The following is a 72,089-nucleotide window of genomic DNA, read 5'->3' on the forward strand; positions in this document are numbered from 1 at the left end:
CGATGTCAGCCCACATGCGACGTAAGGCTAACAGGTTGTCACATGTCATTCTCTTTTGTCACACTACACATCTTGTACTTAGTTTGGGCGTCCCCTTCCTATAAAAGAGGGGTCACCAATATCTTGTAGAGCAACTTCAATCATCCTACTCAAGGGCAATAATATCTTCTCTCTTCCTCTCTTCTATAATTTACTTATTCCCCTTGGCTCAAAGCCATTTATTTTCGGTCATTCTTCTTGTTTATCACTTGGTACTGGCTCGAGGTCGTCTCCGTATTCAACGCCTCTTAACCTGTTCTTCATTAGATAACTTAATATCGGCCGAAAGAGCTTTGTCTAATTATATCTTTAATTGTTATCCCATCCCCGGCTATCCTCGATAGTTCAAGATCGATACTAACACCGACCCCGAGGTCCCATCGACCATCTCTGCATCCGACAATAGCCCCCACCTTCGGTTTGGTTACTGCCTCTTTTTACCCCGCATTTCATCGTTAAACTTAGCATTCTTAGCATTAACTGCTCTAACAACTAGCTCAAGAATAGATCACATATTTTTAGAATCTCATTTACAAATTTAATTGTTGTTACCATTTTCATGATAAACAAAATTCCTCATACAAACCAGAGTACCAATGAAGATCAAAATTGGAAAAGGAAACGGCCTAACCCAGTAGAGATCGTAGAGGCTCCAAGTGTTGATAGTCCCTCAAGAACGCATATGGCTTATAAAAAGGAGGTAAAAATACATTCACCTTGCCCTTTCTTCTTTTTTTTTTAATCTAACGAATAGTTTCACTAAAAAATTACCCACTTTCTTTTCCTTTTCCTTTTCCTTATGTAGTTAAACGACATTGGGCATCCGGTGGTATCCCCACATGACAAGCCGCAAGTGAGAGATGAATCTATTGGAGGGTCTACGTCTAAAGTGAAGTCATCTTCAAAGGCATCATCTCTTCCTCATGACAAATCCCTAACAAGACAAACTCTAAATGAGATAACTCGCGTTCCACCAATGACAAATACAACAGTATCTATTTTTGAAGGAAAGAGCATTGTCTTTAATCGCAAAAAGGAATTCATCTTGGAACTTTGGGAGGATATTTGCAATAGACTCTCCAAAACTCGTGCATAATTACTCTCATCTTATAGGGAGTAAATCATTGAGATTTTCGAGGATATGAAGAAGACGAATATTTTGGATCTTTCTCCATTAGAGGATTTACTGGATTCTCTTTTTGAGCTTGTCGCGTCATATGACCAAGAGCGATCCAATAGGGCTGATAAGACGAGTGAAAATGAGAAGCTAGAGATGATTTCCAAAGCTAAAGAGCGTCTTAAATCGTTCAAACTTGAAGCAAGTAAGAAAGTCAAGAAAGTTTCCTCTAGTGAAAAGAAACTGAAGAGAGTTGTGAAGACGTTTCAGACATTACAACAAGAGAGGGAGAACCTCGAAGGTGTTATAGAAGCTACTCAAAAGGAGGTTGAAGAGATTCAAGCAAAAATTTTAGTTGCCGAGACTGAGGTCTCTTCATATGACAACGTAAATTTGCTGATTGTTGATGATTCGGCCAATTTGGAGGAGAAGAAGAAGAACCTTGAGATTAGCTGTCAAGAATTGATCAACTATAAGTTTTGTTTAGATTAGGTTATTAGCATTATCTCCCTTTTTATCTTTATGTTAGATTGACCTAGTGGATATTTATTTCATCTTAAATAAGATTGCTTCTCTTTTGCTTTACATTGCCCGATATTTATCTTAGTCACATAATTTTCAACTTTATGCGTTTGTAACGAAAGATTCATATCTTGTCGTGGGAGAGTCCAAATAACGAACCATTTAATTTCTCGAAAATTGTACTTCAATATCTAAAACATATCCAAAACATAAAATCAAACACCTTCAAAATCGACCCAAATAATATTTTAAAACTAACTTTAGATTCAACCACGTAGAAAATTTCAAATCTGTGCAGTCTAAAAAAATCATATCTTGGTGTAGGAAAATTGAATTTATGAACCATTTGATTTCATGGAAACTAGACTTCAAAATCTAAGATATATCCAAAATTCGGAATCAAACACTTTGAGAATAGTTCCATATATTATTTTGAATCTAACTTTAAATTCCAATATGTTGATAGTTTTAGATTTGCGCAGTTTCATCAAAAAAAGATTGTATCATGGTGTAGAAATGTCGAAATTATTAACCGTTTAATTTTTTGGAAACTTAGCTTACAAATCTATAACATATCCAAAATTCAAGATTCAATGCCTTAAGGATAGTTTTAGATAATAGTTCGAAATTAATATTAAATTCTGACACACTGACGATTTCATATTTGCGCGACTTCACCAAAAATTTTGTATCTTGATATGGGGATGTTGAAATCACAAACTACTTGATTTCTTGAAAACTAAACTTCAAAATCTAAAACATATCCAAAATTTAAAATTTAATACCTTAAGGATAGTTTCAGATGATATTTCGAAGTCGACTTTGGTTTCTGATATATATGTCGACAATCCCAAATTAGCGCGACTTCACCAAAAATTTTGTATCATGATGTGGAAGCCTCGAGATCGCAAGACCTTTTTTATTTTCCAAATTGAAATTCAAGAGCTTTATTCTCACCAAATATCTTGGGTTCAAGTCTTACTGAATTAGAAATGTCGTGAAGGCTTTACCAAAAAAACTTGAAGGTTTGGCGAACATGAAGGCATAGCGAATCCCGGACTTCAATGCAAACGCTTGGCAGCCTCCTAAAATATATTAATCATTTTATTAAAGACACCAATTTACCATAGCGTCTTTCCCCCTTTAAATCAAATGGGATCCAAATTTTAACAGATGAATGGTATCTCAGCTCGATTTTCAAGTGCTGATTGAATGGATTACATTCCCTCGTACTTCATTCCGACAATGATTGGGGGATTATGTATCTTTTGAACTTATACGACTAAACTCAGAATGAAACTATAAGTTGCTACATACCTTGGTGAAGAGTATCAAGCCATATCGTAGTTCAGAATGGATGATTTTTTTTCTTTCTTTATGTCCTAACTTTTTCCTAGGCCGCCTCTTTCGAGGTTTTTAACCTAGCGGACGTTTTTCTCTTTTTTTGTGGTTCGTATACAGTTTAGACTCATGCGGGCCAAGAGTGTAGGAATATACAGTTTAGGCTCGTGTATCAAGGAGCGTTTCAACTTCAAGGACAATACTTTTTCAAAAACTTGCCATTGATAGGGCCGATTCTCATGACATCTGCATCAACCAGCTTGTAAGCCTCACTTGAATAAGCTTCTTGCATGACATATGGCCCATCCCATTTTGAAGTAAAATTCCCTACAGGTTTATGGGAAGTAATAATGGGTCTTCTTATGGCAAGGACTTGATTTCCTACTTGAAAGGATCCTGGGCGAACTTTTTTATTGAAGGCGCAAGACAATCGAGCTTGATAACATTCAAAGACTCTTTTGAGCTTCCAACCTTTTCTCATCAAGGGCCTCCAACTCTGCTAATCGAAGTCGAGCTTTTTTTCATCAGTGATTCCTTCTTGAATAGCTAATCGTAATGAAGGTATTTGACGCTCGAGTGGCAAGACGGCTTCAACTCCATAAACGAGTGCATAAAGGGTCGCTTGTGTTGGCGTGCGGTGAGTTGTCCTATATGCCACAGAGCTTCCTCCATACGGTCATCCCAATCCTATTTGGATTTGGAGATGACTTTATTTAACAAGTTGCATAGAGTCTTGTTGAATGCATTGGCTAGACCATTGGTGGCAGCATTGTGTCGCGCCCCCTTTTTTCCCTCCGCGGAGAGAAGTCCAGGTTTCGACATTCATGGGGGTAAAAACTCATTTCCTTTTGGGATTTGGGTATTTTGAAGAGTCACCACCTAATGGATTATGGTGTGTTAGGGCACCTAGAACAATTAACTCTTAGACTAGTTTGCATTACCATAGATTTAGGGTAAGGGCTCGAAATAACCTTGAGGGGAAGGTGTTAGGCAACCCTCTCAGTCCACAACGGTGGGTCCCGACCGAACTTATACTTATGTGAATTAGTCCTTTTAACAAATAAATAGTCTAAACACATACTTGCAAATAAAGGCATGTTTTGGTATTTTTTAAGCACATGCATATTCAAGTAACGAAAGGAAAAGACTTGAACAAGTGACACAGATATAAAGGAAAGTAAAATTTATTTAAACAACGTGAGCTGGGAAAGAGGGGTCCTAGGTTGGTTAGCTACAGGATCATACGCACACAATGTCCGGTAAACACTCCTCAACGAGGGGCTACACGTGACATTAGCGCATAGTCATCATATTCCTTGCTACCCAATTCCCTCCCTTGGTCATAGCCTAAAGCGTTCTAGAAACCTTGAAAGATATCCTATGCGTGCACTACCCGTCCTTTCCTCGTGGCCCTGGAGGTATTTACGACCTCTAATTTTAGGTAGTTCTAGACCATCCTAAAGTTTTAAAGGATAAAAGTCTAGGCATTAATTAAAACAATTAGGACTGCACTTAAAGGAGGAACAAATAAAGGCTCACATTTTACCTCCACAATCATAACAATCAAGTGCACATCTAAAACAACAGTTTCAAGTATTTAAGAGAAAACCCTAAAACATGTTATCTAAGTGAGTAGAAAGTATACATCATTGAATTAGGACTGAAGTGTCAAAGACCTATTGATTTTAGACCTGTGAATGCAAGCAGTTTTAAAGCGCAGTTTTATAGTCACAGAGTTTTAATCGCCCTACAGGCTTGCCTAGGCGTAATAGTGATGTCCTATGAGCATGATATCTATATTGATTAAGAATGTAGTAAAAAAGTGATCAATTTTAAATGGACAACTTGATATCATATAGACATGCTTTCTAACGGTATTAATTTAAGGCAGTGTTTGAAAACTTATTAAAGAAGCGACAGATTAATTGACTAATCCAATTCAAAATAAACAAACATGAATTAAACTGCTTTTCTAACTAAACTGGTTTTAAGTTCTATAGTGATTTCTATTATAGCTAATTTTAATTCCTATAGGCATGGTATCTAAGTATTAAAAGCTGACTTTGAACTTATAGGCATGATTTCTAGGGAGACGAATTTGAATACATGCTGTAATGAAAACTGAACTTCAATTACTTTACACTCTATAGGCATGATCTCTATTATTAAATCCATTTATATCCTATAGACATGGTTTCTAATTGTGTGAAAGTAAAGTATGCAGAATTTATTTTAAACCAAAGTAGATCCTATAGGCATGTTATCTAACAGATCATATTTTGAATCAAAATAGACCTTATATGCATGTTATCTACCCAATTTACCCACAATACACAACTACCCACCCTTTTTCAGTAACCACCCCAATGTTTGTTTATAATAATTATTACAGACCAAGAAATAAATATGAATTAACTAAATAAATAGAAGCTAAGCTATAGGGAGCTTGAAAGAAACCCAAAACAGTCATGGTGTACCAAGCCTTCACTGGTCTCAAATACCCAAAGTTTCATAGCCCAATTCACGTCTAAGTGTGTCAGAGTTCCCTAAGGATCTCAAGGATCCCGGGCAATGCTCACACCCAGACTTTCCTCAAACAAAGACTGATTATGTGCAGTGTGAAAGTGCCAGCCCTGATATGACAAAGAGATCTCAAGGGTCTCAAGGCAGTACACATATCAGAGGGGAAGAACTTAGAAATCTAAGAGTAAGGTGAGAGTGCATAATTATTTGAAAGAGTTAGGTAAATAGTATAAAGAAGGTCTTAGAAAAAGAGTTTTCTAAAAACCTGTATGGGTTTGAGTGGAAAACAGTTTGAGAAAACATGAAGAACATGTTGGGATCAGAAAGCAAGTCACAGAACATACAGTTTCAGAACAGACTTCACACAAGGGAAAGGGGTAGGGGGAACACCTAGAATGCACCTTAGTGATGGAAAACAAATACACACATTGTAGTTGCAAAGTTAAGTTGAGAACACACAGGTCTTAGACACAAACAGGATCTCATGGGTGAAGTAGATCAAGTTAAACTTAGATGTACAAACTAGATAAACACTTTATGAAGCATTCAAGGTTTTAGAAATACTAATCATATACAAAACAAGTAGAATCTAGACATGCTGGGTGAGACAGTAAACACAAAATGTAGCTTAGACATACTAGTGAACAAGTTATCCAAAGCAGTATTGGCATGCTAAACAATGTACTAGTTATAGCTTCTAACAGAATAGATTTAAACATGTTGTGTGATATAGTAATCTAGGCATGCTGACTGCATATTAAATAGAGTAGCAACTAGAACTGGAATTTACAACTAATGAACTGTAGCAACCAAGAAACACATAGTTTTTGGAATGTGAATTGAATCAGGACATATCAGTTAAGGAGATAATACAGAGTATAAAGCAGAGATGGTTCAAGTAGCCAGCCTTGGCTTACAGCCGGCTGGATTAATAAGAATTACAAGTAACAGAAGAGAATAGGCCTTTGAGAGTGTGAGAGTATGGATGAACTATTGTCCCTGTCTAGAAGTGAGGAGTAAGGAGAGCATATATAGCAGTTAAGAACAAGGAAAATAAGGTAAAGGGAATCAACTCTTCAGCAATTAAGGAAGTCACAGAATCAATTATACATCAGTTAGTATAATTATCCCTTAATTAAGGGTAATCAACCAACGGGAAAGGCAGAACATATTTAAGAAAAGAAAATCAAATGAATAATTAAGGTTAAATAGACAGAATTTTAATTAAGGAAATGATTGGTAAAGAATCGGTAAATATCACAATTAATCAAACAAGGTAAGAAAGCGGCTCAGGATTGCAAATAAGGAAATAGATAGGAATAGGTCTTAACAAAACAAACTGATAAATCAAGAATCCAAGTCAATCACTGATTTAAGGAAAAAAGTATAGGTTTACCATGAATAGGTAAAAAAATGAACATATACAATAGAATCAGTAGAAGAGTCAAACCAAGAACATCAGTAGAGGCACATTAGGATCAAAAGACATCGAATTAGGCTAAGAAGAATCACAGAAATCAAAGCATAGGACAAAATCAGTACCTAAGTAATCTAGACAAACTCAAAATCCAAATAATAATGTCGAAAAATTAGGGCTTTTAGCATAAACAAATTAGGGTTAAAGCAATCTTCATGAAATCGGTCAAAACACACAAGAAACAGAAGATTAAACACTCAAAAATCATTAAACGTTTTTTAGAAAGAAAATTTCGGGAAACCCTAACCATAAGAAAAACCACAGGAACTCGAAAACATTTTCAAATATGCAGAGATTCAAACTGTAGATAGCAAAGAAACCAAGATATAGTGTTAAAATCGGTTGGCAGTAAAGAAACAAGATATCTTTAGAGCAAAGTCATGGACAAACTCAGAACCGTTCCAAATCTACAAAGATCGGACGGATTCATGTCCAAAGATTAGGGTTTTGAGGAAAAAAGGGAGGGGTAAAGAAAACATGGTTTGAACCAGAGATTTGAACCATGGGATTTTAGTAGGAATCACTCGCAAACCATGGACGAACCCTTGAAGAGCTTTGAACGAGATCTGGACCAGATCTCTTCGAGTTCCTTCCACAAAACCACATAATCAAACAACCAAGGGGATAGGAGACAAGTAGAGGTTTCGTATAGCCATAGGATGCCATAGATCGGACAGGGATTAAAGGATTAGGGCTTGGTTTTGGGTGACGGCGATTGGAGATTAGGGTTAGGTTTCAGAGAGAACTAGAGAGGAAAGGATTCAAGGGCAACCGTATGTGAGAAATAACTAGGGTTTGGGGGTCGTTTGGTTTAATTTTGGAAAGGGAGACCCTGGACTGTTGATCAAAATGATCAACGGCCAGGATTTGGCCGGGTATCGAGTTGGGGCAGGTGGGGCATTGGGACTGGACTGGTTTATAAGGAATTTGGGCTAGTTAATAGTCTAGGTTTTAAAATTGGGATGGGTATTAGGATCAGAATTGAATAAAAATAGGGCCAGATTTTAAATAGCCAATTTTAATAACTAAATAATTTATAAAAATAATAAATGAGTACAAAAAAATATCTTTGTACACTAAAATAATTTAAAAATAGTTATTTAACATTTTAAAAATATAAAATACCATTTTATGCATAAATAATGTAATTATACGTTAACATGGGCTATTATTGCAAAGATGTGCAATTTAGCCTAAAAAGTAAATACAATTATAAAAAATGCACCAAAAATATTTAAACAATTATGATGCCATAAATAATGAACTTAAATGACTAAATCATCACAAAAGTAATTTGAAGGATAATTATTGGATATTTTATAAATAAAAGAGGAGAAATAAATTGATTTGGAGCTTTTAAAATTATAGAAAAATTATAAAAATGCTTATGCATGCTTATAACTGCATAAGTTCTATTTGAAAGTATACATATGTATTTAAAAAATATATGAGGAAAAATTGGGTATCAACACATTCTACATAGAAGAGTTACATTGCTTGAAGCCAAAGAGTTCACAAATCTTGTTCATCAACATATTGTCAAACGGCTTACCATTATCCGTTATTATGTAACAAGGAATGCCAAAGCAATAGATAATATTTACTCAGATGAAACTTGCAACATTTTCCTTCTTTACTTCCTTAAGAGCAACAGCTTCAGCCCATTTTGAGAAATAGGCAGTTGCAGCCAAGATGTTTAGGTGCCCACCAGAGGACTTTGGTAGTGGTCCAACAAAATCCAATCCCCAAGATTCAAGCGGCCAGGATTCAACAGTCGGGTGCAACACTTCTGGAGGTTGATGAATAAAATTCGCATGGAATTGACAAGCCTTGCATCTTCGAGCGTAGTCCAAGCAATCTTTTACCATCGTTGGCCAATAATATCCCATTCTTTTTATATGGAGGTGAAGCTTTGTTCTAGACTTGTGTGACCAACATACCCCAGAATGTGCCTCTTGCAAAGCTTGGAGTGTTTCTTCTTCCCCTAAGCATCGTAAGAGTACCTCGAATGACCTTCTGTATAGAGTATCTTTATAGTAAAGGAAGCGAGGTGCATGACGATGGATTTCAGTCCTTCTCCTTGGATTTTCTAGAAGTATCCCATAGCATAAGTAGTCAATAATGGGTTGTCGCCATTCTTCTTTCTCAACTTCAGAAACAACGACAAGATGCTTGAGTTCATTTTCTTCACCTTCAGCCTCATTTGATGGCGGTACTACCCATTTTTGGTAGATAGTAACTTGTGTTTGATCAGGCAGGGTTAACAATGAAGCTAGGGTAGCTAAAGCATCAGCCTTCTTATTTTCTTTCTTTAGCACATGCTAAATAGTCACATCACCGAGCCACCCCATTATCTTTTTAGTGTAATCATGATATAGGTGTATTTCAGGCTTTTTGACCTTGTAACTACCAAAAAGTTTATTTACCACTAACTTGGAGTCACAAAAGACTTACAATTACAATTGCTTCATATCAACGACCATTTCAAGCCCAAGTATTAATGCGTGATACTCAGCAACATTGTTGGAACAGAGTTGTGTCAAGGTGAAGGAGTAGGGAAAGACTTCACCTTGGGAAGTGACAAATACTACTTCAGCACCAGCTCCTTCACAATACGTAGCACCATCAAAGTACATCTTCTATGGAGATTGAAGTTCAACGACCATTGCGTCCTCAGGTAGTTCGTTAGTTAGCTCCCAGTCATCAGGTATCGGATGATCTGCCAAGAAGTCTACCAATGCTTGTCCTTTTATAGCCTTTTGAGGGATGTACAAAATCTCAAATTATTGAAATTGGAGGTACCATCTCGCTAGTCGATCACTAAGAATAGGTTTTGACATCACAAACTTGAAGGGATTTTCTTTATAAACAAGATGGACAACATGAGCTTGAAAGTAGTGCTTCAACTTTTGAATTGAGAAGACTAGCACCAAACACAACTTTTCAATTGGTGAATGATTCAGGTCATTTGGTGTCGTCATCCTGCTCAAGTAGTAAAAAGAGTTTTCTTTCCCCTCACTATTTTCTTGGGCCAACAGTGCTCCAACAGACCTTTCTTGTGCTGCAATGTATAGTATCAATGGCTTTCCAGGTATAGGAGTTGTTAAAACTGGAGGCTTCATCAAGTAGGTTTTGATACTTTCAAAGGCATTGCTACAAGCTTGGTCCCACTTGAAAGGAACGCCTTTCTTTATAAGGCGACTAAATGATTGGCACCTCTCAGCTAGGTTCAAGATGAATCTTCTAAGGTATGCTAGCTTTCCTTGCAGATTTTTCAATTCATGAATATCCCGAGGCTCAAGCATTTTCAAAATGGCATCCACTTTGGCTTGATCAATTTCGATCCCTCGATGTCGGACAATGAAACCAAGAAACTTTCCAAAAGTAACTCTAAAGGCACATTTCAATGGATTCATCCTAAGTTGGTACCTCCGAAGCAACTCAAATACCATTCTCAAGTCTTTCAAGTGGTCTCCCTTCTCTCTTGATTTTACCACCAAGTCGTCAGCATAGCATTCGACATTCTTGTGGAGAAGATCATCAAAAATATTCTGCATAGCCCTTTGGTAAGTAGCACCAGCATTCTTCAAGCCAAAAGGCATTACCTTGTAGCAATAAATACCCTTGGGGGTGCGGAATGCAGTAAGTTCTTCATCTTTTGGTGCCATGCAAATTTGGTTATAGCCCGACGAACCGTCCATAAATGACATTGCCTCATACCCAGTAGTAGAATCGATCATCAGCTCTGGAATAAGAAGCGGGAATTCATCTTAGGGACACACATTGTTGAGATCCCTGAAGTCAACACGTACTCGAATCTAGCCATTCTTCTTCCTTACAGGGACAATACTTGAAACCCATGTTGGGTATTTAACTTCCCAAATAAATACAACTTTAATGAGTTTGTTAACTTCAGTTTCAATCAGGGGAACCAAATCCGGCCTAAAGCGCCTTTGAGCTTGCTTAACAGGATGAGCGTCATTCTTGACTACAAGGTGATGGACTGCTACTTTAGGGTCCAGGCCAGGATTTCTTTGTAACTCCAAGCAAAGACATACCTAAACTCCTTGAGTAACTCAATATAAGTGCTTTCTTCATCAACTTCTAGTAAAGCACTTAGGTAGGTTGGTCTTGGTTCTTCATCAGTGCCAAGGTTAACTTCTTTTAAGGCATCAATCGTTGCCTTCACCCCTATTACATCTCGCATATTCATACGTTAAAGTTTCATCTTCAGTTAATCGACGTAGACTTGAGAATGAGATTATCTTGAGGATACACGTATTTATGGTATTTATAACAAGCGATAAGTAAGTGCTGTGAAGGATAAAGGGTAAACGAATAAAAGAAAATAAATTTTGTTGAAGGTTGTCGATTTGAGATAAAATACGGTCCAAACTACAATACCCGGTATTTATGGACTAGCGTCATACAAAGTACTATATGACCATGATAGTAAGGTGTATAAAGTATGTTAAAAGTGAGTAGTATTTTAAGTAATTTGAGATAATTTTTAATTATGTGGATTATTGGTTAATTATTGGTTAATGGGAGAATTAACAAGTTAATTAAGGATTAGTGGGTAATTAATTAAAGACTTTGGATATACTTAGCCCCCCCCCCCCCCAACGTGGCAGAACCCCCTTTACCCTTTAATGACTCTTAAAGAATATTGGAAGGTGGCACATTTAAAGGGTTTATATGACACCAAAGCCTTGAAATGTGGGTCCCATACCTATTAAAGCCTAAGACCCCTCTAAATTCAAGAAATGTGCTTAAATAAAAAATGGTAAGCTACGGGTTTTCAGAATTGGCATATTATCATCTTAGTAACATGATTCTCTTAAAACAAACGAGATTTCCTAAGCATTTTAGCAATGTGAGATTTTGAAAATTTTAAGGGAGTACGTTGCAATCTTTCTCAAGAATATCATACGGATTTTCCCTACATTGGTATTGTCGTCACGTGTTTTGTTGTGATTGTCGTATGTTAGAGGGATTGTCCAGAGAACCGGCTCAAATATGTTAAGGCATTCCCTTCTTTCTTTTTGGAATGATCCATACGATACAAACAAAACGAGCAAATGCACAACTTCCATAAATGACTCTATTCATAGGAGTATTAGAGGTGCCTATGTTCTTGAATTCCCATGTATCTTATTATTACATCTTCTATTCATGGGTCTCAGAAAAATACATAGTTGATAAAGTTTATCCGAAAATTATATTGATCTTATTAACATATTTTTATGCATTTCATTTATTTATACATGTATATTGACTCATGACCAGATGACGTTATATACGCGCATATATATATACATATAAGTACACACACACATATATATATATATATATATATATATATATATATATATATATATATATATATATATATATATATATATATATATATATATATATATATATATATATATATATATATATATATATATATATATATATACTTATATGTATATGGGATATGGAAAAAGGTTACGGCATTATATACGCACCACCACCTGATCAGCTGGTATATGTTGATGATTTTGCCCATAGTGGCCAAGATGATATGATAGGATGCCCTCAGAGGCCTGATGATGTTATGTACACCTATACCTATGCATTTCATGACATTTATACGCACGTGCATAACATTATAAATGTTTCAGGATTTACAAAGTTATTTGGACTTACATGCGGAAATCTTTATTCCATGTTTCATCTATGTCTTTTATGTACTGATTTTCATGCCTTACATACTCTGTACATTATTCTTACTGACGCCCTATTCTCCAGGGCCTATGTTTCATGCCCGCAGGTGCAGGTAGACGAGGTGACGGTCCCCTTTCTTAGGATCCTTGATCAACGAGAGTTGGTGTGCTCCATTTGATTCGGAGACGTTTTTGACCTTGGTACAATATATTTGTATGCATATATGGGTATAACGGAGCCCAGTCCTATCCTTGTACAATTGTATATTCTAATAGAGGTTTGTAGACAATTATGTATAGTTGGATAGTATGTGGCATTGTCGACTTCCAGTTTTTGGTATATTGTTCTTGCTGGCTCGCCCCACTGTATTCCGCATGTATATGTACATATGTCTTTTGGACAGGTTTCCCCTACGTATGTTTTTCATGTTTACATCTTAGACGCTTGCTTAAGGGAGTTCGACAAGTAGGATTCGGGCACCAGTCGCGACCCATCGATTTGGGTCGTGACAAAAGTGGTATCAGAGTAGTTTTGTCCTAGGGTTGTCTACAGAACGTGTCTAGTAGAGTCTTGTTTATGGGCGTGTTGTGCACCACACTTATAAACAGGAGGCTACAAGATATATAGGATGTAATCCTCTCTTCTTATCTTAGATCGTGCGATATGAGAATTCATGTTCCTAATGATATTTTATATTTTCAGTGATGCCTCCAAAGACTACAACCACCCAGAAGGGAAAGTTCGTGGCTTGTGAGACTACTAGTCAAGCGCCACGAGTTACTAGGGCTCAAGGAGAGTCTCATAGTGAGATTCCATCTCAGACTTCACATACCCCGCACTCTCTGGAAGAGCTTCGAGGGGCACCAGCTCCACCACCCTCCCTTGTATGTTCAGCCTGTCAGCCAGATGCACCGAGTCAGCTGTTAACTTGATTAGTAGCCGCATAGGCTCGGCCTCAGGAAGTAGGTATTGGTCATGTAGATAGGTCCGTCAGTATGAGGTTTGTGATTTCATTAACTTGGACACTCTAGTATTCACTGGGGAAGATCCAAATGAGGACCCTCAGGTATTTATCGATAGAATGCAGAGGACTTTGAGGGTAATGAAGGCCACTGCGACTGAGTCAATTGAGCTAGCTTCCTATAGACTCCAAGATGTTGCAGTTAATTGGTACGAGTCTTAGGAATTGTCTAGAGGTGAGGAAGCCCCTCCAACAGTATGGCAGGAGTTTACAGAAGCTTTTCTTCATCATTATCTGCCACCAGAGCTTAGACAGGCCAGAGTTTATAGGTTTTGACCCTTCGGCAGGGTAACATGAGTGATCGGGTGTACAGTCTTCAGTTTGACTTGTTTGCTAGGTATGCTCCCCGCTATTGTATCTAAGATGGATGATCGGGTTCATCGGTTCGTGATGGGGTTAGAGTCGCACTTGCTTAATGATTGTATGTCGGTCTCACTAATTTAGGCGGACACGGATATTTCTTATATTCAGGCATACGCTCAGGGTGTAAAGGAGCATAAGCAGAAGCAAAGGGCCGATCGTGAGCATGATAGGGCCCAAAATAAGAGAGTGAGGTCTTCGGGTCCCTCTGGTGAGTTTCGAGGTGGTCAAAGACAACAATACCCGAGGTATCTAGCCTAGTCATCGACTAACGTGCCCCATCAGTTGGCGATAAGAGATTTGATCGTTCCACATATTCAGGGCCTAGTTAGAATTCTAGGGCCTCAGGTTCTCAGTATAAGGGTGAGTCAAGTCAGATAAGGCCGCCCTTGCCACGATGTGCTCAGTGTGGTAAGCAGCATACGGGGTAGTGTCGTATGGGGTTAGGTGTTTGTTATACTTGTGATTATCCGGGCCACATTATGAGGATTGTCCGATGAGAGGTGATGCAAGCATAGGTCAGTCAGCGGAATCTGTAGCTGGTTCGTCATCATCATACGCCCCACGGAAAAGGTTCACAAGCACCAATGAGTCATGGTAGAGGCATAGGCGGAGCATCTAGATCAAGCGGTCCTTAGAACCGCATTTATGCATTGGCAGGTTAACGGGATCAGGAGTCATCGCCTGATATTGTTATAGGTATATTATCAGTCTCCTCATATGATATGTATGCACTGATTGACCCAGGTTCCATTTTATCATATGTTACTCCGTTGGTTGCTAGTAAGTTTGGAATAAAACCTGAATTGGTTAAACCTTTTAAGGTGTCTACACTTGTTGGGGACTCAGTGATAGCTAAGCGAGTATATAAAGGTTGTATAATAGTAGTTCATAATCGATCTACTATAGCAGACCTAATCGAGTTAGATATGGTAGAATTTGATGTTATAATGGGTATGGATTGGTTGGCTTCTTGTCATGCCAACGTTGATTGTAGATCAAAGATGGTCCGATTTCAATTTCCAAGGGAGCCTGTTTTAGAATAGAAAGGTAATACGGCATCGCCGAGAGGTAAATTTATTTCCTATCTCAAGGCAAGGAAGATGATCAGAAAGGGCTATATTTATCACTTAGTTCAGGTTTGGGATGTGGAAGTAGAGTCACCAACAATTTTGTCCATCCCTGTGGTTAGTGAGTTTCCCGATGTTTTTCCTGATGAGCTTTCAGGTCTTCCGCCAAAGCTAGAAATTGAGTTTGTTATTGACCTACTACCAAATACTTATCCAATATCTATTCCTCGCTATAGAATGGCCCCCAAAGAGATGAAAGAGTTGAAGGAACAACTAAAGGACTTGCTTGAAAAAGGCTTTATTAGACCTAGTGCATCACCATGGGGAGCACTCGTGTTACTTGTGAGGAAGAAAGATGGTTCCTTACGGATGTGTATTGATTATAGACAATTGAATAAGGTGACAATCAAGAATAAGTACCTGCTCCTGAGGATTGATGACTTATTCGATAAGTTGGAAGGTGACAAGTATTTCTCAAAGATAGACTTGAGGTCCGGGTACCATCAGGTAAGGGTTAAGGAGAAAGATACTCCAAAGACAGCATTCAGGACCAAATATGGGCACTTTAAGTTTCGTGTTATGTCGTTCGGTCTGACCAATGCCCCAGCAGTATTCATGGACTTGATAAACCGTGTGTTCATACCCTTTTTAGATTTGTTCGTAATTTATTGACGATATAATTGTATATTCTCGTTCAGAGGGTGATTATGCAGATCACTTGCGTACTATGCTCAGAGTTCTACAAAAGAGAAGTTGTATGCAATTTCTCTAAATGTGAATTCTGGTTGAACTCTATAGCTTTCCTTGGGCATATTATTTCGGGTGAAGGTATCCGGGTTGATAGACAAAAGCTTGAGGCAGTAAAGAATTGTCCTAGACCCACAAAACCAACAAAGATTCGTAGCTTTCTCGGTTTGGTAGGTTATTACAGGAGATTTGTAGAGGGATTTTCTTCCCTTTCAGCGCCTCTGGCAAAGTTGACTCAGAAGGGAGCAAAGTTTCAATGGACTAATGCTTGCTAACGGAGTTTCCAGACATTGAAGGACATATTAACTTCAGCACCAGTTCTAATGCTCCCAGAAGGGACCAATGGTTATGTTATCTATTATGACGCTTCGGGCGTTGGAGTGGGTTGTGTACTGATGCAGTGTGGTAAGGTTATAGCTTATGCTTCTAGGCAACTAAGAAATCACAAGAAGAATTATCCGACCCATGATTTAGAGTTAGTCGTAGTGATTCATGCACTAAAGATGTGGAGGCACTACTTGTATGACATTCATGTTGATATCTATACGGATCATAAGAGCCTCCAGTATATCTTCAAGCAAAAGGAATTGAATTTACGTCAAAGGAGATGGTTGGAGCTACTTAAAGATTATGACATTGATATTTTTTACCATCCGGGGAAGGTGAACGTGGTAGCCAACGCCCTCATCCATAGATCTATGGGTAGCCTGTCATATTTACAGCTAGAGAAAAGGGGAATAGACCATGAGATTCATTAGTTAGCTAGTCTTGGAGTTCGATTACTGGACTCAAGTGATATTGGAATTACTATTCAGGATACGACAACATCCTCTTTAGTAATTGAAGTGAAGGAACGCCAGTATGAGGATCCTGTGTTAGTTCATTATAGGGATACCACCCCTCAGAAAGAGAAGACACCATTTGAGATTACAGAAGATGGGGTCCTCAGATATCGAGGACGATTATGTGTCCCTAATATTGCAGGGCTACATCGACAGGTTATTGGAGAAACTCACTATTCTCATTATTCTATTCATCTAGGAGCAACAAAGATGTATCATGATATCAGGGAAGTATATTGGTGGGACGGAATGAAAAAGGATATAGCGGAGTTCGTTGCTCGATGCCCTAACTATCAGCAGGTCAAGATTGAGCATAAAAACCTGGTGGATTATTGTAGGCTATGGAGATTCCGACTTGGAAATGGGAAGTAATCAATATGGATTTCATCATAGGCTTACCTCATATCCAGCGTAAGTTGGATTCTATATGGGTGATTGTTGATAGGCTTACAAAATTAGCCCATTTTCTGCCCATTAGGACTACATATTTCGCAAAGGATTATGCAAGGCTTTATATTAAGGAGATAGTATGATTGCATGGTGTCCCTGTATCTATTATCTCGGATAGAGGAGCTCAATTTACAGCTAACTTCTAGAGGTCCTTCCAACAAGGATTGGGGACTCAGGTAAGTCTTAGTACAACATTTCATCCCTGGACAAACGGACAAGCTGAGCGTACTATTTAGACATTGGAGGATATGTTACGGGCTTGTGTGATAGACTTCAAGGGTAGCTGGGATGATCATCTTCTGCTTATTGATTTCTCATATAATAATAGCTACCATTCCAGTATTCAGATGGCTCCATACGAAGCTTTTCATGAACGGAATTGTAGGTTGCCTATAGGGTGGTTCGATGTTGGGGAAACTACGTTAGTAGGACCAGAATTGGTACAACAGGAAATTGAGAAAATTAAGCTTCTACAGGAAAGGCTATTAGCAGCTCAAAGCCGTCAGAAGTCTTATGCGGATAATCGAAGCGAGACTTGGAATTTTAGGTTGATGATTGGGTATTCCTAAAGGTAACTCCGATAAAAGGTGTCATGAGGTTCGGTAAGAAAGGAAAACTTAGCCCTCGATACGTTGGACCATATAGGATCATACGTAAGGTAGGCCAAGTAGCATATGAGTTAGACTTGCCTTCGGACTTGGAGTCTGTACATCCAGTATTTCATGTGTCTATGCTTCGTAAATGTATCAGAGATTCTTCCAGAATCGTGTCAGTTGATGATGTCCAGGTCATAGAACAGCTATCATATGAGGAAACTCCCATATCTATACTAGATAGACAGGTTTGGAGATTGAGGACTAAAGACGTAGCTTCGGTGAAAGTACTTTGGAGAAACAACAATGTGGAAGAAATGACTTGGGAGGCCGAAGAAGACATGAAATCTAGATATCCTCACTTATTTCCTCTTCCAGAGAAGGGTCCGACTGAGACATCACAACCTTAAGGTACGTGTATGGATTCTTGTGTTAGTTATTGTCATTGGTCGTGTGAGGCCATTGTCGTTATTGATGATTGTGGGCCTATGTGGCATTGAATTATTGAGTTTCTACAGAAGAGTTGGTAGTAGTATTGTTACAAAGGCGACTCTGCCAAAGTTTATATAGATCCCGGGGAGTAAAATATTTGAGGATGAATATTTCTAAGGTGGGAAGGATGTTACATCTCACGTATTCGTACGTTAAAGTTTCGTCTTCAGTTAATCGATGTAGACTCGAGAATGAGATTATCCTGAGGTTACACGCTTTTATGATATTTATAACAAGCGATAAGTAAGTGTTGTGAAGGATAAAGGGTAAACGAATCAAAGAAAATAAGTTTCGTTGAAGGTTGTCGATTTGGGATAAAATACGGTCTGAGCTACAATACCCGGTATTTATGGACTAGTGTCATACAAAGTACTACATGACCATAATAGTAAGGTGTATAAGGTATGTTAAAAGTGAGTAGTATTTTAAGTAATTTGAGATAATTCTTAATTATGTGGATAATTGGTTAATGGGGGAATTAACAAGTTAATTAAGGATTAGTGGGTGATTAATTAAAGATTTTGGATTAACTTAGCCCCCCCTCCCCCAACGTGGAAGCACCCTCTTTACCCTTTAATGACTCCTAAAGAAGATTTGAAGGTGGCACATTTAAAGGGTTTATGTGATACCAAAGCCTTGAATTGTGGGGCCCACTCCCATTAAAGCATAAGACCCCTTTAAATTCAAGAAATGTGCTTAAATAAAAAAAAATGGTAAGCTACGGGTTTTCAAGATTGGCATATTAGCATCTTAGTAACATGATTCTCTTAAAACAAACGAGATTTCTTAAGCATTTTAGCAACGTGATATTTTGCAAATTTTAAGGGAGTACGGTGCAATCTTTCTCTATAATCATACGGATTTTCCCTACTTTGATCTTGTCGTCACATGTTTTGTCGCGATTGTCGTATGTTAGAGGGATTTTCTAGAGAACCGGCTCAAGTATGTTAAGGCTATCCCTTCTTTATTTTTGACATGATCTATACGATACAAACGAAACGAGCAAATGCATAACTTCCATAAATGACTCTATTCATAGGAGTATTAGAGGTTCCTATGTTCTTGAATTCCCATGTATCTTATTATTACATCTTCTATTCATGGGTCTCAGAAAAATACATAGTTGATAAAGTTTATCCGAAAATTATATTGATCTTATTAACATATTTTTATGCATTTCATTCATCTATACATGTATATTGACTCATGACCAGATGGCGTTACATACGCGTATATATATGTACTTATATGTATATGGGATATGGGAAAAGGTTACGGTGTTATATACGCACCACCACCTGATCAGCTGGTATATGTTGATGATTTTGCCCACAGTGGCCGAGATGATATGATGGGATGCCCTCAGAGGCTTGATGATGTTATGTACACCTATACCTATGCATGACACGATATTTATACGCACGTGCATGACATCATAAATGTTTTAGGATTTACAAAGTTTTTTGGACTTACATGCGGAAATCTTCATTCCATGTTTTATATATGTCTTTTATGTACTGATTTTCATGTCTTACATACTCAGTACATTATTCCTACTAACTCCCAATTCCCTGGGGCCTGCATTTCATGCCCGTAGGTGCAAGTAGACGAGCTGACGGTCCCCTTCCTTAGGATCCTTGATCAGTGAGAGTTGGTGTGCTCCATTTGATTCGGAGCTGCTTTTGACCTTGGTACGATATGTTTGTATGCATATATATGGGTATGATGGGGCCCAGTCCCGTCCTTGTACAATTGTATATTCTAATAGAGGTCTGTAGATAGTTATGTATAATTGGATAGCATGTGGCCTTGTCGGCTTCCAGTTTTGGGAATATTGTTGTCTATAGCAACCTTGTCGGCTCACCCCACTGTATTCCGCATGTATATGTATATATGTCTTTTGGACAGTTTTCCCTCACGTATGTTATTCATGTTTACATCTTAGATGCATGTTTAAGGGTGTTCGACAAGTAGGACTCAGGCACTCATCGTGGCCCGTCAATTTGGGTCATGACAACCCCTTCTTCAAGTTCTGGGGGAGCATCTTTCACATCATCAGGTTCTTGATGGTCCCCATCATTGAAGGATATGTGATAACATGGTGAAACATCCTCCAATTTCTCCCCATCCTCTATTAGAGATGAAACATCGTGCTCACCTTGTGCAGTAATATGATACGAAGAACCCACACTTTCTTTGTCTTCATCACGGTCCTTAGTGTAGATTACATTATGGGTTTACCTTCAGTACTTCTTTACATGAAACCACAAGTTTTGTTTGTCGCCTCATTCTAGAAGGAACCAAACATTGGAAATCCTTAGAGGTCTTCTGGATTTTGGGCAAAGTGTGTGTTCTTATGCTTTGATAATTTCTCTGGAACTTGTTCCCCTTCTTTAATGGACCCAATCTCTCAAACACAGAAGTCCTCACAGTTGATTTTACAAGTCGATCAAAGATAGAAGGCTTGTTAGAAGCGGCATATTCATCTTTTACAGTGCTATAATTGTTGCTCGTCCTTCTTATGGAGATGCGCACTAGTGACAGTTGCTTGTTTTCCAAACCTTCACGTAGTTGTCTCATCACAGCTTCTGATGGGAGATTCCCTAACTTTGACGGCTCATTGGGATTGTATCCAGATTTTGCAAATAGCCTGTAAGCGTTAGGATCAAAACCTTCATCTATTCGCTTTATAGGGAGTGCCACATTCTGCAAATGATTTTGGTCCACAAACCCTGCAAGTGGCTTTGAGGACAACTTTACTGCCTCAATTCATTTTACCGGAAGAGTTAACTCCTTTAGCATGTTAGGTTAGATATTAGATGATTCACTTACATATTTCTTCCTTTTAGGGACATATTGGAGCGTAGGACTTACTTTCTTGCCATAAGACGCAATATTCCCTCTATAAGATTTATTCGCGTTGGGTTGTACCTCCTCAGTAACAGCTTTGTCTCTACCAACAGTCACCTTAGCTCTTTTAGTTGTGGGCTCGTCATTCTTGCTTTTCATGATATTATCAGCTTTCAGCTCCTTCACAATGCGGTTTTTCAAGTAGAACTTTGCATCGGCGAAGTGTGACTCAGCCTCAGTGAATGGCTCATCATCAGCAACTATCTTCTTCTTGAGACTTCACCCTCGTTGTATTTTAGACATTGATGGTAGGTAGATGAAACTACTTTATTCTCATGTATCCAAGGCCTCCCAAGAAAGGCGTTGTATGAAGTCTTTGCATAGATCACATGCAGCCATGCACTTGATTGCATATCTTCAATGGTGATTCCCAACCTGATCGCGCCTACGGCTCTTTGCCTCCCTTGGTTGAATTCTTGAATCATCATACGACTTTCTAAGAGTTCGTTCATGGGAATACCAAGTTCTTTCAGAGTGCGAATTGGTAAGATGTTCAATTAGGATCCTCCATCAACCAAAATTAGATTTACCCTTTCGTTGCACATATAGCCAACCAGGTATAATGGGCGGTTATGAGGAGTGTCACCAAGTAGAAGATTGTCATTTGTGAATGTAACTTTTACCTCACAAGCATTAACTTCTTGAGGAATGGACTCGACGAGCTTTTCCAAAGATGGTGTCAATGGTAGGTCATCACTCTTTTCTTCCTCTTTGTCAGTATGGCAACAAGAGGCATCAATTCCCTCATGGGAAATCTTCGTGCGGAACCAACTTGGTAAGAACTCCTCCAAAGTCACTGGATGTCATGGCTTTTGAGGATGGTGCACCTCCACTTTTGCTTTCTTCAAATGCTTAACTGGATTCCATCTCCTTGGTCTTTTCACCATCATTTTCCTTGTTGGTTGTTCTATTGATTCTTTTCATGGGCTACTTTTGTGGCACCTACGGTCATTCGTAGTAATTTGATAGAGACTTGGTTCGCACTTGCCTTCTCATCTTCAAGCACGATCTTCTTTTCACGGGCCAAGTCCATAACTTTGTCTTTGAAGACAAAGCACTTCTCCAGAGGGTGGCTTACAAGTTGGTGATATTTGTAGTAATTTGGTCATTCGTTTTTCCAGCTTCATTTGGTCGCTTCATCTCTGAAAGCTCAATAAGATTTAACTCGAGGAGTTCTTCAAAAATGGCTGGCATATCAGAATCCAGAAATGGGTACTCTTTCTCTTGCATTTCTTTTAGAGTCAACTTTTCACTTGGCTTATCTTGAAAAGAAGTGGATTTCGTACTCTGCTTCTTGCTCACCTTCGTTATGAACTTCACATGTGATATGTTGACATTCATAACTTCTTTGTTTTCAGATTTGGGTACAAACTTGCTCCATTTCCTAACTTCTTGCTTGTCGTTCCCTTTGCGAGGCTCATAGATAGGCAACCTTTCATTTCCAGTGAAGACCATGCTTAACTCCATGTCATGGGCACTAGTCGCAAGTTCTTCAAATGTGTCAGACTTGATACCTTGCAAGATGTAGCATAGTCCCCAAAACATGCCTTGGATGCACATCTCTATGCCCAAAGCTTCACTAAGCTTGTCTTTGCAATTGAGGCTTGCATTCCTCCAACAATTGATAATGTCGATAACTGGTTCACCCTTTTGTTGATAAGTATTTGTAAGTTCTATCATACTTACAGTACGTCTCGTGCAATAAAAGCAATTGAGAAATTCTTGCTCTAGTTGATCCCAGCTATAAACAGATCCAGCCTCGAGGTCTGTGTACCAATCAAAAGTATTTCCTTTTAATAAGCGGACAAACTGCTTGACGAGGTAATCTCCATGAGTCCCAGCATTGTTGCATGTCTCAACAAAGTGCGCCACATGTTGCTTTGGATTTCCCTTGCCATCAAACTGTTGAAATTTTGGAGGTTGATAGCCAGTAGGCATCTTCAACATATCGATCCTTGAAGTGTATGGCTTTGCTTAGGTAAAGGAGGACTTGGAAGCAACTTCATATTTGTTTTTTATAGTCCCTTAAATGAACTCCTTTAGTTGATTGATTGGAATCATCCCTTCCGAAGACACTGGAATTTCCTTAGTGGATGCCACTTGTCGTGGGGGAGGATCAATCTCTTGAACTTCTGGGAGTGTTCCAGGTGCATGGGTGGATTTTCTTCCATCAAGATTCCCACCCTGTCGGTTAGCTTGTCAATTCTAGCATCTTTATTTTGCATGCATTTGGTCAACCCTTGCGATTGCTTTCGTCAAGTTTGCCAACTGCTCCTCCACAGATGAAGTGTTTGTCACCATGGCTTGCATGATTGTTGTGGACGATGGAGAGTAGCATGGATCGTCACATAGATTGATCCTTGATTGGCTCATGCTATGTGGTGTAAGTGGAGAGGATCCATCACTTGAAGCATCATCATCTTCCTTCACAGCAGAGTGCTTGGATCCGGAGAGGTCAAGTAGAGCAAGAGTTTTCTTGATTTTTTCAACAACATCGCTTCCTCCTTCGAGTGCGTTTGTGGAAGATCTTTCTCCTTTTGAGGATGAAGATCCGAAAACAAGGGTAGATGCGGACGACACTTGGGGTGCTTGTTGTCCTAACGAGCTTGCTTTGCTCCTTGTATCTGGTCCAAAGCTTCCAAAGGTAACTTCGAGTATGTTTTCCACATCAGCATAGAACCTGGAATTAGCAGCCTTGTTAAAAGTTGAACTGGAGTTGATTTTTTTTTAAGCCATTTCGATGTTCTTGAACTTTGGTAAATGAAAAGCTGAGATGAGAGGTAGAGATTGTCCCACTGGGCGTGCCTGAATTTGTAGACAATAAATTTGCGTCAAGAAAATAAAATCAATAGTGAAAAATATTACAACAATCGTAGTATTTGATTTCAAATAATATGAGTGTACAATCTCTATGGTTCCCCTGATTCTTCTTTCTAAAATAAATAAATTCAAGGGCCTTTGAGCTTGATCTTGAATATGTAGTTGTCGCCACAAACGATGATCTTGTTCTTGAATTTTAGCTTGATTGCTTGAACTTGACCTTAATTTGTTATTCGTTCTTGAGCTTGAACTTGATTTGTTCTTCGTTCTTGAGTTTGAACTTGATTGCTTGAAGCTTGAAACTTGTGGAGGAATTTGCAGTGTTTGATCCACGTGCTCTCTCTTGCTTCTTGTTATAATTTTTGGTGTCTTTTTTGGGTTATGAAGACCCCTATTTATAGTTGTGGAAGGGAGGAGTTATGATAAGAACAAACTCTTTTCGACCAATCAGATTGAAGCGTGAAAAGGCCACATTTGATTGGCCAGACCATGTCACTTGCACACATGGCGCGATTTCATTGGCCTTTTAATGTGACTTGGCATGCCTTGTCATTTTGACACGTGACATGATCCTATTGGCTCTTCCGTTTGACTTGGTGCACCACATCATTTGACACGTGACACCAAATTGGGCGTCTAGGAAGATGATATCTTGGGCCTAATGAAGTGGGCTCTTCATTTGTAGCCCAATTAAATGGGTTAGCCCAATGGATTAAGACTTATTTATTTAATCCATATATTTTGAATTTATATAATTAATTCAATTATATTAGCCGATAATATTTATTTGGACTAGTACATTTAACGTATAGTCCAAATTATTTATTGAATTTAAATTCAATAAATTTTATATGCCTACACTACGCTTCTATACATTTTTGTGCAGACTCAGGTACCTCAGAGCGTGCCGGTCGTTAGTTAGCTGATTTTGAGTTGTTGTGGAGACTTCAAGGTTATACCTGTTGTTCCACTCGCAGGCCTCGGAGTCACCTTCTATTGTTTCCTTTCTACTGATTTATTGTACTTCAAACAATTCTGTATTTTGAGACTCATTATGTACCTCCTATAGAGCTTATGACCCTGTATTACCAGATTTTGAGATTGTGATTGTTGTATTATCCTATTTGTTATGTTTTGATCCATTTTTCCAGTTTTATTAAAATATTAAGTTGTGATATTCTGTTTGGAATTGTTGTGTGATATGCTTACCTAATCTTAGGGACTAGGTGGCATCACGAATCTTAAGCTGGGATTTTGGGTCGTGACATATTAATTAGTAGTTGTTTTATGTATAAGATCTAATGTTTGTCAAGATCTTCATTTTTTTTCTTAGAGACTTAGTCGTAAATTATTTTCTTTCGGTCATTAAGTGATGGGAGGATTCACTCTTACATTCTCTCTGTTGGTAGGTCAGTATTGCAGTAAAGATTATATGTTATGATAGTATTGTCGTGTCACACCAGTAATACTTGCTAATTTGTAGTTTAGAGGGGGGGAGGAAAATAAAACAAAAAAAATAAAAATAAAAGCCAAAAATCTATAAAATTGTTATGAAATAAAAGCAATTTAGTAAAACATGAACAAGAAATAGAGATAGAGAGAAGGAAGAGATTTTCTTCTTCAATTGTGTGTATTTTTCTATCTATTACAAGGCCTTTATATAGGCATGAAAAGTGAAGAAAATATGTCATGGAATATGTCATTGAACATAGAAAATATGTCATTGAATATGTCATTAACCATTTGAGAGAAAGATCATGGAGGAAGAGTAGACATCCACCATATTTTGATTTTTATCATAACACTCCCCCTTGGATGTCCATAAATAATGTGCCTCGTTAAAACCTTATTAGGAAAAAACCCTATGGGATAAAAATTCTAATGAAGTAAAAAGAGTACACATATTTAGAAATACGCATTTTGGTTGTCTCATTAAAAACCTTGCAGGGAAAACTCAATAGGACAAAACCTTGTAAGGGAAAAAGAGTACAACGCGTATTAACTCCCCTGATGAGATCATTAGTTCACATCGTTGAGCCTTCGTATCCCAATCTTGTACACTAGTTTCTTGAAGGTTGACGCCGATAGATATTTGGTGAACAAATCAGCCATATTATCACTTGAACGGATCCGTTGCACATTAGTATCACCATTCTTTTGAAGATCATGTGTGAACAATAATTTAGGTGAAATGTGTTTTGTCCTAACTCCTTTATGAATCTTCCCTTTAATTGGGCTATGCATGTTGTATTTTCTTCATACAAAACTATGGGTAGTTTATCACACTTCAAACCACATTTGTCTCGAATAAGATGTATAGTAGACCTCAACCATACACATTCTCGACTTGCTTCATGAATAGCAATTATCTCAGCATGATTAAAAGAAGTAGCCACGATTGATTGCTTAGTCGATCGCCAAGATATGACAGTGCCACACATGTAAACACATAACATGTTTGAGATCAAGCCTTGTGTGCGTCAGATAAATACCCCACATCGACATAACCAACAAGATCGGTATTGCAATCATTGCCATAAAATAAGCTCACACTGGTAATCCCCCTTAGATAACGCAATATGTGCTTGATTTCATTCTAATTTCTCCTTGAATGGAGCTATATCTTGCTAAGACATTAACTGAAAAAGTTATGTCATGCCTTGTAGTGTTAGCAAGATATATTAGTGCACCAATTGTATTAAGATATGGTACTTTAGGACCAAGAAGCTCTTCATTATTTTCATGAGGTCGGAGTGGATCTTTATTTATATCGAGTAATCTCACAACCATCGGGGTACTTAATGGATGTGCTTTATCCACATAGAAGCTCTTTAAAATCTTTTTAGTGTATGCTGATTGAAGGACAAAAATTCCATCTTTCATATATTCAATTTGTAGACCAAGACAAAATTTTGTCTTTCCAAGATCTTTCATTTCAAATTCTTTCTTTAAACAGTCTACTGCTTTAGGAAGCTCTTCGGGAGTTCTAATGATATTTGAATCATCAACATACATGGCAATTATAACAAATTCAAATTCATATCCTTTTATAAGGACACAAGGACAAATTGAATTATTCTTATACTCTTCTTTCAACAAGTATTCTCTCGGGCGATTATACCACATGGGCCCTGATTGTTTCAATCCGTATAAGGATTTTTGAAGCTTTATTTAATAAATTTCTTGGAAACCTTAATATGCTCCAAGACAATTTAAATCTTTCAATGATATCCACTATACGCATATCAAGTTTTTCATATATTGCCAGATTAAAACCTGAAGTGACTATATCCACTATAAGAGAACATGTCTCCATATAATCAATGTGAGGATATTTACTAATTTTCTTGTGCCACAAGTCGTCTTTATGTCTATCGACTTGAACCTTTCGCACAAGAACACATTTATACCTCAATTGACTTTATACTTTCAGGTGTTGGACTATCCGTCCAACTTCACATTTTCCAAGTGAAGTCAATTTCATTGCGTATTTTTTATTTGGCCAATCTTTTATCTGTCCAAATTTCATGACAGATTTGAGCTCAAGATCCTCGTCAATATTAATAATATTGAGCGCTACATTATGTTAACAGTATCGTCGACGATCATTTTATATCGGTTCAATTATTACACAATAAAGACATAACTTATTGAGATCTCTTTATCTCATTATTTTCAGGTACCTGAGCCTCTCACATGAGGTCTTACGAAGTGTTATGTCGTGGTGCTCTTCTAGAGCATTTGCCTCCTTATTATGACCATTTTGCCCCTCTCCTTCTTCAAGGAGTTTTATCTTTAGAACCGATTGGCCTGTTACGCTTCATGCATGCCATAGACTCTGTCCCTCATGGACTTTATTCTAGTTGGAGCATTAACAGCTGAAATATGACATTTAGCTTTGGGTTAGCAAATGCGTCTGGCAATAATTTATAAATTAATTATCACTTGAACTTCAAGTTCATATTTTCTTGTACGAGGATCTATATGTATTCATAATAATTCATTTCACGTATCACTTTCTCAGCTATCCATTTTCTCCCCCTAATGTTGGGATCACCAACACATTTTCCAACCTTCTTTGGGAACCCATCTTTGTGCATTTTGGTGGCATAATTAAATCATATAGCACATCCATATTTCTATATAGAAATTATTTGGTTCCTGACCCTGAACCGATTGTGATAGGGAGAAATTTTTATAACTTGGCTAGATGCGTACAAGTGCTGCTGTATATTAAATAATAAATCTCATACCAAATTTCGTTTTTGGGAGTTTTGTTCTCATAACCAATGATTTAGCTATAATTGGAGGCATACAATTTCTGCTAAACCAACTTGGATTTAAACCAGTATTATTAAGATAAATCATCATAATTTATATTCTGGAATTGTGCTCTAATAATTTGAGCAAGCAATCTTGCAAAAACCAAACTGCAAGTTGATAACAAATGCACATGTGACCATAAAATAGATGTATCTATTAAAACCATATAATAGTAAACGGTCCACATGGCAGGTGACTGAGCCCATATATATATATCACCTTTTATTCCTTCCAGAAATCAAAGGATTCAATCCCAACCTTTAACTGGTATATCATGAGAATAAGCAGCACAAGAGGATTCTTGAAGAATCTTCTATTCTTCAATATGTGTCAATGTAATTCTTAATTAATTTTTCGCATCATAATTGAACCGATATGGTCAACCGGTCATGCCAATTAATATTTATTTTAGTAAATCTCTAGTTTACTTGTGGCATATGATTCCAGCATCATGCTTATATTTGTGTAGTACAAATAGAAAGAAGATCGGGTAACCTTTCATATTTACCCGGTATGATTATAGAAATATGAAGATATTCAATCTTCCTTTCATTTATAGTCTCAATATGCCAATCACTTTGACTTATATATTTGAAACTCAAAAAGTTTCTTTTGAGACTTTACAATATCAATGTCATGAATAAGTTTATTCATCCGGGTAGTAACAAATTAGTTTTTCCGGAGTTCTTAACAACTTTTGTACTACAAGATCTTTTATCATACCATTCATATGGTAAATGTCTCCTTCACGGAGAAAATTATATCATAATAAATTGTCATGGTCAAAATCATCATAAGCAAAATCATTTCTTGCTTTAATTTTGCCTTTAATAACTTTTATAAGGCATGACAAAATAATATTTGGCATATCACATGTACGCGACCAATGACATATTCATGTAACCACACAATAATATTTATTCTCTTTATTTTACTCAAACCTCCCTTAGAGGTGAGTTGTGTGGTATTCATATAATCATGAATTGCATGTCTTTATTCATTGCTTTTATCACATATTGCCACATTCAACTTTAGGAATGGGTTTGCATTCTCAATGCTTATCATAAGTCACATTCTCTTCAAGGAATGGATCATAATCAGCGACGTGCTTTATTATTTTCATACCAATTTGATGGTAAGCATTGTCTTCACATTTTGAAGGACTATTTTGAGAACCCTTATTGTTCTCCTTTTATAATCATAGTGATGATTATTATTATTTTGATATTTGGAACGCCCACGTTCATTGTTCAACCACTTGTCTTCATTGAAACTTATTATGCATTGTTATTACATTCACTTCAAGAATGGAGCAAATCAAGTGGGACAATTTTCATGCTTTTTCATGAAAAATATATTATTTTTCTTTAGTCATCATTATATCATCAATATGGTACATTGGGACTCAAATCCAATGTCTTACCAATATAAAGGCATGTTAGGCCATAATAAATTGGGACTCAAACCCAACTCTTATCATTATGGAGCATCAGGACTTGATCCCGATGTCTATTCCTCAATTAATGACATAATAGGCTAAACAATATTGAGATTCATTCTCAAGCCTTAATTTCAATCACATGCCAAAAAAGTTATGCACAACTAATTTGCAACTTAGCAAATCAAATTTGCTTTCTTAAATAAGTGTACAAATCTCAAATCAGCGTAAAGCTTTATTAATTATTTGTAGCATCTATATGAAATACAATCGTTTGTAGTCAGAATATTTTTTCTAAATTCTATTAGAGTTTAAAAGGATCATAAAATCATTGTCATAATATTTATTGAGTCTCTCTCAAAAATATTGTTGTTTTCGGGGTATACCCTACCTATTGGATTTGATTTAACGCCATGACTTTCCTTCACTCAATTCAACCAAGCAATTAGTGAATAAATTTATCAAAAGTACACCATATAGGTAACAACACATATATAGTACTAATACATAAATTCAGCATTTATATTACCTGAAAAGTGACATTATAGGTAACAACTTACCAGTTGTAGCTTGTGCATCATTCATATAAAATACTTAAAAATGGTAAGTTAGTAGCAAACATCAAGTAGGTTATGGATACTCAAAAATACCTCTTCTAGTAGTCATACTAATCATTGTTTGCTTTCAAATGATACGACCATAAATTATGAAGTATATTTTCTCAATAGCTGGTTTGTTTTCCAAACTTCAAAGAAGTAATTAATCAACCTAGATAAAGATGTGAAGTATTTCTTGTTTTCTTCAAGATGATTTATGCTTTTAATCAGTATGATCAATTTTATTTTATTTTTTATTTCTTTTTTTTGGTACTATATGCAAGTGTAAAAATCCAAAAGGAAAAAAAAATATTCATCCAAGTAAAAGAAAATGTTAAAAGCGGCAGGACAGATTGAAGATAGTTAACACATAAATATGCATAAGACAATTTATATAAAATATCCTTGGTTACCATGACATGCATCATATCAACAATTAACTGCTACTATGATTTTAACATATAGAACTTCGAAAATTTTATTCCATTCATGTGATATAAAAGATGTAATATTAATATGTGCTTATGCAATACAGGTATAGTACAAAGTTGTGTGCGTATGAGATTTTAAAGGAATGACAAGTATAAGATAATCATACCTTCTTACATTTCATTACTTACCATATGTAGTTTCTCTTTACATTTAACTATGTGATGATATGTATGACTTCTAATTGTAATCTTTCTGGATGTAGGAAAATTTTTGTAGATATATATATATACAATTGGTTAGAGCATCGTGCTGATAACGTGTTATGAAATAAAAGCAATTTAGTAAAACATGAACAAGAAATAAAAGCAATTTAGTAAAACATGAACAAGAAATAGAGATAGAGAGAAGGAAGAAATTTTCTTCTTCAATTGTGTGTATTTTTCTATCTATTACAAGGTCTTTATATAGGCATGAAAAGTGAAGAAAATATGTCATGGAATATGTCATTAACCATTTGAGAGAAAGATCATGGAGGAAGAATAGACATCCACCATATTTTGATTTTTATCATAACAAAAATAAGTTAGTGCTGAATTTAGAGATCATCTAGTTTTAGATGTAATTTAGTTTAACTTGAGAGGTCACAGTGATGTTTAGTATTAAAATGATTATGTTTGTGAATAGAGTCGAATAAATCTTATTTATATAGTTGGTTCGATAATAACCAATGTTACATACTCCCTCCGTTTCAATTTATGTGAACCTATTTTCTTTTTTGTCTGTGCCAAAAAGAATGACCACTTTCCTTATTTGGAAATAATTTACCTTTATGCAATGATTTATAGCCACACAAAATATATGTGCCTCATTTTACACCACAAGTTCAAAAGTCTTCTCTATTTTCTTAAACTCCGTGTCCAGTCAAATGGGTCCACGTAAATTAAAACGGAGGGAGTATGTCTTTTCATTTTAAACGATTAGTGGTGAATGTTTCAATAAATTATATATTAAGGGTAAAGTAGGGACGTAGTTTTCAGATGTCATACTTTTGAAGAACAAATTAAAAAGAAAGTATGTTAAAATAGAAATTTTAAAAAAAATTACTAGTACATTAAGAAAAAAGTATTAAAGAACCGATCGAACGGCCCTGCATTATTGTTACCGGTTCAAGTTAAGCAGAGGGTTCACTGGTAAATCACTACCAATTGCTCCTCCCCTGGAATAGGATCTGATTTGCTGCAACATCTCGCTCTCTCTACCTACAAACATCAGATCAATCCTCACAGGTAGTCGGATTCCATTTCTGCCAAGCTTTCTTCATCTTTGAACTTTCAAATTTATTGGTTTTCTATAAAATCGTTAACCTTTTATTTGTCCCATTTATTTTTAATATTAATATTGGCTCGCTTAAACTTGATTCATAACATTGCATATTGAAGTATAATGATGGGTTTTCCCTAAAAATTAAGTCTTTTATCTTATCGTAATGCTACTTCTGTGTTTTGAAAGGAAAACAAAGAAAAGAAAATAAATTTGCAGGTAGATTGTGAATGTGTGGTGAAGTTGCATTTATTTTCTCTAATTTGTTCGTGTTGGCCTAAAATTGGGAATTATCACTTGAACATGATTTTCCTTCTTTTGGTATAGTGGAGCTAAGCGTTGGGTTCATATAATCATATGGAGATGGAGTTTGAATGCTAGGAAAATGCAATAGATTCAAGCTGAATTCAATGTTGTTATAAACCCATAAGAAGTCAATATTGAGGGAAAAATGAATTTAATTATTGCTCTAATTAAATAACTTGTAGGGCATTCTCAAGAAGTAAATACAAACACAGACTTTCAGAAAAAAGAGAGAGAGAATCATAAAGAAAGATAGAAGAAGAATGGAGCAGGAAAACGGAGAAGAAGAAATTTTAGATAAGAGACTTTGTCAGATTTCCATTGCTACCTTCCTCCACTGCTCCTTTATTAATTCATGAACTTGTTTATTTGATGTTGATGTGTACTCACATCTTCACTAATCATCTTCATTATGTAACTCACTTGACTTATCTAACTAATCTTCCCTCACATCTAAAATCATATCCATGTCTTTGACCTGTTGCAATGGATTTTTAGATTTGAATCTAAGAAGCCTCAACCTATGTTAGAATGGGTAAGTTATGTGCAAATCTCATGTGGACGAAGTCATCTGACTTTCTTATACCATTCTTCTTTCATTAGTAAATTGACCAATGTGGTAGTATCCGATGAGCTATGCTGGACGCTACAATCTTTATTTACAAGAATAAATCTATATTCTTAATATATCTAGTGCCTCTGCGTGTTTAATATATAGCCAGTGCCTGATTTCCATTCAACTTGCTCAGATTTACAATGGAACTTCTTGATATTCTGGCAATGATCATTTCAGTGATACTAATTGCTAGGATCAGCTCATGTCTAGATACTGCAGTTCAAGTGAAGTGTCCAAGCTGCTAAACAATCTCAAGATGTGCAATTACTTCTCGATACGTTCAGTAGGGTGTTTAGTAATATATACAAATTTACAGAAAACTGTTAATCTAGTCGGCAACAAAACTTTAGACACAATTCGAGACAACCACTAATTTGTTTCCAGAATTCACCAGATTTACTCCTTTTCCCATCTTCTTCAGGTCCATGCACCTTATCTTGACAAATATGTTACAAAATCCTACTTTAGGAAACATGACAATTTGGTAGACTTGAAGTTTGAAGATTTTATTGCACATGACGTACTGTCCAGCGCATGTGTATCACTGCAAGACAACATCAAGTTTGTACCAAAACTATCTGCTTTACATCGAAATCTGATTGGTGAAGGCTCCCATAGGCGTCTGTCATCATCTCTCAGATTGAAGATGTCATCGGAGTCCGTTTCCAGGCCTCCAAAATCTTGTGAGGTGATAATTGTTGAAAGACTGCCTTCTGGAGTCTTTGCAGATCCTTTTGAGCTACAACACCTTGTGCAGCGTGGTGGTAATTACTATTAGATTCTATAGGTTTCTAACACTGCAGCTCTTGATTTTGAGGCTTGCCACATTTTGTTGCAGTTCTTAGGGAAGGTGCTGTATTTGGAGATACAAATTTAGAGTTGCCCTCATCTCGGTCAAACCGGTCACTTGTTGAGGTTCATCTGGAAATGGGTTCCAATTTAATATCAGAACAAAAGGATGAACAGGAAATACACATGGAACTTCCTCTACATGCACGTTATCAGGTACATCACGTAAAATTATGTAGGAATCGCTGAAGTACGTATCAAGCATCCAAGGTAGTCATTTTTGTTCTCTTGAAGTTTATTTGATACTTTATACTAGAAAATATGCAAGTTACCATAATTTTAGGCCCTTTTAATCTGGGAGGCGGCCACATGTACATTTATTTAGAAGCTTCTCAACTATTGAATCCCAACTTTTTCTTGGCAGCCACTAGGACACAGATTCTCAAGAGTCGAATTTGCTGCACCTGACTTGTTTCTGCGTTGCAACACTAAAGGAAAACAACATGACATGAGCTGTTTGTTTTCGCTAGACAAACAGAGTGCAGAGTCGAATGATCGTCATCCTTTGTGGGAAGTACGATGTGGAAGTAGAGAACACATGGAAATTGTATCTGCGTTTACTTTCTTCTCAGCTGTTGTATCAGCTCTTCTCATCATTGTTGCCTCAATTAGGTATTCTGGTGAAACAGCGTTGAAACAGCCGTGAGTAATGATTAACTTTGGCACCTATTCTTTCCCCTTTCTGGACGTTTAACCATTGGCAAGAGAAACTCACTTGATGCTAGGTAACCTCCATCAGTTATCTATGTTTAAAAATGTTTGGTTGCTTTTGTCATTACTAATTTCTTAGATCAACTACATTTATGTTAAACTTTTATAGTTACAAGTTACAACACTGAACATTGGCACACGGAGAAGGAGCAGGGCTCTGGATGTTGCTCCACTAACACTTATGTGTGTTGTATGGAGAGAAAGAAATAGAAGAGCTTTTGAAGGGGTAGAGAAGAATTATGTACAGTTGAGGAGTCGTCTCTTATCCTTATTTCCTGTTGGTGCACCCGTGAGATCCCTCTAGCTATAGAAGATTGAGTGTAGCATGTCGAAAATCTTATTTTGTGTAGGTTTTCTATTTTTTGGTATACTTATTGTATAAGAGTGATTATTTTTGCCCAAACATTAATAAACCTTTTCACTTTATCAAATACAAGGTATACTCTTGAACGTGTACCAAATAATGCATGCTGATGGTATAAGCAAATTCAATTTTTCCTCGCAGTAACAGACTTCACCTAGACAAGAAACTCTTTGAATCAACTTGCATTTAGATGCTCGGTCTCTGTGTACCTTTTATATCATTCCTCTCTTGACTAAACCATAGCTCCATCTCAAATGTTTTTCTACTCGAGTTGCCCACGGTTATATTCTCATTTCCATGGAATAAACCAACATTTCTATGATGGCAAAACTATATTCTCAAAATTCAGGAATTTGAGGGCCTTAGTACATTAAGTATATAAATCTAATATCTTACCACCTTAAGATCTTAATTCTATGTACAAATCGGTTACCCCGATGTCCCATTTCCAGCAACAGTGAACATGCTACTTTCTAAGGAAAAGAAGCTCGAGCAAAATAGTAAGTTTTATCTGAAAATTACGAACAAATCAGGTCGCTACAGAAAATAGAAGCAGGAAACCTTCCATGCAGGATTTATCCACCAGGGCAAGACAAGGAAATCAACAAATCAAATTAATGATAGCTTCACACACAAGAATCAACAAAGAATTGAATGTCAAATGTCAACTGGTTTAGGAGTGTACCCAAAGTGCAAATAGAAGAGGTTGACCCTCCAAACAAGAATAAAATTTTATCCACCATTACATCGAAGCAAGACATCTTGCAACCATCGCACCAGGTTTACATTGAACGGAAACCTTTGGTCTCCCACTTCCTAATTACGCAACTTCTCTCCTATGACTAGAAACCAAGGATCAGGATGACTGAGCTCCAGGGCGCCTTTGAAACTAGGCGAATCACAGCAGTCACCTTTTTTCGAATCAAAACAATCACTTCTGTGGCTGAACAGAGTTTAGGGGCCTTTTTCTATATCCCAGTAATTTTCAGCTCAGGCTGCAAGTACTATAATCACAATGAGGAGCACGATTCCAAAAATCACTAGGAGCAAGCAAGTCTGCAGAAAATAGTACAGGTCAGGAAATCATCTATAGAGTGTATACGTTCAGTGTAAGGAATATTAAGTGCAAAATTTAGAAGTTGTACTCCGAGGGGAAAGAAAATGAACAATATGAACGGTTTCTCGCCTCAATTTGATAAAAGGATAATGTAAAAATAGAACGGGTCATATGACCTAAAATCAAAACCATCCAAAGCATCCCTCAAAAAGATGGACACCCAACCTTACCCCCAAGTTTTCCTTTCATGACTTCCATTAAGAAAACATGACCAATGAGACAACTTGCCATGATGGAATGTTAATCAAATTTCGACCTTCTAACAACTATACCAAACATATTCTAAAATGTAAAAGGTATAAAAGATGATAATGCCCAAGTGCAAAGCACTAGTCACCATCTTCTAAATGGTCTTACTGTTTTTTCACTTTTGTTTTTTTCTATTTAAGCAATAACGTTAAGCATAAAAACGTAATTAGTGGTAGCCGGTAAGTATCAGAATGTGCCACTGAGACTTGAGGGTAGGTTCTACAAAGTAGTGGTTAGACAGTTCATGTTGTACGGGGTAGAGTGGTGGCCAGTCAAGAACTCGCATGTCCAGAAAATTAAAGTAGCTGAAATGAGGATGTTGAGATGGATGTGTGGACATATTAGGTTGGATAAGATTAGGAATAAAGTTATTCGGGATAAGGTGGGAGTGGCCCCTTTAGAGGATAAGATGCAGAAGGCGAGGTTGAGATGGTTTGGGCATATTACGGGGAGACGCACAGAAGCCTCAGTTAGGAAGTGGTGGGTATGAGGAAGGGTAGAGGTAGGCCAAAGAAGTCTTGGGGAAAGGTGATTAGGCAGGATATGGCACAGCTGGAGCTTACTGAAAATATGACTCTTGATAGGCGAGTGTGGAGGTCGAGGATTAGGGTAAAACGTTAGTAGGTAGTTGAGCATTTCCCTTTGTCTTCCTCAATTCGATAGCATTAAAGTTAGTTTGTTATCCCTTTTACTCTTAGATTGCTATTACTACCGTAACTTGCTAACATGGCTTCGATCCTCTTTTTATCTTCTTCTTGTTTATACTTGTTGCCATTAGCCCATTACTTCTTTTTATATTTGCTTTTGCCGAGGATCTTCCGGAAACAGTCTTTCTGCCTTTCAGGGTAGGGGTAAAGCTGCATACATCTCACCCTCCCCAGACCCCACTTGTGGGAGTTCACTGGAATTTTGGTTGTTGGTGGTGGTGGTCAGTATCAGAATCATAAGCCTATAGAAGCTTTGCATTCAGCCAATAGTCTTATAAGTGATACTACTCCTTCAGATTTCTCATCAGATACAAGTTCAACAGAGCTACTAAAAGGCATCTCACAAAAATGCAGCAGGCTTGAGCATACCAAATAGGGTTCTATGTTCAGGAAGATGAATGGTTAAATGTGATGAAGTACCAGAGATGAATTTGATCTTTGGGTCTTTGCAGCTTTAGCAAGTTGCGATCTCCCCTGTGCAGTTGCAGCATGAGCATTCTCAACGTTGGAACCAATATCATCTGCAGAAAACAGAATTGTAAATATCAAAATGATGTTCAAAATGGAGATTTGAATACTAAAACAAAAGAGAGTGATCTACCAATCATAGCTCCTTGCTCGTGAACAAGCACAGCAAGGTCCTTGAAAATTTCATTCACTTCACCAATTTGTTGTTGTATTTCTTGTATTCCCTGCTCTCTTTCTTCGATAATTGCTTCATTAAAAGCAATCTCATTGTCCAATAGCAAAACCTCCTGTCTGCAGCACAATGCAATATAAAGTTACAGAATACAGAAAAGAGAAGGAGATACAACTTCTGATGAGGCAACACCATTGGTCTTAGATCACAACATCATCAAATATAGTTTCATCTAACACATTTAAGCTTCAACAAAATATGACTTCAACATATGACCATCAGACCAACTGAGGAGAGCTCTGATATGTAGCTTCATTAAAACCACATCCACGCCTGCAGGTTCAATGTTAGTAAAAATGATCATCCCATCGATGATTACCGCTTTCTCATAGTTGAAGCAGCGTGACTTCGAAGAACCACACACTTTGAACAGGGAAAAACCCAAGCAAGAATCTGATTTTAAAAATATGAACAGGATAAAGAAAAAGGAGAAGAAAATGCAGGCCTTATACAATATGAATACAAGGACTCAGTATCCAGGTACTTTCTAACATTCTTCTCGTTATAATAACTTCTCTCCTTCTTCTTTTTCTGTCTCCCTACTTGTACTGATTTACTTCTTTCTTTCTGTTTTTCTTCTTAAACATAACTATTTCTATTTGTTCTTTTGCTTGAAGCCTCTTCTCCTACAAATTCTGCCTTTAAGCTTCTTATCTGCTGTCAAACAATATTCCTTTCTTTTTTCTTGTAATTTCTTCACATTCTGTTCTCCTATTCTTGGTTTCTAGGCTAATTGTCAGATATATATATATATATATATATATATATATATATATATATACACACACACACACACTAGCTTTAATTTACGTGCAACTAGCTTTAATTTACGTGCGTTGCACGTGAATTTTACATCTGTCAATAAAAGTATATAGAATAAAGATTTTAAAAAAATTATGAATATAAACTTGAACTCATAATTAGGATTAAACAAGATTAGGAATTTATTACCCTATGCATCAATGCACAATATACAGTTATTAGTTCACATGAGTTGAACAACACATACCATCATTCTTCAAGTTTGCTCAGTATCGTAGTGTAATTTATTTACACAGTATATAATAATTAGCTCACATGAGTTAAACAATACACATCATCTTTCTGCAAGTTTGTCCCATATCGAAATGTAGTTTATTTTACATATTCTTCTTGATAATATCAAACAAAATTTATTTATAAATTTACATGTTAAAATCAAATATATAAATTTAAAAGAATAATTTGGATTAAAAATAAGGATTGAGAAGATTAAAATGCATTAACGCCACAATATACAATAATTAGTTTGCATGAGTTGAACGAGTGCTATTTGTCCATCATGCTCTTTTACAATTTTGAATTTAAGACAATGATCTTTTTATATCCCTTATGTGTAAAAACACAGATCTCTTACGTGTAAAAGTAAATCTCACATGTGTTAAAAAAGAAGTAGGGTCATAAAACTAAAAACAAGTTTGTAAAGAGCCAAAAAAACAATTGACCCGTTGAACGACACACAGACCATCATTCTTCAATTTGTCTAGTATTTAAGTGTACCATTTTATAATATCAAATGTAGGTTAATTTACAAATATACATACTAATACCATATAAGAGTTTATTTACAATCTTCTAAATTCAATTAATGGGATATAACTTTTAAAAGATAATACATTATTTTCGTAAGCAATACAATTATAGTGATTAGCAAAATTTAAATTATAAGTGAGACAGAAATTTTTTGCACCATACCTCATGCTTCAACTTTTAACATCCACAACTAAATAACGAAAGAAATAGGAAATTGCTTTGAAACATAAAAACTAAATTTGTAAAAGAAATAAAATTATAACTAAATCGCTTTCAACTACTGTAAACCATGTTCATAAGCTAAATATTCAGTAGTATTTTTCTATAATTTATAAATGTTTATTAACCTTGCTTGATGGTCTAATAACTATGGAGGGAATCACAAATGTTATAATGCACTTCAAAGTATCTATAACTAACATTTACATTTTTAAGTTTCTTTATTATATTTATATTTACGTTAACTTCTCTTCAAATATATACATCATAAAGAGTCTTAGCAAAAAATTCATTGTTATTTAGTAAATCCTTAATTTAAATAATAATTGACTTTTTAAAACAAATTTAAAGCGACAATGATGTTCTACGTTCATACATAGAAAGAAAGGGGTTCAAATATTATTTAAAGGAAACAATTCTAGTTCAAATAAGGAAAAAAATTAATAAGTACTAAAATTTTAGTTGATTTCAAAGTACAATATTTTAGGAAAATAATTAAACGATAATATTGAAAACTCAAAGTCCTAAATATTAGGAAAATAATTAAATTACTATTCATAAATGTTAGGGAACTAATTAAATAATTATTCCTACATATTAGAAAATTAATTAAATGACTATTTTGTCTAGTGCGGACTCTATTTTTAAAGGGGTAAAAAAGGCCAACGACATTTTGCTAAGGGTCTTCGTACTTTTTATATTTTGTTAGTATGTATATACACACACACTACCAAAATATGTTTTTCTGTGATGATCCATTAACAAAATACTTGTGCATTTGAAACTAAATATTAGTATGACTATGAAGGCAACTGAATATGAAATTGAATGCTAGAATTTAACTTCTTTTTATTAGTGATTAATTCAAAGCTGAAAGTTAATTTGCATTTAAAGTTATCTTTCTATAGGTTTGTTGAAATAACATTGAGATGATCTTTCCTTTTAATTGTTCTAAGTAACATTGTCATTGTTGTATATTGAAATTAGCAATGTTGTTTGCATTTCAATGTCTACTAAATTCATATATGTCAGCTGATTTTTGTACTATTCTCACTTTTTATATGACAATATTTGACTAGACACCGCTAAAGATATTAATTTGACTAATATTGCATAGTGATAGATGAGAACATTAAATTTATGGTTGAAAGCTAGTTTGAAAGAGAAAATAACACATCACATTTCAAAACTTGAATAGTTAGATGTATTTGAATAATTGAAAGTTGTGTGAATTTTATAGAAAGAGAAGTATGTCAAATCTTTTGCAACACCGAAAAATGGAAATAGTAGGGAGCATTTTGTGTAAATTGTGTGCTTTACTCCAAAAAAGCATGCGTTCTCACTCTCGCTTGAAGCCCCAACGCCTAGTCTTTTTTCTGGAGCTTTGCTTTAAAAACTGCCCAAATTAAGGGGGGTTTACAATTCACCATCCTCTGATGTTCCTCTCATTCATGTAACAAATTTATTCCTTGTCATTTTATGAATGCCTAAACAATTAACACACAGTTCTACCTCGTCTTTTCACAAAAGTATAGGAGTTGCTCAACTCTGATTGACAGTTGAGAACAAGCCAAAATTTTGGATCACTAGTTTTAGTTTGCTTTAACCAAATGACTTAGGTAGTGAGCAAACAGCAAGTTGAGTCACTCATAAATGACACATTTCTTCTGGACATTTCCTTCACAGGATACTACCACTAACAAAATTTCCAGTTGTTTACACTGCATGCTAAAGTTTAACACTATAAGCCCCAAACTTCAACTGCCATCTAACCTCTATGCTGCACAAGAAAATCCTCCATCAAATTTACTCTACCCAGCAGTCATCTTGGATCCAAATTCAGACATCAATCAATCTCCTGATATGATTGAAATCAGTCTTGCTTGCTACATTTTGCAATCAGTCATCTAATCATCATTGTGTCTTATTCAATTAATGCATAACTGAATTTGATAATTATGATATTAACAATCCAACAGACAAGCACAAAAGATTAAACCTGTAGAAGAACATGATCAGCTAACTGACCTTCTTGATTCCACAAGGAAAGCTCGCTGTTCCGGACTCTTTTCCGTAGAAACATCTATCTCACTGGCTGTATAACTGTTTACCAAAATATCATCAAACAGAACATGAGAGGTATGCGTGAACTTGAAAATAAAAGATTTCACTTGAGATTGTAAACTAAAGAGATCATGAATTTATCATTACTGCAGTCTGCATCAGAAGTTGCTTATATGTACTTCTTTTATGGCCAACAAATCTCCGAGGGCTACTGACGCAATTGTCCGAAACTCGACGAGCAATGCACTTGCCCTCTACCCTCTCCACTTAAATACCAGGCTATTGTCTACGGCAAGGTTCAAACACTTAACGTGCACCTCAGCCACACATCATGCGCTCCGCTCCTACCATCCTAGAGGGTGCTGCTTATATGCATTTCATGTGCGGGTTTCTAATAGACAATTCCTATTTTTATAAAGCTAATAGAACATTCGTACTATAAACCACCATCTGGAAAAAATTAGTACTACCTAGAAGGAAGAACTGCTTGGGGAACAAAAGGTGTATATGCTGTCTCCCTCTCAGCTGCAAGCCGCTGAACCTTTTGAAACTCCTTCAAGACCGCTTGAAAATCTTTAGCGAGTTTAGCATCTGTTATTTTCTTGCTAGCCTGATAGTTGAAAGCAGAAGTATATGTTATAAGTGAAAGAGAAAAATTAGACTAGAGAAGAGTATGACGTAGAGATAAGGCTAATCAACCAAAATCATGAGAACCTCATATAAATAGTGAGGACAGAAGATGAAGAGCATGCGTGTTCAGAAAATATGTCATGAAAGTGCACACTAGCAAAGGCAAACACAGAAGGCAAGAGGAAGTAGGTGAGCTCTTAACACTTACACTGACTTCAATACGATGATCTGTTTCACTGGCTTGCTTAAGTTTTGCAGATGTATCTTTCACTAATTGACCAATATGTACCCTCGTCTTGTGCCTGTACTTAAGCAAAATCAGCATAAGCACCAACTGAAACCAAGCTTTTTAATCGAATGATAACCAGTACTAACTACAGGATAACGGGGAATCCACATTGAAACACTATAAAATCTCATTATTGCAGCAATAGCAGCAGCATTGCTGCACAAACGGGAAAATAGAAATAGACTGAAGAGGTAGTATTAACTATAATCTGCTCATGTAATGGTTAAACGTGAATGCCAGATTCTGATTCATGATCATGATGGTCACATATTATTTCTGTCCTCACCCCAATTTTTCCCAGTGACCATCACCAACTCTATTTACTTTTCACATGAGAATGAGTGACACAACATTCAACAGCAGTCCAGGCTAGAGGCATTTGATAGGCAAACCTCTATGAGTCATCCTACCAGAACTCACTAAACAACTCAAATGCTATTTTGTAGAATGTTGCACAATAAGCACCGGATGCGCACACAAAAAATGTTTCAATATCAGACATAGTATGCTAGCAGCACTTTTAGATTTATGTGCACACAAAAATCTGTGCACCATACAACTAGTTAATGCCTTCAGAAAATCAATTCCACTTTGACAATGAAAAGGGGTCAAGCACAGCTTTGAACCTCTATAAGGCATATGAACCTACACTTCAAACTTCTTCCACGATATGTATATATTTAGGGTAAATACATGTATCATTTATCAGAAGCATGTATTGAACAAAATATTGTCCTTCCTAATCATCAAGACAAAATCAAGGTGGACGAAAAAACATGATTTTCTCTCGTATTTTTTAATAATGTTTCACCAAGCTTATTGCTTTTTCTCTCTATCAAAACACTCGAGCATTAAAAATATTCATCTGCACATGTTCATTGATAAATTAGACATCACTTTTAGCATTCGCAGAGCCCTTCTTCAAAATGTAAAATATCAAGTATAATGCTCTCTTTCAATGTGCGCTTATAACATTCACGAATTAATAGTTAAGGATGAAATCCCCAAAGAACAAACCTAAAATAGTATCATTTGAACAAGTTTATACGACCTCAATCACCACAGAAGTTATAAACTTATCCTCAATTGATCCAGCAATTGAAAGTACAATACGTCCACAAAAACAAGAAACAGCCAAACTTCAACATAAACATCAAATTCAACACGTAACGAATCCAATTCCAAATCTATTACAAAATGAAATTTAATCCAAAAAAATTCTAATTAATAAATAGATTCTAAAACCCTATGCAAGTCAACTTCAATTTATAACAATTTGCACTAAAATTTTTGAAAGCTTACAATTTCTCACGTAGCTCGGGGGTATCTTTGGGTGTTCCGAGTGTATTGACCAGCCTTTGAAACGTTGAAACAGCAGTATTAATCTGGAAGATTCCAGAAACCATAGCTTGAGTCGGGTCTTGCTTCCCATTCATATATCCCCGTCGGGGCCCCAACAACCGACCCGATTCAAGATCTTGAAAACTCATCTCTTTCTCTTATATATTTCAAATAATCCCCCAAAATTCCCCACAAACCCAACAATCGGAACCTCTAAAAGGGAAATAAAATGAAACACTGATCCAAAATTCAACAGATGATTGAAAATGAAAACCTTAGAATTTGGGGGTTTTGGGGGGGAATTTGGGAAGAGAGAAGAGGAAAATTTCCAGCTGCTATATTGGTTAGGTGAAAAGGAGGCTGGGAACTTTGGGCAAAGGAAAAGAGAAGAACTGGGCGACGATTGAGGTAGAAACTGAAGGAGTAGAGCTGAATAAAAAAAATTGATTTACTTTTTAAATTGGGGGAAATAGTGGAGAAAGGGACGTAATGATTCGATAATGCGTTGGGATCGTGGTGGGAAGGTTAGGGGCCATGTAATAGCCGGCGGGACTCATGGTTATATAATGTAACAGGTGGATGTCGGCAGCTTTTTATGCATTTGTTGGCATTTATTAGTTGTTAAACCTTATTTTTTCTCCCCAACTTAACCTTTTTCTGTAAACAATTTTTTTAATAGAAATTATACAATACTTGAGAAGCTCTAACTTCTCTCTAGCCTAATACCTTTTCCACTACTACCTCTACTAATCTTCAAACAATTGCTGGTAGTGTCACAATGCAACTTCAAAAGTCCACTCACCAAATCCCTCTTAATCCGCCGGATATTGCAAGAACACAATCTACCATAGTGCCTGACTTTTCTATCCCAAGTTTTAAACAAAAATTAATGGATGGAATGTATAAAGATCAAATCCACATGATCATTGATCCTACTCCCGAAGAAAATTATGTACTACATAGTGAAGTAAATGGAGATCATCCCAATCACTTAGATAAGGATCAAATGCAAGGGGTTCATTTATCTCTAGAGGATCTTCAAAGAATTTACCATCCATGGAGATTTTCAACCATAATCAAGCTTCAAGGGAAAAAGATCCAATACCATATTCTAAAAAGAAAAATTCAAGATTTGTGGAAAATAAAAGAAAATTTCCCTTTGATTGATCTAGGATCAGAATTCTACATTATAAAGTTCAATAATGAGGATAGTATGCTTAAAGCACTTCATAATGCCTCTTGGTTTATTTTTAGTCACTTTCTTTCAGTCCAAAAATGGGTTCCAAACTTCATTGCTTCGGAAGCTAAAATATCAAATACAGCCATTTGGATTCGACTACCACAATTACCTACTGAATTCTACGATGGTCTTTATTTTTTTTAAAAAAAATAGTGGGTAAGAAAATTGGTAGATTATTAAAGATTGATGCATGTACTTCATCCACTCTTAGAGGAAGATATGCTAGGCTTTGCATTGAAGTTCCTCTTGATGTGGCAGTCACCCCTTACATTTTCATTGGCCAACATAAGCAAGAAATCCACTATGAAGGTGTTAATTTTTTATGCAAAAAGTGTGGCAGACTAGGGCATTCAATGGCCAATTGCCATTACATAATATCAAGGACCCCTCCCCCTTACAAACTCCCACGGAGCTCAAGCCAGTAACCAATCCAAAGAATTGGTTGGCCCTCAAGACAAAATGGAAGATCTCCCTCTCCTGCCCAAGGAAAGCAACTGGCAAACGGTTGTGTTCCCCCAAGAAGAAAAAATCCAATCAAAATACAAAGGTGATACCCTCCAACTTTGGTAAGTCTCACGGCTCAATCACCCTCCCTCCAGGTAAGTCTCCATCTCCCTTATTAAATGAGTTTTCACCAGGTAAATCTCTTGATAATGGTAATAGCACTACCACTGTACCCCCTAAAATTCATGGAAAAAACCAGCTAGCTAAAATGTACATTGCTACTGGTAATATGTTTGATGCCTTGATTCCTCCGCCAAAGCTTGATAATTTAGAGAAAACTAATATAGTTATTAACGAACTAATCTGCATGGCTAATGACGTGGATGAAAACCATGTTATGACTGTACAAATGGCAAATAAAAACCCAACCAATTAGATGACATGCAATTCGATAATTCCCTACCTAAGGGTAATGAAACCCTAAGCAACCTTACCAGCGTGCTTAATAACCCCCCCCCCAATACATGCCATCCTCTAAATGATCACCTAATCTCCCCTAATGACAATAATTCAGATTGCATGGGAGATAACCCTCCTCTTCTAACCAACTTACACGTGTCCATGCAACTCCTGGATAACACACAAATGGCTAAAGCAGCCAACTACGTCTCCTCTACACAATCTAACCAAAGTCTTTCAAATCCCACTCCTCCAAGCAACATCAAAGATATGCAAATAGACCCTACTATAATTAACCACTATACTCCATCGGTAAGCTCAATACCAATAGAGGAAAATCCAACACAATCCTACAATATAATCCATCAGCCCTCATTTAAAGATGCCAAGGATTCCAATCTCACAGAGAAGAAGGTTCCGCCTAGTCCAAATAGTGAGACACCAAAGAGCTCTAAACATGTCGAATCCACCACTCCCCCCAAACAATCAAGCAAACAACCAAATATTCTTCATTCAATCTCCACTACCCCAAGATCATCAACCCCTCTCATGGGTGGAACAAGCTCTAATGGGCCATGCAATAACATTCAATATGGTACTGGATGGCCAGGAGATAGTGATTGTCCTCCAAAACTCACACTCTTAGCCTAATTAGTGTCAGAGGGAATGCACATGGCAATGAATAACTACCTCAACCATGTATGGATGAACAACATCCTTCATCCTCTTGATCCTTCGATGAACTTAGATCAAGCTCAAGCCATGAGAAATCAATGGAGCTTACCACCCCACTTCAACCCTATCCAGAATCACAATGTCTAAATGGAACTTCCTTTCTTTCCTCCAGGGGAAATCACAAACATGAACCCCATCTTCATTCCATGGTCCCTTCTAGTGAAAAATCCACAAACTCAACCCAACCCCAACATGCAACTACCTCCCCATGCAAATCCAGTCCAACAAGAAAATCCACCAAATATCCCACTTCAAATGCCACATCTTGCTCCACCACCAGTACCTCACCCAGCTCCACTTGATCAACCCCCTCCCAATGCTCCAGAACCAGAAAATGTTCATATGGAAGAGGAAGAGGAGATAAACCTACTGGGGTCCGGACCAGTCCTAGAATTTCAACTCTCAACGAGGTAAAAGTGTTTCTTTTCAGGGACCTACTAGAGAAGATATATGTGCTCAGTTGCCCTCCAGCACTTTACAAGTGCTCAATGGATGTGAGACCCCCTCAGGATCCTACGGTAGGGAACCATGCAATGATTCTAGTGCCCTCTTTAAGGAGAAACCCAGTGTTGCAAGCTTAGGTGGACAATGGTCCGACAAAAAACCATGCAATGATGTTTAGGCCTACAAATATTATAATATGGAACATCCATGGGGGAAATAATGAGAATTTTAGGGTTAATTTCAGAGAAATGATAGATACCCATAGGCCATGCATGGTTACACTGCTGGAGACGAGAATGGAGAATCATATCTCCTTTCTAAGCGACTTTGCCTTCTCTGAGATGATTGAAGTACCAAGTGATGGTCAGTCGGGAGGCATGGTCATTCTCTGGGACTCTAGTATTGTTAAAGTTCACAATTTTGTTAGGAGAAATCAGGAAATTCATGCAACTATTGAGCTAATCCCTTCTCACTCCTCTTGGCTTTTCTCTTCCATATATGCTAGCACTAAAACTGACAAAAGAAGAGAATTATGTAATAACATAGAAAATATAAGTACTAGTTATAAGGGTCCATGGTTATTAGGAGGAGACTTTAACGATGTACTTAGTACTAATGATAAGTTGGGGGGCAATCCTATTAATTGTAGGCGTAACACCTCTATTTGGAATACTATCAATAATTGCCGCTTATTAGACCTTGGTTATAAAGGACCTAAGTACACTTGGTCTAATCATAGGAAGAAATCTAAGGGTTTAATTATGGAGAGACTAGATAGAATCTTTGTTAATGAGGATTGGTTATATATGTACCCTAAGGATGTGGTAATCCACCTTCCCAAAACGCACTCAGATCATAATCCTTTGTTACTAAGTCTCTCCCCAAAAAATGTGAATCATTTTAATAAGCCTTTCTGTTTGGAAACGATATGGTGTAGACATCCGGACTTCATTAATTTAGTGAAGCACTGTTGGACTAGTAATAACTTTATTTGTGCCCAAAAAACCTTTAGAGATAAGGTTATCATTTGGAAAAATGAAACTTTTGGTGACATTTTTAAAAAGAAAAAAAGGATACTTGCTAGGCTAAGTGGCATCCAATCCTCTCTTAATTACCATGATAGCTACTTCTTACAAGATCTTGAGTCTAAATTACAGCATGATTATAACTCTATTTTAAAAATGGAACATGATTTCTGGAAACTACGGTCTAGAATAAATTGGCTCAACGAGGGTGAGGCTAATACCAAGTTTTTTCATATCATGGCCTCAAATCATAAACATCGTAATGCTATTATGTACTTCACTAATGATAGCGGGAATAGGATATCGGATCCAAAACTAATCCTAGACCATGCACCAGCATTCTTTAGGAATGCTTTTATAACATCAAAAATTTCGTCCCCAAGCAACATTAACATAGGTGATGCCTCCCTTCTTAAGAAAGTGGACCTAAGTAGTCTGGATAGTCCTCTAAACAATTCTGAAATCACTAAAGCTTTATTTTCCTTTAAACTCTTTAAGGCTTCGGGCCCGGATGGCATCCATCCTTTTTTTTATCAGAAATATTGGTATATCATTGGTAACTCGACTATAAGCTACTGTCATAAGGTCTTTGAGTACCAATCTCTACCAAATGGTATCAATGATACTTTTGTTTGTCTGGTTCCTAAATTTCCTAATGCAAATAACCTCAAAAATTTCGACCTATTGGTCTTTGCAATACTTCCTACAAGATAATCATAAAAATCATTGCTAATAGGATAAAACCTTTTCTCCCTTACCTTATTAGTCCAATGAAATCTAGATTTATAAAGAATAGAAAAGCCCGAGATAATGCCATTATCATCCAAGAAATTATGAATAATCTCCGTAGAACAAGAAAATCCAACTTTGATATGATCATCAAATTGGATTTGGAAAAAGCCTTTGACCGTTTGGAATGGTCTTTTGTCTATAAGACCCTAAAGTATTTCAATTTTCCTCCTAAAGTATCTCGTCTGATGATTTTGTACTAGCTCTATGGGTATCATAGTAAACGAGGCTAGAACAAGTTTTTTCCAACCTAGTCGAGGCATTCGTTAGGGTGATCCTATATCCCCATATATATTCATCATTTGTCTTGAACTACTATCTAGACTAATAAATCACCAAGTAGACACTTTACAATGGGATCCAATCTATTTTAAACATAAAGACCCCTCCTTTTTCTACATTTTCTTTGCTGATGATATTACTCTAATGGGGAAAGCTAACAAAAAGACTAGCCATTGCATTAAATCATACATGGATATTATTTGTGATGAATCTGGGCTAGCCATTAATAAAGTCAAATCAAGGATTGTCCTTCCTAATTAATGTCCCCAAGATTTGAAAATATTCCTTACCAACCTTTTTGGTATTAAATCCACCAATGAATTTGGTAAGTACCTTGGCTTCCCAATCCTCAACCATTCCTCTACCACTAAATACTTCCAATTTATCATAGATAAGATGCAATCTAAGCTGTCCCACTGGAAATGCTCGTTCCTAAATATGGCAAGAAGAACTACTCTAGCTTCAAGTACTCTATGTGCAATTCCTACTCATTTTATGCAATACACTCTTCTCCCCCCCTAAAGTCTTAAAGAAGATTGATAAAATCTAAAGGGACTTTATTTGGGGTTCCACAAACACCACTAAAAAGCTTCACCTAATTAATTGGCAAAACATTACAAAAGATAAAACTGAGGGGGGTTTGGGTATACGCCCAGCCAAAGCCAAAAATCTAGTCTTACTCTCAAGTCTTGCTTGGAGATTTTTACAGAATATTACCTCTCCCTGGGGTCAAATTATAATATCAAATTGGATTTGGAAAAAGCCTTTGACCGTTTGGAATGGTCATTTGTCTATAAGACCCTAAAGTATTTCAATTTTCCTCCTAAATTATCTCGTCTGATCATGCATTGCATTTGTACTAGCTCTATGGGTATCGTAGTAAACGGGCTAGAACAAGTTTTTTCCAACCTAGTCGAGGTATTCGTCAGGGTGATCCTACATCCCCATATATATTCATCCTTTGCCTTGAACTGCTATCTATACTAATAAACCACCAAGTAGACACTTTACAATGTGATCCAATCTATTTTAAACATAAAGACCCCTCCTTTTCCCAAATCTTCTTTGCTGATGATATTACTCTAATGGGGAAAGCTAACAAAAACACTAGCCATTGCATTAAATCATGCATGGATCTTTTTTGTGATGAATCTGGGCTAGCCATTAATAAAGCCAAATCAAGGATTGTCCTTCCTAATTATTGTCCCCAGAATTTGAAAATATTCCTTATCAACCTCTTTGGTATTAAATCCACCAATGAATTTGGTAAGTACCTTGGCTTCCTAATCCTCAACCATTCCCCTACTGCTAAAGACTTCTAATTTATCATAGATAAGATGAAATCTAAGTTGTCCCACTAGAAATGCTCGTTCCTAAATATGGCAGGAAGAACTACTCTAGCTTCAAGTACTCTATGTGCAATTTCTACTCATTCTATGCAATTTACTCTTCTCCCCCCTAAAGTCTTAAAGAAGATTGATAAAATCCAAAGGGACTTTATTTGGGGTTCCACAAACACCACTAAAAAGCTTCACCTAATTAGTTGGCAAAACATTACAAAAGATAATAGCCAAATATGCCACAAAGAAAACTCTCAGTAACACCTCTTTCATCTGGAAAGCTATTTTGCAAGGATGGAAAGTGTGCACCAAGGGTATCCTTTGGACCTTGTATTAACTCTAGGATTAACATTTTGCATGACAATTGGATTTACAACTCGCAATCCCTTAGAAGCATAATAGAAGGGCCTCTAAATAATAGTGACCAAACCCTTTCAATTAAAAGCCTCATTCACAACAGAGAATGGAATAGTAGAGTTATTTTCTTTGAGCTGCCCAATGATATCCTCAACAATCTACACATTACACCCGTCCCTAGCAAGGATTCAAATGTTGACAAAATAAGTTGGCATCTTAGCTCATCAGGTATATTCTCCACCAAATCATGCTATAAACCCCTCTCTGAAAACAACACTACATCCAGGCCATTTAAGTGAATTTGGGATCTTCATTGCCCTAATAAATTAAAGTTATTTCTATGGAAATGCATGCACAACCGTATTCCTTGTCGAGCCTACCTAGCTAAAATAGGTATCAATATTGATGCTACTTGTCCAATTTGCAGATCCGGAGTAGAGGACATTCAACACATTTTTACTAAATGCCCTACTTCTAAACATCTCTGGGAAAATATGGGTCTTCCACCATTGGATATTAGGAATGACAAAAATTGATTTGTTATATTGAGAGATTTGTTTATTAAAAACTGTAACCTCATATACAATGGACTACTTTATTCCCCTTCTTCATATAGGAATTATAAAAAAACAGAAACTATAATAACATTAACAACCTAGAAAACTATTTAGAATTAAAGAAAGCTATTCATACATCATGGGAATTCACCTTCTTCCCTGAAAAAAATCTCTTTGTGGAAAAAACTATCAATGTAGAGATCGGTTGGAACAAACTTACTCAAGGTGTGATCAAGTTAAACTGTGATGATGCTTTCTCTAGTAAGAATAGAATGGCAGGTCTTGGTGGAGCATTTCGAAATAGCAAAGAAGATTGGCTTGTGGGTTACCATAAATCATGCCAAGCTTTTTCTCCTATCCATGCAGAGTTGTTGGCCTTGCTAGAAGGACTGAAAATTGCAAAGGACATGAACTTCCTCAATATGGAAATTGAAACTGATTGCACGGAAGTTATCAAACTTATTTATGAAGATAACACTAACTATTCTAATATTGTTTCTGAATGCAGATGGTTAATGCACCAATTGAAGATCCCGCAGCTGAAGCATAATTTCAGGGAAGGCAATATGGCCGCTCATCTACTGGCCAAACAAGCTGCCAAAAACCTACTATCATCTAAGTGTTTATACCATGTCTGTCCACCTTTTTTTGTGGAACAAGAAGTGATCAAGAACAAACATGGAGTTTGTAATAGTGTTAGGAGTATTTCCAAGAATGTTTGTAACTATTTGACAACTATGGATAACAATAGTGCCCTAAAAACATCTACTATGCCTATGTAATTTCTTTTATTATATATATAAAATATCCTAGTGTTGTGTTAAAAAAAAACTTTTTCTGATAAATTTCTTTTTTGTTATACTAGTATATTACGTAATCACCCGAGTGCTATATTAGTTTAAAATTAAATAGCAAAACAGAAATTTATCAAGCTTGAATACCATCCTTTTAGTATAATTTAGATCACTTTTAATAAACTATCTTCATATTAAGCTTGACTACCACTTGGATTCACTTTCAAGCTTGCTTAATTCTTTAATTATCTAAATTTATTAATAATATATTGACTTTATTTGCTTACTTTCTTTTATTTCTTAAATTTAGTATTTTATCTATAATTTATAATTAAAATAGTATTGTTTACCGTGAAAATGGTAATAACAATTAAATTTGATTTTGTGGTTCTAAAAATACGTGATCTATTTTTATGCTAGTTGTTAGGCGATGGATGCTAAAGTAAAAGGTTAGAAGGCAAGATTATAGCTCAAAAACAATGTAATAGTCAAACCAAACGGCTGGAGATCGGGGCCTCGAGCTGTCATATATGAGGCCTCGAGGTCGAGTTGGATGCTGGCTTGGAGCAATCGAGGGAGGACTAACAGTTATGTGAGCTAAGACAATGGCTCTTTATGATCAATGATAAGCAATAAATGAAAAACAATAACTAGAACACAATAAATATAAGCAATAAATGGGAGTAATGAAAGCAAGAGAATATGTTAGAGAGCAGAGAGAATGTTCTTGTGTATTCAATATTGAGCATCAGATGATTACAAAGTGACAAGGATCCCCTTTATATATGAGGGGGAATCCCAACGTAGTACAAATGTATTTAATACCAAGATATGGGGCTGGTACAACCATTTAATGCCTTGATTCGGGTCTGAACTTAGCTCACTAGACTTTGTCAACTCTCGTTACGCGCCTTGGGAACTCCTCACTTTTTCACCATAACCGTTGGTCTGCACTGCCCGAGGTCGAGTGTCGATAGTCCTCGGGGGATAAATCTCGACCATAGTCTCGAACCTTCGAAAAGTGCTCACGAGGCATCGCAACGATGGAAAATTGGACTCTCCGATTTTATCGCGTACAGATAGTCCCCGTGTTTTTTAGAGTGAAAGTGATAAGAAACGACCTCGAATTCTTGCCCCTCTGGTACTTCCATAATGATGGCAATCATAAGGTGCCAAAAGGTCGCATACACACATCCTTAAAAGCTTTCGTATTGATTACATCGGCTGGCTATCCTTTGGCCTCCTTCAACGTGCCCATTGGGCCTCTATAAATACCTCTTCTCTTGTTCTTTATTGTTCACTACACCACCAAGCCCTCAAAAAAGTTCCTTCTACCTTTACTTTTGTTCTTTCTTTCTCCTCTTAAATCTTTTAAGAATGGCGAAAACTTTCGCCTTTGCTTCTCAAGGGAATGCATCCTCCTCTTCCTCGCTTTCATCTAAAAGTAAAGCAGCAATGCCTCCTCGTGTTGAGGAATGCATTCCAGGGTTTTTTGCAACGGCTTCCGATTTCAAGGTCGAAAAACCTTCTTCAAAGCTGGGGCATCATGAGTCTATGTCTCAATGTATTAGCTTAATAATAGACGTCGAAAGGGTAAGGACTGATTACCACTGGAGGGATGCGGTGCTTGAGGAGATCCCTTTTCGAGAGGAGGATATAACGACATACAAAGTCGATTTTCTCAATGTGTATACTTACCCATTTATCCTTGGGTTGGTGGGGCCATTCCTGCCTTCAATAGACCCCATGGTTCTCGACTTCTGCCAACGGTATCGAGTGACCCTCGGCCAAATTCACCCTTCGTTCTGACGCATTGTCTACATGATCAGGTATTATGTGAACATGATTGGGAAGATGCCCTTCACCCTCAATCACCTGGTTAGGATGTATAGTCCCCGTCTATTTCATGGGGGCCTGATTAAGCTCCGCTGCCGAGCTTCGAGGGCTCTTTTTGCTTGCATCGACGAAGTTGGGAACGGAGGGTGGATGAGCTGTTTTGTCTGATTTAGGACTTCGAACCTGATCCCGGTGAAAAGGATGTCGTTCCCCGAAAGGTGGAATACAGACATAAGTAGATACGTTATCTAACATCTCCTTGCTTCTTTTTAGGTAAATCTTTTCACACGCTAATTTTTTCTGCTGATGCAGCCATAACAGTTTACTCTGGCGCGGTTACAGACCTCTCGGGCTGGGTCAGCTGGCTGGACTCGATTTGCCCATACGCTGAGTGAGTGTGGCGTGATCTGTCCCAAGCTGATGGGATGCCAAGGACCACGGTGAGCCTTTACTCCTGCTGCAGTCGTACCTTTTAATCAGAATTGATACTGATAGCGTTCTTACTCCATGTACTTATCTCTTGCATTCGTGTAGGTATGGGGGAGGTCCCCTTGATAAAGGGAACGTCGCTTGGTGAAGAGGGTACTTCGGGACATGATGAAGGGAAGAAAAGACAAAGGGAACCATTGAATGAACCTTCGGAATCCAAGAAGACCAAGGTGGAAGAAACTAAGGCCGACCCGGCAGCCCTAACTCCAAAAGTAATGGGAAGTCCTCAAGCTGAAGCCGAGGGGGAAATAATTTCTTGATAGCGTCTGAGTGAGGGAAAAACCCTATCGACCCTCAAGCCATAGAGATGGTAGCTCTCGAGTCGAAGCTTTATGTCATCATGGTCCAACTTCGGGATGGAGAGGCCACTGAAGGAGTATTGGGTGATGTCCCTGAGCCGGTCGATGGCTGAAATATCCCTCGAACTGAGACGCACTCGGTAGGTGGTTCGAAGGAACCCAGTTTTGAAGCCCAGTAGGGACAATAGGTGGCCCCAATTAACCCTATTGGTGTTGTTGTTGTGAGTGATTCCCCTCAGGGAACGACCTTACCTCCTAAGGGAACGCAAGATGCCCCGAATGAAGAACCTTCCGACGTAGGGGTGCCTATTGGAGATAGAGATGTGTTTGAAAGGCCTTTAGCCGCTCCCGAGGGAATTCCCTAGCTCGATACTTCACTTGTCTTCAACGAGATGAGCAGGTAGTTTTTGTAAATCCTACCTGTCATCCTGATCTTTGTCTTTCTAACTTGTCTTTTTCATGGCTTCAGGCTAGGACGCTTTATAATCAGACTTTTTGCCTAGTTTCAGGCTTAGGTGACCCGTCATGAGCGTGAGAAGGCTCATCTTGTTGAACAGGTTACCTAGTTTCCGTTTGCTATTGTCTGAATGTTTGCCAGATCCCAGCGTTTTGACATCTTTGATCTGATTCATGCAGCTTGAGAAGGAAGGTGCCTTACTAAGGGAGGAGCTCCGAGCCAGAGACTCCGAAGTTCTCGAACTCAAACGGCACGTGAGAGAGATAACTTCTGAGAGCCATACCCTCCAGGAAAAGATGGCCTTAGTCGGGCACTAGCTTCATGACGCGAGGGCGGATAGTGAAAAGTATAGAGTTCTCCATTCTGAGTTAGTTGTTGCACTATCCGGGATCAAAACTGAAGCTGAGGCGCTTATACCTTTGCACAAAGAGGATGTCGTTGTAATATACGCTCAAGCCGGGAGAGTGCCTGTGGAGGAAGAATTGAAATTGACTCGAGACGTAGAGCATGCTCGGTTAGAATCTTGGAGGCAGACTCTCGAGGATATACACACGGGCGATATTAGTTTATTTGCCGAGCTCGAGAGGGTGAAGACCCTAGAGAAGAAGGCTGCTGCCCTATTTTCTTTTGGAGGTGAGCTAGGTAGTGTCTTAGGAGATGATGAGAATGAAGGCGGAATCCCCAGCGGGAAAGAGGCCGTTGAAGGTCCTGGGGCTGTAGCCGGAACCGTGGGGGCGCAACCTCTGGCGGAGCCATCAAAGATGTAGGCTCGATAATAGATTAGGGTTCTATTAGGCTCCTTCCTTGTAAGGGTTTTTAAAGGCCTTGTAATCGTACCTCTATGAGTGATATGTATAAAAGGCTTTTCATTTTTTATCACTTCTTTTCTCTTTTGCCCTTTGGGAATAATGTGTGGTGTTTTTCTTGATAATCGATCCGAGATCTCAGACCTTGGGTTAGACCCTTGGGTTTTTGCTATTGCTCAGCGACTCGTAATAGTCGAAGGTCAGTCCCTGAGTGTTCTTGGGTTAGGCCTGGCTCTTATACGTTGGGTCGGTGCGACCTTCAATTTTAGTGCTGGCGACAGTGGCTCTTACGCGTTGGGCGTTAGGCATTTTGTATGGGCTGGCGATAGTGGCTCTTACGCATTGGGTCGGTACGACCTTCAATTTTAGTGCTGGCGACAATGGCTCTTACGCGTTTAGTCGATACGACCTTTTAGTGTGAGTTGGCGTTCGAGCTCTTATGCTCTTACTCTTAGGCATATTTAGTTAACTGTTTTGGGTTCAGGCTCCGAGTCGGGTTTCGATCGAGCTCGTTCGACCCTCAAGTTTTTGAATTTAAAGTTGGCCCTTAGGCTCTTACGCGTTGGGTCGGTACGACCTCTTGTATGGGCTGGTGATAGTGTCTCTTACGCATTGGGTTGGTACGACCTCTTATATAGGCTTTATTCTTCCCTCGTTAAGGACTTTTTAGAATTGTGTTTGTCTCGCTCTTTCGATGGTTTGATAGAAACCTCAATTGTGAGTCATTATATGGCGATAATCGAGCACCTCGGGAGGTTTAGCTCGACGGCTGAGTATCTCGAAGCCTTATAGTTTGGATCTAACATGGTCGAAGCTCTTTTGCCTATGTTGAGGGTAGCCTGTTTAACCGGTTCTTTTCGAAGTATTTTTGAAGTAATTGAAGGCCTGTGATTTTATAGCGACAGTCGGGCGTCCCCGAGTCGTATTAGTTTGGCTGGTACAGCCTTGTGACTGTAGTTATTGTGTTTGGCCAGAGCCTTTTAGTCCCCGAGTGAAGTAGTTTCGGCGTCTATATCGAGGGTATACCTTTTTAAGGGTCTTACAAGTTCGATATATAGCCTTAACTTTAAGATCGGGTTTATGCCTTTAGTAAGGTCTTACAAGTTTTACATGCCTTTGAGGTCTTACAGTTTTGGCTACTTGGTACAAGTATGGTTCATGGCTTGCTTGAGGTCTTACAGATATTGTCACTTGGTACAAGTGTGGTTCATGCCTTGCTTGAGGTCTTACATATACTATTGTTGTCTTAAATAGGTCTTACGAGATCGAGGCTGCCCGTATGTGGTCTTATGGCCTCGGGATTTGATAAGTCGATAGGGGTGGTGGTTGGCGGCAGTCCCCGAGTCATTGAAAGTTTCTTGGCTCGGGAGCCATTACTTGTAAACTTGGTATTGCCTCATTAAGGGCTTGCTTATGATTACAGAGTTTTCGACCCGGAGGTCATGTGGTCTTTGAGTCTTCGATGCCAGTCCCCAAGTGTTCGGGACGTTTTTGGCTCCAAGGCTGTTTTGTGATCTTGATGTTGCCTTATTGAGGGCTTACGAATTTGAAGCTCCAACCCGGGGGTCATACAGCTTCAAGTTGTTGGCGCCAGTTTCCAAGTGTTCGAGATATTTTGGCTCTGGGGCCGTTTTTGCAAAAATACTGAGCTTATTTGAAACGTGAAATACTTTGATGGAAAGTATTCTTCGATTACTTAGTACAAGTATATAATTTTTTGTTGTTAGGGACTCGGTTATTCTCATTCGGATACGGTTCGTTCGACCGTTTGGCCTGGTACACTATTCTCCTATCGAGACCCCGTTCATCACATCTTGGCTTTTCCGAGGAGGTGACCTTTTGGGGGGGTGCCCCCATTATCCGAGGTTGACTGCAAAAGAAGCCTTGAATACTTGTTGAGTTTTCCTTAGGTAGCATATAGTTGTTGCTTCGTTAAAAACTTTGCCGGTAAAACCTTTCTAGGGTCAAAGGAAAAGAGTGCAACTCATGATTTTAAGAGCCCGAGGTCCTCGAGCTCGAGGGTGTTTCAGAATCTTCCATCGGACACCTTAGCAATAATATCATTTCAACATTGATATGTTCCAATTGCTTGGAAGCTGTTCGCCTTCCATGGTACCGAGTTTGTAGGACCCTTTGCCGATTACTCTGAGGACGTGGTACGGTCCTTCCCAATTTTGGCCTAGCTTTCCTTCATTAGGGTTTCAGGTGTTGAGGGTGACTTTCCTTAGGACTAATTCCCCGACTCCGAGATGTCAGATGTTTGTTCTCCTGTTATAATACCTTTCGATCCTTTGCTTTTGGGCGGCCATTCGGACCAGTGAGGCTTCTCGCTTTTTATCCAATAGTTTGAGGGTCGTAGTCATGGCCTTGTTGTTCGAGCTCTCGGTAGTGTATCGAAATCTGGCACTTGGCTCTCCAATCTCCACAGGTATCAAAGCATTGGCACCATATACTAGAGAGAAAGGTGTTTCCCCTGTGCTTTATTTTGAAGTTGTTCGGTATGCCCACAGCACTTCGGGCAATATTTCCCTCCACTTTCCCTTGGTGCTTTCCAACTTCTTTTTTAAGTTCTGGATGATGGTTTTATTTGTAGACTCGGCCTGACCGTTTGCACACGGGTGGTAGGGTGTCAACAGGATTCTCTTGATTTTGTGATCCTCGAGGAACTGTGTTACTTTGCTTCCGTTGAACTGCCTCCCATTATCGCAAGTTATCTTAGAAGGAATCCCGAATCGGCACATAATGTGGTCCCAGATGAAGTCAATGACTTCTTTTTCCCTTATCCTTTTGAAGGCCTACGCTTCTACCCATTTTGAGAAATAGTCAGTCATAAATAAAATAAATTTAGCTTTACCTGGAGCCGTTGGTCTCTCTGACGATGTCCATTCCCCATTTCATGAACGGCCACGGCGATAAGACCGAATGTAGTTGTTCGTCGGGTTGGTGAATCATAGGGGCAAATCTTTGGCATTTGTCGCACTTTTGGACAAATTCCTTGGTGTCTTTTTCCATGTTGTCCCAGTAGTAGCATGCCCTGATCACCTTTTGGACTAAGGAATCAGCACCGGAGTGGTTTCCGCAAGTACCCTCATAAATTTCTCGGAGTACATAATCTGTGTCTCCCGGCCCCAGACGTACTGCTAGGGTGCCATTGAAAATTTCTTCTGTACAGAGTTCCATTTTCGTCGAGCGAGAACCGGGCTGCTTTGGTTCGCAGGGCCCTCGATTCCTTTGGATTTGTGGGTAATTTCCCGTCTTTCAGATAGTTAATATATTTATTTCTCCAATCCCATGTTAGGCTAGTAGAATTAATCTCGGCATGACCTTCCTCGACCACTAATTTGGATAGCTGAATAACATCCCCGGGGAGTAGGTCATCTTCTTCAACTGATGATCTCAGGTTTGCGAGGGCATCGGCCTCGCTGTTCTGCTCCCAAAGTATGTCGACCAGGGTCCATTCTTTAAAACGGCATAATATGACTTGGAGTTTGTCTAAGTATCTCTGCATCCTGTCTTCTCGGACCTCGTAGCTCCCATTTACTTGATTTACTACCAGGAGTGAATCGCATTTTGCTTCGACGATCTCAACTACCACGCTTTTGGCCAATTCCAGACCTGCAACTATAGCCTTATACTCGGCTTCATTGTTAGTCAATCTTGCAGTTTTTATAGATTGCATGATTATGCCACCCGTAGGCGGCTTTAGGACTATACCGAGTCCGGATCCTCTTACGTTCGTGGCATCATCAGTGAATAGGGTCCATACCCCAGAAGATGTGCCCGATTTTAGTAAAAGTTCCTTTTCTACCTCGGGCACGAGGGAGGGTGAGAAGTCGGCCACAAAGTCTGCTAGAATTTGGGACTTGATGGCCGTTCGGGGTTGATACTCGATATCATACCTCCTGAGTTCGATGGCCCATTTGGCCAATAATCCCGATAATTTGGGCTTATGCAATATGCTTCGGAGAGCGTACGTTGTTAAAATGCAAATATGGTGGCATTGAAAATATGGTTTCAATTTTTGTGATGCGCTTATTAACACAAGAGCTAATTTTTCTAGGTGCAGATACCTGGTTTCGGCATCCCCTAGGGTTTGACTTACATAATAAACAGGGAATTGCATACCTTGCTCTTCTCGAACTAGCACACCGCTTACCGCTATCTCGGATACGACCATGTATAAATACAACGTTTCATCCTCTTTTGGTGTGTGGAGCAAAGGTAGACTAGTCAGATATCATTTCAATTCCTCTAAGGCGTGTTGGCATTCTGGAGTCCATTCGAAGTTGTTTTTCTTTTTGAGTAAAGAGAAGAAATGATGACTCCTATCTGACGACCTTGATATGAATCTGCCCAGAGCCATTATCTGCCCTGTCAGCCATTGCACGACCTTTACATTGTTTATCACCGTGATTTCTTCGATGGCCTTGATTTTGTCGGGGTTGATCTCGATCCCCCTGTTCGATACCATGAATCCTAAGAATTTGCTCGAACCTACTCCGAAGGCACATTTCTCGAGGTTAAGCTTCATGTTGTAACTTCTGAGGATGTCAAATGTTTCCTGCAAATGAGTCAAATGGTCCTCTGCGCATAGGGACTTAACTAGCATGTCATCAATATAAAATTCCATGGATCTGCCTATTTGATGCTCGAACATTTTATTAACTAGACGTTGGTATGTAGCCCCTGCGTTTTTCAGCCCGAAGGGCATTACATTGTAACAGTAGGTACCATACTTCATGACGAACAAAGTCTTTTTCCTATCCTGGGGGTTCATCTGAATTTTATTATACCCCAAGTAGGCATCGATAAAGGTGAGGGTCTCGTGGCCGGCCGTGGCATCGATCAGACGATCGATGTTAAGCAATGGGAACGAATCCTTGGGGCACGCCTTATTTAAGTCTTTATGATCTACGCACATTCTTAACTTATTTCCCTTTTTGGGCACTACCACTACGTTGGCCAGCCATTCGGGGTACTTTATCTCTCTAATAGACCCTATTTTAAGGAGTTTCGTTACCTCGTCCTTGATGAATGCGTGTTTTACTTCGGATTGGGGTCTTCTTTTTTGCTTTACCAGTTTGAACCTGGGGTTGACACTTAATTGGTAGGTGGTTATTTCCGGCGTGATTCCTGTCATATCTAAATGGGACCAAGCGAAACAGTCAGTGTTATTAATAAGGAATTGAATGAGTTTTTTCCTCAGTTCGGAGGTTAATCCCGTTCCTAGGTATACCTTTCAATCTGGGAGATGCTCGATCAAAACAGCTTGCTCCAGCTATTCAATTGTCGATTTCGTTGCATCCGACTCTTTGGGGGCAACGAAAGTTCGAGGAGCGAGGAAATCTTCTTTATCATCCTCAGGGGTAGAGTGTATAGGATTCGGTGCCTCCTGGTAAACCACGAACATTTCTTTTGCCGGATGTTGTTCTCCATATATCGTTGTTATACCATCTTTTGTTGGAAACTTCATCATCTGGTGTAGAGTTGATGGCACTGCCCTCATGCTGTGTATCCACGGCCTGCCAAGCAATGCGTTGTACCTCATGTCACCGCCAATGACGTGGAACTTGGTGTTCTAAACTGTACCGGACATTTCAACCGAGAGGGTGATCTCTCCTTTCGTTACTTCGCCAGCCATGTTGAAGCCGTGGAGGACCCGGGAGGCGAGTACGATCTGATCGAGCAACCCAAGCTGTTCTACTACCTTTGACCTAATTACATTGGCCGAGCTGCCTGGATCCATGAGAACACGTTTAATTCGAATGTTACTTAAAAGAAATGAAATTACCTGTGCGTCGTTGTATGGTTGCGTCAAGGTCTCGAGATCCTCCTCGCTAAATGCAAGGGTGTCTTCGGTCATGCGGTCTCGGATCGACCTTTCTATTGTAGCGGATATTTTTATCCGTTTGATCACGGGTCCTTGGAGAATGTCGGTCCCCTTGATGATCATATGAATGACATGCTGAGGAATCTCTCCTTTTGCCCAGGTTGGATTTTTTCGAGTTTCCCGCTGAATCTCTCGGCGTGCTCCCTTGTTAATGTGAGGACCGACGTTAACGTATTGGGCGTCACATGAGGTCTTACCCTTGGGAATCAGTTCCGGTGTACTCTCAGGGTTCTGTAGTGGCACACCCATACCTGAAATAACCATACCGCCCTTTCCATAGTTTTTGAGGCTGGTATTTTCAGGTACATTTACTGGTTTAGGCATCATGACCTGAAATCAAAGATCTTGGATAAGAAAAAGTGTGAAAGGAAACTTGCGTTATGTAGTTAAACTAGCAAGAAACTTATCACTATTATTTTTAGCCCCACGGTGAGCGCCAAACTATTTTCCATGAAAATAGAAATAATAATTAAATTTGATTTTGTGGTTCTAAAAATACGTGATCTATTTTTATGCTAGTTGTTAGGCAATGGATGCTAAAGTAAAAGGTTAGAAGGCAAGAATATAGCTCAAAAACAATGTAATACTCAAATCAAAAGGTTGGAGATCGGGGCCTCGAGCTGTCGTATATGAGGCCTCGAGGTCGAGTTAGATGCCTGGCTTGGAGCAATCGAGGGAGGACTAACAGTTATGTGGGCTAAGACAATGGCTCTTTATGATCAATGATAAGCAATAAATGAAGAACAATAACTAGAACACGATAAATATAAGCAATAAATGGAAGTAATGAAAGCAAGAGAATATGTTAGAGAGTAGAGAGAATGTTCTTGTGTATTCAATATTGAACATCAGATGATTACAAAGTAACAAGGATCCCCTTTATATATGAGGGGGAATCCCAACGTAGTATAAATGCATTTAATACCAAGATATGGGGTTGGTAAGACAATTTAATGCCTTAATTCGGGTCTGAACTTAGCTCACTAGACTTTGTCAGCTCTCGTTACGCGCCTTGGGAACTCTTCACTTTTTCACCATAACCGTTGGTCTGCACTGCTCCGAGGTCGAGCGTTGATAGACCTCGGGGGGTAAATCTCGACCATAGTCTCAAACCATCGAAATGTGCTCACGAGGCATCGCAACGATGGAAAATCCGACCCTCCGATTTTACCGCATTCAAGTATCATAGTTAATACTACATTTGATATTTTATTGTCTTGTATAAAATGTGTCAATATTTTTAATATTTTTTTCTATAATATAAGGAATGAGCAATTAGATTAATCTTCTATTTCATTTTGAATATGAAGTTTTAATTTTCATATATTTTTTATTATATTGCTTTCGATATAAAAAAAAGTTAAGTATGTTTAAATTTAAGTGGCCTATTGCGAGGCTGCCATTTGGTTTAATGTGGAGGTTTTTCCACTCCTTTTAATAATATGTAGATTTAGTTACGTGGTACTATCTATTGTATTTTTTCATCATAATAAAAAACCACTTTCTCGTCATTCTATATTTTTTACTTTTTCTTTTTCTCAATATGCCACCTGCTTCATATTAAGCTTGACTATCATTTTTTAATATAATTTAGATAACTTTTAATATATTATCTCCCCATCAAGTTTGACCACCACCTGACTTCACTTTCAAATTTGCTTAATTCTTCAATTATCTAAATTTCTTAATAATATGTTGACTATTATTTACTTACTTTCTTTTATTTATTAAATTGAGTAATTTACCTATAATCTGTAACTGAAATAATTTCATAGTTAATACTAATTTTAATTTATACATCATCCAAAATATATGTTCTTTAATTATTTTGTATAAATATTTTAATATTTTTTCTCTAGATTATATAGAATAAGCAATTAGATTTTTTTTATAATTTATTTTTAATATAAATTTTTAATTTTTATATTTTTAATTGTGCTACTTTCAATATAAAAAAGTATTTGAGTATTGTTGGACCAAGTAAAGGTTAGTTTTGAAAACTAACAAAGGAACTCAGGCATGAACCAGGTCCATCCCTCAGGTGCACAAAAACGGGCAGATTCGAGCATGTGGGTTGCACGTGAAGGAGATAAGCTTAACTTGATGTATTTAATATCTCCTAATCGAAAAGGTTGCATAATTGATAAGGAGAAGCACTCCTTACTCAAAGAGAACATTATCCAAGATAGGGAAGCAGTTAGAAGTTGAGATCAACTAGAACTCTTCCACCAAGAAAGAGTTGCATCAAAACTCTAGTTATTTCTTCATCTACTAACTCTATAAATTGTAGGATGTTCTCACATTACAGTGTTGCACAAAAACGCAGAAGTTAAACGTGAATTGAGAGCAAAATAGCAAGGCTTTTTGCAAGTAGTTCGTATGTGATTCAAGTGTGCAAACCTGAAGCTACATGAACCAGATTGAAGAACCAGCTCCATAAAATTTTTTATGTGCCTTTCTTTATTTCTAGTTCAATTGTAGTAGGTGTTTTAAATTGTACCTTTCAGCTTTATCTAGAGACAATTGTAATAGGTACTCAGAGTATTCAAGTTAGAGTTAACTTGAAGTTGTCGCAACAGTTAAGGCTGTGTGCCACAACAGGATTAGATGTAATCCTTAGGTTTACAAAGAGTTTTATAAATGCTGTTTTGGCTCAGTGATTTAGTAAAGTGTTGGGGAAAATCCTACTGAGTAGTAGGTCATTGTTTTTTCACCTTTTGAGCCAGGTGTTTTCCACCTAAAAATATTTTTGTTCTTTACTTTCTATATTTATTATTCCGCAACAGTAGCAAAAGGAACGCATAGAAGAACCAGGTCCTTCCATAATCAGTTTAAGCAAAGAATTGGTCACCACACAAATCACTTCCCCTCTTGTGTGGTATTGAAGTCTAAAACATCAATTGGTATCAGAGCAGGTTATCCTTAAAGAGGCTAACATCTTAGGAACAAATCAAGATGAGCGCCACCTGGAAATTGGGAAGGGCAATCAACTGATAGGCCTCCACTCTTTAATGGCCACTACTACTCTTGGTGGAAAAATAGGATGAGAGATCACATCATCGGAGAAGACTATCAGCTATGGGACATTGTCACTGATGGTCCCCTGGCTACCATGAAGAAGAATGCTGAAAGAGTAGATGTGCCACAAGAGCTGACTGCAATGCTGAGGACTTGAGGAAATGGGAAAAGAATGCTAAGGCCAAGAAATGGCTTGTGTGTGGACATGGTACGGACGAGTACAGTAGAATTCAAAGCTATACCACTGCTAAGGAAATTTGGGACACTTTGCAAGTGGCTCATGAAGGAACACCTCAAGTAAAGAGGTCCATAGGAACACTGCTATATTCTCAATATGAGAATTTCACCATGAAGGAAGGGGAAACCATCCAAGAGATGTATACAAGGTTCACCACACTAACAAATGAACTTAAGTCTCTTGGAAGGGTTATTCTTGAAGAAGACAAGGTTGAGAAAATTGACAAGGGTTTTGCCTGTTACTTGGGAAAGCAAAATCACTGTTATTCAGGAATCAAAGAACATTGCCACTCTTAAGTTGGATGAGCTAATTGGAAATCTCACTGCCTATGAGCTTAGAAGGCAAACCATGAAGATAGATACACCTAAGAAGGAAAGGAGCCTGGCATTCAGAATCACTGAAGGTGCTGATCTAGAGAAGGATGAAATGACCATGATCACAAAGGACTTCAAGAAGTACCTAATGAGAGGAAATGGTCCTTCAAGAAGTGGAAGTTATAGCAAACCAAGGGTTCCTGAAAAACAAATCAATGAGGGGTGTTACAAGTGTGGGAAGACTGATTACCTCATCAAAAACTGCCCTCAATGGGAAATTGAATAAAAGAAGGAAAGAGCTGAACGAAGGAACAAGAAGAAGGAACAAGTTCAACCCAAGAAGAACAAAGGTTCAACAAAAGCTATGGTTGCTGCCTGGGGAGAAAGCTCAGATGAGGACTCAGAGGATGAAGATGGAGATGAACAAGCACTTATGGCAATTGGAGAATCCGATGAGGAATCTGAGGTAAGTATAATTCATCTCAAAGACAAGATTAAATTTTTGTCTAAAGAAAGGCTATCTGAGTTACTCATGGATTTCATTGATGAATTTGAGGATCTAAATAATGAAAAGGAACAACTGTCTAAGGAGTGTGTGATTTTGAAAGCTAAGTGCAAAAATCTGGAACTTAGGGCTAGTGAAAGTGAAAGTAAAAATGCTAAGTTAAAGAACCAGGTTCATGAACTTGACACCACTATCCTAGAGCTTAGATCTAAAATTCTAAAATTGAAATTAGGAACTGGTAAAAAGAAAGCTAATCACAGACAACTCACTTTAGAAAAAAATGTAGGAAAAATGAAAGATGAGTTGTACAAAAGAGATGAGCAGATAAGAGTCCTTAAGGAGGATCTAAACAATGTTAAGCAAGAGCTAGACAGAACCTGTAAATGGAATAGGTCCTCCGATGCACTTTCATGGCTACATGAATACCATAGTAGCAATAAGAGAGGACTTGGCTACGGGACCCCTGCACCTAAGTGGGATCCCAAAAGCAAGTAGCTCACACTTCTTGAGAACATAATTTGCACATACTGTGGTAAAACTGGTCACTATAAATCTGAATGTATTGCAAAAGAAAAGGCTAGTCAAAAGAAAAAAGAATTTGTTCAAGGAAAAAATAGGCTGCCAGGTTGGGCTAAAAAGAATTTGATTCACCCTTTTGACTATAGAAAGGGACCTAAACTAGTTTGGGTTCCTAAGACTAACCCTTAATTTTCTTTTGTGGGTCCAAGTGAAGGGGAACATCCAAAGATGGTACATGGATAGTGGCTGCTGAAAGCATATGACAGGAAGCAAGAACTAGTTCCTTTAACTTGAGGACCTCAAAGGAGGTAATGTCTCCTTTGGAAATGGGAAGAAAGGTGAGATCATTGGGGTTGGAAAGGTAGGTAAGACTGATTCTCACTCTATTGAGAATATCTACTTGATAGATGGCCTAAAATACAGCCTAATAAGACAATCACAATTGTGTGATAGAGGTAATTTGGTAGCATTCACCTCTACCAAATGTTTTGTGATTATTCTTACCACTTATAAGATTGTTTTGCAGGGAAAAAGAGTAAACAATACATACATTGTAGATTTGTCCACACTTTCAGAAAATAAACTCACTTGCTTAAGTGTGGTGGACAATGATCCCCTCCTTTGGCACAAGAGACTTGGACATGCAAGTTTGAGTCAACTCAACAATTAGTCTCCAAGGATCTGGTGAAAGGGCTGCCTAACATCAAGTTCAAGGAAGACAAAGTTTGTGAGGCTTCTGCAAGGGGGAAGCAGGTAAGATCCTCTTTCAAAAGCAAGAAAATGATAAGCACCACCAGAACGATGGAACTGGTCCATGTTGATCTCTATAGTCCAATGAGAACATTAAGCAGAGATGGTAAAAAATATGTGATGGTGCTTATTGATGATTACTCTAGATTTTCTTAGACATTATTTTTAACATCTAAAGATGAAGCATTTGACATGTTTACTTCTTTTGTTAGAAAAACTCAGAAGTAACAAGGTAATCAACTTGTATCAATTAGGTTTGATCATGGAACTAAATTTGAAAATGCTAAGTTTGCTGAATTTTTACATTCTACATCATAAATAGTTGCATGACTAGACCTTTTGTTAAGAAGATTCCCTATGAGTCACTTAAAGGGAGAAAGCTAAATATATCCCATCTTAGGGCACTTAGATGCAAGTGCTTTGTGCACAATAATGACAAAGACTCCCTAGGTAAGTATGATCCCAGAAGTGATGAGGGAGTATTCTTGGGATATTCTTCACATAGTAAAGCTTATAAGGTATACAATAAAAGAACTATGTGCGTAGAAAAAATGTATATGTTATTTTTTTTAAAACTAACATTCTTTCTGTAAGGCAGGAAAGAGATAATAAAGAGATTGGGCTGATAAGAAATTCAAATGGTGAAACCACAGTCCAGCCTGAAGATGCATCACAGGAAGGAGCTGGTGATGGAACAGGTTCTTCCAACCAGGGCAACATGATAGGGGAAACTGACTAGAAGGGAACTGATCCTCAAACCTTGAGGGAATCAGTCCATGAACCTATTCCTCAATAACAAAATCAGGAAGGAACATCCAAATAAATTGACACTCCTATTGGATATAGATGAACCTGGTCCATCTGTTGATAAGAAGTTGTATAGGGGAATGATTGGTTCTCTTTTGTATCTTACTGCTAGTAGACCTGATATTGTTTTCAGTATAGGTCTTTGTGCTCGATTTCAGGCAAATCCAAAGAAGTTCCACTTGACTGCTATCAGGAGAATATTGAGATACTTGAAAGGCACCACTGACCTTTGCCTTTGGTATCCAAAAGGTAGTAATTTTAACCTAGTGGGATATGCTGACGCTGACTATGTAGGTTTCCTTGTGGATAGGAAGAGTACCTCAGGTATGGAACACTTACTTGGTTCATGTATTGTGTCATGGGCTACTAAAAAGCAAAATTCAGTGGCCTTATCTACTGCTGAAGTTGAGTATATTGTTGCTGCTTCATGTTGCGCTCAATTACTGTGGATCAAGCAACAATTAATGGACTTTGCAATTGATGAAGGTTGCATCCCTATTTTTTGTGACAACACTAGTGCTATTAGTATGATAAAGAACCCGGTTCATCATAGGAGAACTAAGCACATAAATGTTAGACACCATTTTTAAGGGACAACTATGAGAAAGGCTTGATCACTGTGGAGTTTTGTGCTACTGACAAGTAAATTGCTGACATCTTCACAAATGTCTTAAGTAGAGATCACTTTGAGAGGAACATGTTAGAATTAGAGATGATTAAGATCACCTAAAAGGACCAGTTCAAGGTTAAATAACAAAAATGAAAAAAAAATTGAAAAATCTTTTTTTGGTTAGAAAGTCTGTAATTGTGTATAATTAGATTAAATCTTGCTCGGTCTCATACTTTCCATAGTATACTCTTGTGCCATGTATTAAAATGACTCATTAATCTCTAATGATATTTTTTCTATTTTGGCAAATTTAGACTTACACAAGAGAATTATCAGTAAAGAACCTGGTTCATCAAGATAACACGGTATGTTTTCTACACTCTGCATAATTTGAAATAACTATATTTGGATCATGAGCAGAGTCCTACCAAATACCAAAGTTCTTTTGAACTTATCCGTTACAAGTGAACCAGTTACATTCAAGACTCCTAACCGTATTAAACTACCTAGATTCTTTTAAGTCTGCTACTCAGGGGAAAGAAAGTGGTTCTTCCGAAACTGAACAGGTATCTTCTGATTCTAAATTTTCTCCTGAGATAATTTCTAAAGTTGCTGCAAATTTGGAAAATAGATTTGTAGGATCTATAGCAGGTGTTGAGACTATAGAATCTGGAGAACTTGGTGGTAAAAATAAAAAAAAAAGGAGAGCAAGGGTGCTAGGAGTACTGTGAGGGGAAAGGGGACAAGAGTGGCTGATTCTTCACCCACTTCTGTGAGTTAACCAAAGACGCATGTGCAATGGTTTTTGGGGAGATGAAACTGGTTCATCTATAGAGGAAACCCTTGCAGACCTGCTGAAGAAAGTGACTGAAAGCTATAATCCAGCTTCTTGATAGAGTTATCAATGGCACCAAAACTCATACCATTCCCTATGGCTTCATTCTCACAACTGTGCTTGCACATTTCAATGTGCCTATGAAAAAGTGGGAGGTTAGTACAAGCATGGATCATTTTTGGGTTAATACTTTGCTTGTTTGCGATTATGAAGTCAATGTCACTCCTAAAGAACCTAGTTCATCCAAAAATGTACCAGTGAATAGCAAGGTCAGAGCCTTGGTACAAGAAAGTAGGGCTAAGAATGTTGAGATTGAAAGGCTGAAGAAGAGGTTGGTTGAGATGGAGACTAAGAGAGATGCTCTCAGAACTAAGCTGGCAAGAGAAAAGGAGAAGAATGATGACATTCTTCAAGGTGTGCTGAAACTCCTCCAAGTCAAAAACCAAGCACCTAGTTCTTCCTGGCCTTAAGCCTCCTAGCCTAGTGTAGATCAACTAGTGACCCAGTTCGGGACGTTTTGTTTCTTTTGCTCATGTTTTCAGTATTTTTATTTCTTCTTATGCTTTGTGGTAGAATCTTATCACTCATCAATGAAATTCACTGTCTTTTGCTCTAACTGTTTGTTTATATTTCTTTGATGGTTAAAAATTCTTAGCTTGATCTATGATGATTAATCCATGATTGCATTTGAAGTAGCCTTAGTGGCCATGAGTAAGTTTTAAAATCTGGTTATCTCACATTTTATGCAACATTTCGATGATGCCAAAAGGGGGAAAAAGGTTGTGCTTTACACTTTGAACAGTGATGTTTATAACCTAATGTACCTGGTCCTTGATGATAAGTGAAAAATTTCTAACTTTGCATTGATGTTGAGTTGAGTTCTGACAGGGCCTAAGTGTATGAAAAACACAGAGTTTGTCATCATAAAAAAAGGGGAATTTGTTGGCCTAAGTAAAGGTTAGTTTTGAAGACTGACAAAGGAACTCAGGCATGAACCAAGTCCATCCCTCAGGTGCACAAAAACGGGCAGATTCGAGCATGTGGGTTGCACGTGAAGAAGATAAGCTTAACTTGGTGTATTTAATATCTCCCGATCGAAAAGGTTGCATAATTGATAAGGAGAAGGACTCCTTACTCAAAGAGAACATTATCCAAGATATGGAAGGAGTTAGAAGTTGAGATCAACTAGAACTCTTCCACCAAGGAAGAGTTGCATCAGAACTCTAGTTATTTCTTCATCTACCAACTCTATAAATTGTAGGATGTTCTCACATTACAGTGTTGCACAAAAATGCAGAAGTTAAACGTGAATTGAGAGCAAAATAACAAGGCTTTTTGCAAGCAGTTCGTGTGTGATTCAAGTGTGCAAACCTGAAGCTACATGAACCAGATTGAAGAACCAGCTCCATAAAAAGTTTTATGTGTCTTTCTTTATTTCTAGTTTAATTGTAGTAGGTGTTTTAAATTGTACCTTTCAGCTTTATCTAGAGACAATTGTAATAGGTACTCAGAGTATTCAAGTTAGAGTTAACTTGAAGTTGTCGCAACAGTTAAGGCTGTGTGCTACAACGGGATTAGAAGTAATCCTTAGGTTTACAAAGAGTTTGTAAATGTTGTTTTGGCTCAGTGATTTAGTTAAGTGTTGGGAAAAATCCTACTGAGTAGTAGGTCGTGGTTTTTTTCACCTTTTGAGCTAGGTGTTTTCCACGTAAAAATACTTGTATTCTTTACTTTCTACATTTATTATTCCGCAACAGTAGCAGAAGGAACACATAGAAGAACCAGGTCCTTCCACAATCAGTTTAAGCAAAAAATTGGTCACCACACAAATCACCTCCCCTCTTGTGTGGTATTGAAGTATAAAACATCAAGTATGTTTAGATTCAAATTTCAAAAGAGTAACTAATTATTAACAACACATAATGTATAATTTAATTTTTTAAAACTTTATTAATAAAAAGTAATTATTACATAATCTAACTAACTTTGTCATAAATTACTATTATTTACTTACTTCTTAAATTTAGTATTTTATCTATCATCTTAAATTGAAATAATTTCATAGTTAATAGTAGTTTTAATTTTTCTTACTTCATCCAAAATATATGTTTGTTAATTATTTTATATAAAATGTATCAATATATTTAATAATTTTTTCTAGATTATATGGATTAAGCAATTAGAATTTTCTTCTACTTTATTTTCAATATAAAGTTTTGATTTTTATATTTTTTTATTATGTTACTTTCAGAATAAGAAAATATTTAAGTATGTTTAAATTTAAATTTAAAAAGAGTAATTAATTATTAACAACACATAATTTAAAATGACGGGTTTTCAATGTCTTTATGCTTCTTATGTTTTGATGATCTAA

At 37.6% G+C, this 72,089-nt stretch overlaps 3 protein-coding genes across 6 annotated transcripts; 2 read left to right on the forward strand and 1 right to left on the reverse strand.

Annotated features, from left to right (window-relative positions):
• The first annotated feature begins 1,180 nt into the window (after positions 1-1,180).
• On the forward strand, positions 1,181-1,648 carry LOC138875759 (uncharacterized). Its single transcript, XM_070154623.1, has one exon. The coding sequence runs from the start codon at positions 1,181-1,183 to the stop codon at positions 1,646-1,648; it is 468 nt and encodes a 155-aa protein (XP_070010724.1).
• Positions 1,649-31,978: 30,330 nt separating this feature from the next.
• Positions 31,979-35,092, forward strand: LOC104218857 (uncharacterized). Of its 4 annotated transcripts, none has more exons than XM_070155495.1 (5): positions 31,979-32,111; positions 32,634-33,828; positions 33,903-34,069; positions 34,278-34,638; positions 34,734-35,092. In XM_070155495.1, the coding sequence occupies exons 2-4, from the start codon at positions 33,711-33,713 to the stop codon at positions 34,557-34,559; spliced, it is 567 nt and encodes a 188-aa protein (XP_070011596.1). In that variant the 5' UTR covers positions 31,979-32,111; positions 32,634-33,710; the 3' UTR covers positions 34,560-34,638; positions 34,734-35,092. The 4 variants fall into 4 exon arrangements, with proteins under 4 accessions (XP_070011596.1, XP_070011598.1, XP_070011597.1 ...); XM_070155497.1 differs by having other exon boundaries at positions 33,198-33,828; XM_070155496.1 differs by having other exon boundaries at positions 33,486-33,828.
• Positions 35,093-35,589: 497 nt separating this feature from the next.
• LOC104218856 (syntaxin-22-like) lies at positions 35,590-44,441 on the reverse strand. Its single transcript, XM_009769441.2, has 7 exons — positions 43,838-44,441; positions 42,455-42,548; positions 42,087-42,226; positions 41,581-41,655; positions 37,663-37,820; positions 37,482-37,582; positions 35,590-36,044 (listed from the first exon to the last, which is right to left on the reverse strand). Exons 1-7 carry the CDS (start codon positions 44,023-44,025, stop codon positions 35,979-35,981), a joined length of 822 nt encoding a protein of 273 aa, XP_009767743.1. The 5' UTR covers positions 44,026-44,441; the 3' UTR covers positions 35,590-35,978.
• Between the last annotated feature and the right edge of the window lie 27,648 nt (positions 44,442-72,089).

Source organism: Nicotiana sylvestris, chromosome 8, assembly GCF_000393655.2.
Source record: "Nicotiana sylvestris chromosome 8, ASM39365v2, whole genome shotgun sequence".
Taxonomy (NCBI): Eukaryota; Viridiplantae; Streptophyta; class Magnoliopsida; order Solanales; family Solanaceae; genus Nicotiana; species Nicotiana sylvestris.

Bases quoted from the DNA above. Each gene is read 5' to 3' on its own strand.
- LOC104218856 (XM_009769441.2), bottom strand. From the start codon at position 44,025: ATGAGTTTTCAAGATCTTGAATCGGGTCGGTTGTTGGGGCCCCGACGG. The intron at 42,549-43,837 runs GTAAGCTTTCAA...GCTTAAGTACAG, and splicing joins CCCGAGCTACGTGAGAAATT to GCACAAGACGAGGGTACATA. The intron at 36,045-37,481 runs GTACTTCATCAC...TATTTTCTGCAG, and splicing joins AAAGATCAAATTCATCTCTG to ACTTGCTTGCTCCTAGTGAT.
- LOC138875759 (XM_070154623.1), top strand. From the start codon at position 1,181: ATGAAGAAGACGAATATTTTGGATCTTTCTCCATTAGAGGATTTACTG.
- LOC104218857 (XM_070155495.1), top strand. From the start codon at position 33,711: ATGTCATCGGAGTCCGTTTCCAGGCCTCCAAAATCTTGTGAGGTGATA. The intron at 33,829-33,902 runs GTAATTACTATT...ATTTTGTTGCAG, and splicing joins ACACCTTGTGCAGCGTGGTG to TTCTTAGGGAAGGTGCTGTA. The intron at 34,070-34,277 runs GTACATCACGTA...TTTTCTTGGCAG, and splicing joins CTCTACATGCACGTTATCAG to CCACTAGGACACAGATTCTC.